At 39.7% G+C, this 72089-nt stretch overlaps 5 protein-coding genes and 1 pseudogene across 5 annotated transcripts in view; 4 read left to right on the plus strand and 2 right to left on the minus strand.

Moving 5' to 3' along the window:
- Positions 1 to 20362: 20362 nt before the first annotated feature.
- On the plus strand, positions 20363 to 21454 carry LOC122024452 (cyclic phosphodiesterase-like). Its single transcript, XM_042583084.1, has 3 exons — positions 20363 to 20809; positions 20904 to 20958; positions 21036 to 21454. The coding sequence occupies exons 1-3, from the start codon at positions 20510 to 20512 to the stop codon at positions 21245 to 21247; spliced, it is 567 nt and encodes a 188-aa protein (XP_042439018.1). The 5' UTR covers positions 20363 to 20509; the 3' UTR covers positions 21248 to 21454.
- Positions 21455 to 26132: 4678 nt separating this feature from the next.
- Positions 26133 to 28087, plus strand: LOC122024451 (VQ motif-containing protein 4-like). Its single transcript, XM_042583083.1, has 2 exons — positions 26133 to 27101; positions 27644 to 28087. Exon 1 carries the CDS (start codon positions 26352 to 26354, stop codon positions 27075 to 27077), a length of 726 nt encoding a protein of 241 aa, XP_042439017.1. The 5' UTR covers positions 26133 to 26351; the 3' UTR covers positions 27078 to 27101; positions 27644 to 28087.
- Positions 28088 to 51124: 23037 nt separating this feature from the next.
- Positions 51125 to 58495, plus strand: LOC122022812 (annotated as a pseudogene).
- A 4296-nt stretch (positions 58496 to 62791) lies between these two features.
- Positions 62792 to 63943, minus strand: LOC122025615 (probable serine acetyltransferase 1). The gene has a single exon (XM_042584451.1). It carries the CDS (start codon positions 63889 to 63891, stop codon positions 62998 to 63000), a length of 894 nt encoding a protein of 297 aa, XP_042440385.1. The 5' UTR covers positions 63892 to 63943; the 3' UTR covers positions 62792 to 62997.
- A 177-nt stretch (positions 63944 to 64120) lies between these two features.
- LOC122025614 (UDP-glucose 4-epimerase GEPI48-like) lies at positions 64121 to 69739 on the minus strand. Its single transcript, XM_042584450.1, has 9 exons — positions 69463 to 69739; positions 68302 to 68351; positions 67900 to 68035; positions 66690 to 66791; positions 66374 to 66601; positions 65389 to 65470; positions 65112 to 65194; positions 64928 to 65019; positions 64121 to 64739 (listed from the first exon to the last, which is right to left on the minus strand). The coding sequence occupies exons 1-9, from the start codon at positions 69661 to 69663 to the stop codon at positions 64580 to 64582; spliced, it is 1134 nt and encodes a 377-aa protein (XP_042440384.1). The 5' UTR covers positions 69664 to 69739; the 3' UTR covers positions 64121 to 64579.
- Positions 69740 to 70425: 686 nt separating this feature from the next.
- LOC122025613 (probable beta-1,4-xylosyltransferase GT43A) overlaps positions 70426 to 72089 on the plus strand; it is a 4522-nt gene continuing 2858 nt past the window's right edge. The window contains exon 1 of the mRNA XM_042584449.1: positions 70426 to 71182. Coding sequence (XP_042440383.1) covers positions 70437 to 71182 — 746 coding nt within the window. The 5' untranslated portion in view covers positions 70426 to 70436. The remainder of the gene's footprint in view (positions 71183 to 72089) is intronic.

The raw sequence follows: 72089 nt of genomic DNA on the forward strand, positions 1-72089 counted from the left end.
GGGACATTGACTTCGATAGTGTCCCTTTTGATTGCACAAGAAGCACACGATGTGCTTCTTGTTCCTCTTAGTTCCGGGAGCGGTCTCCTTGAGCTTCTCCTTGTCCTTTAATGCCACTTGACCCTTCTTTTTGGCCAATTTAGGGCATTTGCTCTTATAATGCCCATGCTCCCTACACTCAAAACATATAATATGATTTTTATTTTTATTTGAAATATTTATACCTTCATGTGTAGGGATGGCATCTTCTCCTTTGGATCTGGAGATAGAAACTTCCTCTTGATCTGACAATGATGCTCCTCCAATAGATTTGACTTGACTTGTGGAGGTGGAAGCTTCTTCATCCTCTTCTTCTCTTGACCCGGATGTGGAGACTTCTCCTTCTTCTTGATCCGGTGTCAATGAAGGTTACTCCCCCTCAATCCTAGAGGTGGAGGCTTCTTCATCTTCGTTTTGTATATTGAACAAAGAGTATGCTCCCTCTTTGTCCTTTTCATTGTACTCCTTTGAAGATGAAGCTTCTTGGACTTCCTCTTCTTCAGAAGTTGAGCATCTCTCAACTTCGAAGTCCTCTTGCTCTTTATTTTGATCCAATGAGTCACCCTCTTTGGATTTTTCTTGGTCTGGTACAGTGGAGGGGATCTCATGAATTGATGCCAATTTGCTCCAAAGCTCCTTGGCATCCTTGAACTCTCCAGTTTTTCCAAGAATGTGGCTAGGCAATAGATTGACCAAAAGCTTGGTCACTTTATCATTGGCCTCACATCTTTGGATTTGTTCTAGACTCCATTTGCTTTTCTTGAGGACTTTGCCCTTTGAATTTCTTGGAGCCTCAAAACCTTCCATAAGAGCAAACCATTGCTCTATCTCCATCATCAAGAAATTTTTGATCTTTGATTTCCAAAGATCGAAGCTTGTTGAAATAAATGATGGAGGCACCCTTGTATCGAATCCAAACCCGTCTTGGAATTCCATTTGAAGTTGAGCCTTTGATGAAGTCTTCGACTTGTAGAATTGCTTCAACTTCTTCACCCTCTAGCTTGTTGACCCTTCCGGCGATGATTCCGGTGAAGAGCGGCCTCGCTCTGATACCAATTGTTGGGACCAAAATGTAGCTAGAGGGGGGGTGAATAGCTCATCGCGTGCTCGTGGTCGGCGTTGCTTGTTTCTTCAAAGATGTGCAGTGAAAATATACAAGAAACAACGCACACAACGCTAACAAGTAGATTTACTTGGTATCCACCTCCAAAGGAGGTGCTAGTCCAAGGATCCACACACTCACACACACCTCCACTAATCAACACTCCTTTTCGGTAACTACCGAAGGCGGAGAAGCCCTACAAGTTCACACTACAAGAAGAAAGGGAAAGGATACACAAATACAAGCAAAAGCTTACAATGAGTATAGAAAATCCTCTTGCTGTAGATCCGCCTCTTGACTTGGAAAAACCTCCAAGAGCTTCAAGAACTGACGATGAGAACCCTGTGGAGAAGCTCTATGATCGCTGGTGAAGATCGGGAGAAGTGGCCGAGAGTTCTTTTTAAGGAATCGCACGCCTGCAGCCTTTATCTGTGCCAACGGTCGGATCCCGATCGATTGGATTGCTCCCAATCGATCGGGGAGGCTTTGGATCGATCTACTGATCGATCCAGAGCGCTTCTGTGCTCTCAGGAATTGCCTGGATCGATCAACTGATCGATCCAGGGCTTATCGCGCAGAACCGCGCCACCCCAATCGATCCACTGATCGATTGGGGTCTCTGGATCGATCGACCCAGAGGCGTTCTGTGCGCTCTACAACTTGCCCACTCGAGGCTTGTCACGGGGACCTTCCCAATCAATCGGTCGATCGATTGGGCATCAACCAATCGATCGGCTGATCAATTGGGCATCAGCCAATCGATCGGCTGATCGATCCAGACCCCAAAGCCAAGTCCCAAGCCCTCAAACCAACATCCGGTCAATCCATGACCTGTTGGTTCATAAAACCTAGCATCCAGTCACCCTTGACCAGCTAGGACTCTCTCACCAAGTGTCTGGTCAATCCCTTTGACCCACTTGGACTTTTCTCCTATTGCCAAGTATCTGATCAATCTCTTTGACCTACTTGGACTTTTCTTCCTCATGCCATGTATCCGGTCAATTCCTTTGACCTACTTGGACTTTCACCAGATATCTGGTCAACCTTGACCCATCTGGATTTCCCCGTGCCTGGCTTCACTCACCAGGACTTCCCTTCTGCCTAGTTTCACTCACTAGAACTTCTCTTCTGCCTGGCTTCACTCACCAGGACTTTCCTTCTGCCTGGCTTCACTCACCAGGTCTTTCACCTAGCTTCACTCACTAGGATTTTCACCTGGCTTCACTCACCAGGATTTTCCTCTACCTGGCTTCACTCACCAGGACTTCCTTTGCCTAACCTCCAAGTTAGGACTTTCACCTGGTTTCACTCACCAGGATTTTCCAATCAAGTATCCGGTCAACCTTGACATACTTGACTCTCCATCACAATCTCCATACATGAACAATTGCACCTGCAATCTCCATGTGTTGTCTACATGCATTGTCAAAATATGTATTGTCAACATGTATTGTCAAACCGTCAAAACATAAACATTAAGACTCGAGCTTGACCCAATTCAAGCTCAGTCAAACTAGGTCAACCTTGACCTGGGGAATATTGCACCAACAATCTCCCAACACCATTATCGTACACATTTTCAAGCACTTGCAAATTAAAGTCCATGTTGACATCAAACAGACAATACTCATGTAATGTGAACCCCAATGAGTATCCCCTGGTCGTTTTAAACTGATTTCCTGATTTTTTTTTCCTTTGCCATTAACAATATCTCTTTTCTCCAAACATTCTACAAGTCTATAATGTTTAAGTTGTCTAAACTTATCTTTTCTTTTGCATGAAGCACCAGTAATATTCATAATCATAGTAACATATTGGAAGAAATCACTCACAATTTGATTGCTTAAAAACTGCAACAACAACTAGTTGAAGTTGGTGAACAAAACAATGGACATACCTTGTAGATGAATTTTCCTTCAATATGAGAGCCTTCAATCCATTATACTCACCTCGCATATTTGAAGCTCCATTGTATCCTTGACCTCTCAATCTTGATAATGACAACTTATGTTTTGCAAACAATTCATCAATAGTCTTTGATCCTGTCTGAGAAGCCTAACAAAATGGAAAGCTGGGAGAAAACCTACTGCTGATGAAGAATAATACCTGTAGAATACTGATTCGAGAAACCCAAAGCGGATATGGGAGAATGAAGTTAAAGAATGCCCTCCTTATGCGAAGATCCAAAGATGAAAGGAAAGCTTTGATGAAGAAAACCGAGATCTGGAGCTTCCAAGGCTTCCTACGCACAAGAGACCAACCAACACTATTGTCAGTGACCTAAGACCGGGGTGGGAATCCCTGGCTAGGCCCTCCGACGCTCAAGTCAGTGATCTCTCTTTTTTGTGTGGAAAACCAGAAAGAAGAAGAAGATGAACAGTAGTTGAAAACTAGGGTTGTGAGTGTGAGCATCAACGTGAGCATACCTGATCAACGGTGAGGATTCCCCCTTTTATACCACTTTATATAACCTCCCGTAGTCATGAAGTGGACCCCGATTTGTTAGAGTTTGTTATGAGATGACGTAAGCCACGTACTTGCAGAAAATAGCTTTTAATGAATCTTTTTTGTACCCCAGATGTATCTTTTTTATTGTCTAGTACCTGCAAAAGAGTCTAGAAACATTCTTCCCGCCGAGTTAGTCAACCTGTTATACGATTACATAAAGCAAATATTTTCATAAGCTATTCATAAATATCCTTAAAATGTTTATTCTCGTCCTGTCCTATAAGTTATATTTTATCACCCCTATTTGGTTATCCTGTCTTCACTATGTTGTGGACAACCCGATATTATATTATGTTTTGTATCGGTCGGGATTGACCCTAGGTTTCGTACAGGCGGGTTATTATTTTTATTTAAAACATGTCCTTTTCGTCCGATAATATATTATAAATCCTGTACGGTCTTGTAGTTACTCATTCTCGGACGATCATATACATCCGCCTGATATTAGTCTATATTCGCATGTGCTAGCTCAGACAATCCTGGCCGATATTGGCCTTTCTTTCTTAAGGTATATCCCGACCGATATTAGCCTATCCTTTCTTTAAGATATTGTCCCAGCCAGTGTTGACCTATATTTTCTTAAGTGTGTTACCTCGTTCGATATTTGCCTATCCTTAAGCATGTTGTCCCGGACAATATTAGCCTACCCTTCTCAAGATGTACTCCGATCGATATTAGCCTATCTTTTCTTTAAGGTATTATCCCGGCCGGTGTTGGCCTATCTTTTCTTTAAGGTATTATCCCGGCCGGTGTTGGCATATATTTTCTTAAGCGTGTTACCTCGTCCGATATTTGCCTATATTTCCTTAAGCATGTTATCCCGGACGATATTAGCCTATATTTTTTTAAGCCTGATATCTCGGCCGATATTTACGTTGCTTAATTCTGCTATCTCTTTTCTTTCCCCTTTTCTCTGGGGACCTACTAAACCTAACCCATATCAGTCTTCTTCAAAGAAATAGCAGAAGTGTTAGATACATGTACAATAGCAAGAAATCTTTCAATAACACATCCATGTTTGTTCACGTATATTAAAACAACTCTCATTTGCTCTTTGACTGAAATATCTCGACACTCATCAACCATAAGAGAAAATATATTGTCTTTTATATTATTAAGAATGACATTTGTGACTTCAACAGCATAAGCCCATGTTAAATCCTTTTGAACTGTTGGAGACTTCATTTGATTGTTTCCAGGGGCATTTTCATTCATTGTTTTAGCAACCTCGTCATTTCTTTGGGTATACCACTCAATCAATTCAAGAAAATTACCTTTATTTGAGAAATTCAATGGCTCATCATGTCCATGGAAAGACAAACCTTATTTCAAAAGAAAGCTTGTAACATCCAAAGTTGTCGTTAATCGAGTGTGATATGCAACCTCCATTCCACGCCCCTGTGCTTGTAGCAAACGTGACACACTTTGTTGCTGATTTTGAAAAGCCTCAAGTTGGGTTCTTGCATCATTGTGAGCACTAGCTACACCACCAACATGCGTATTAAATACTTCCATTGCTTTTCTCCAATTAGTCATCCCTAAATTAGTAAATGCCTCATCTCTAACTCGACATCCTTTATAAGAATTTTTAAAGAGATAAAATCAAAACAAAAAGCTGCATCTTTTGATATGCAGTACTCTAACCATGAAAATTTTTTAAACCAAGTAACTTGGAAACTTTTATGCTTTTTACCAAATTATCTTTGGGGATAATTATGACCAAATGGTTGGCAAGGTCCTCTAATCAAATATTATCTTCGAATCTAATCTCTAATAGAAACATCAAATTCATTAATTGGTTTGCGTAGCCTTGGGTCACTAACAACATCATCCGGGTTGAATTCAATGCGAGAATATTTTTTCTTACTATTTTCTTCCATAGAATTCTCAGAAGACTCAATACTTCGTTTTAAAAATTTCTCCATAACTTATGTCAATTCATCAAAATTATTGATTTATGCAATCAACATAACAATTAAAGTACTACCAAGTATAAATCATGAAATTAGGAATTAGATGAAATAAGGAACAAGATTCACCTAAAATTGAAGGGATTTTGCTTGTAGTGGAGGATCGTCGGCGGAGCACAATGGCAGCGGTGTCAACGAAATAGGCAAATCGCAAATAGTAGTGGCGTCACTGGCGTGAGGTGTCGATGAAGTGAAGAGGCGCAAAGATGAGGGCAACGGTTTGAGGAGATCGGAGAGGGGGAAACAATGAGATCTCTTAGCGCGATTAGGGTTTTTTGTTTGAAGAAGAAAGGGTTGGCTTAGAAAAAGAAGGTTCAACTACTGGAAAAAGCTTTTGGAAAAAGGATCGAGAACGAGAAAGAAAAGGAAAGCTACTGGAAAAAGGATCGGGAATGAGAAAGAAAAGGAAAGGTGTTTTTAATGACACTTTTGAGAAAAGGTCCAATAAGTTTAAAAAGGAGACCAGCTTATCGACAGTAGTTGCTATAAGTAGGGGTGATCATGGATCAGGTTGGTTCAGTTATTGGGATAAAAAATTATCCGACCCTACTAGATCAGATAATGCAATATCAGGACCCTACATCCAGTCCTATATCCAATGATTTTTTTTTAGTTTAGTTTGGGTCAGTATGAGCTGGTTTGTCTGTTTAGAGGGTTGACTGCTCAACCCTGTAGATCTTAATGAACAACTAGAATTAATTATATATTGTTGGTGCAGTTAGCACTAACAGTCTAACTCAAGTTTTGATGAATGACAAAGTAGGTTAAGTTAGTTTTGTTATGATCTAACACTTTGATTGAGTGTGTCGGAGAAGTCCAGCTAGGTCAACGGGCCGATCAAATAGCTAGCATGAAGCCCAACTAGGTTGACGGGCCGACCGGATATCTGGCACGAAGCCCAGCTAGGTCGACGGGCCGACCGAATAGCTGACACGAAGTCTAGACAGGTCGACGGGCTGACCGGATATCTGGCAAGTAAGTTAAGGTAAGTCACCGAAAGGGAGTGACTTGGTGAGGACACATTCCCAATTTGAGGGAACAGTAGGCGTCGATCCAACTTAAAACCAATTCGGGAATCTAAGTTGAGATCGTGACTAGATTCCGATCTCAGTGAGACGGAATCTAATTACTACTCTATAATTGTGCTAACACTTTATTTTGCAGGGTAGTATAAATTTCATTTGCCTCGAACTAACATTTTCTTGCAGAAAATTGAGTTGCTGGAAAATGGTGGTCCAAGCGCCCGGACTTCGGGCGCTCGGAAGGGATCCGGGCGCCCGGAGCTTCCTATATAAGGAGGCCACCACCTGGAGCAAAAGACAACAACTTCTGCTACGATTGGCCTCGTGCGCGCTGCTTTCAAGATGCTTTTGTTACGCTACGAAGCTTCTCCGACAACCAACAATTTAGTCTTTACTCTCTTGTTGTCGATAATTTAATTTTGCAAATTCCTGTACTCATTTTGTAAACATCTTTTCGAATTATTAGTGATTGCCCAACGAAAGCACTCAATGAGTACGAGCCTTGGAGTAGAAGTAGACGAAGGCTCCGAATCAAGTAAAATTAGTTTGTGTTAGCATTGTATCTTTCGTATTTCCACCGTGTACTCCAATCAATTTAATTATTAATTTTTTGAACGCTATTCACCCTCCTCTAGCGTTTTCACGATCCAACAAGTGGTATCAAAGCAGATACCACTCTGATTTGGTGCAACCACCAATCAAACAGAAGGGGTGAAATGCTTTTTTATTTTTTTTCCCGACTTTAAGTTTTTCGATGCAAACTAAACTAGTATCGTTACCTTTTTGGAATTATTTTTTCATAGTAAATTAAACTGAATTGGTGCAACACTAATTCAGTCTTAAATTTCCTTTTTCTCCCGCACTGCTAATCCAAGACTAAGTCTTAAGATTTTTTTCTTGTTTCCTTGTGTACAAGATCAATGTCTCAAATCGAAGGTTTTAGCACAGTTCGTCCTCTTCTGTTCAACGGTGACGACTTCCCCTACTGGAAGAAGTGAATGAAGGTCTATCTGAAGACCGCCTTCGACCAGTGGTTTAGCGTCACCAGAGGCTACAAGGCGCTTATCGACAACTCCGGAAATCCATTGGACCCGAAATAGTGGAATCCAGACATAAAGAAGAAAACCCAGACGGACTTCAAAGCCCTCAACACGTTGAAATACGGGCTAACGAAGGACGAGATGAACCGAGTGGGCTCGCACCAAAATGTAAAAGAACTGTGGGACAAGCTTATTGAACTGCACGAGGGAACAAGCGACGCTAAGGTAACCAAATGAGACATTTTCTTAAATAAATTGTTTAATATTAAAATGAAGGAAGGAGAAACGACAAGTCAACTCCACGCAAGAATAAAAGATATTCTCAACGGGCTCCACACTATTGACCACTAAATGGAGAACCGCAACTTAAGCAGGTACGCTCTAAACGCATTTCCTCGAAATGCATTATGGGCATCCATCATGGATGCCTACAAGATTTCGAAGAATATTTCAAAGTTAAAGTTAGATAAGCTGTTTTTTGAACTTGAGTTACATGAGCAAACTAACTCCAGAACCGAGAAAGGTGTTGCTTTTTTTGCAGGTTCCTCCAAGGAAAAGACAAAGACCAAGCCTGAACCTGAAGATGAGTCTGACTAAGATTTAGAAAACGAAGAGTACCTGGTGAACTTGGTAAGAAAGATGTTCACCAGGAGAAAGAAAAACATCAGCAGAAAAGACCTGCAGAAGATCAACTCCACCAACGAACCAAGAAATGTGACCTGCTTCGGGTGCAACAAGAAGGGTCACTACAAGAATGAGTGTTCAAAATTGAAGAACGACAAGTCAAAGACAACAAAAAAAGGCACTCAAAGCAACGTGGGATGAATCGTCTTCAGAGGAATCAAAAGTCGAAGACGAGAAGAACCGGAGCTACCTCGCGCTGATGGCCCGCGAGTCAGAATCGGAGGACGAATCGGAAGACGGGTCTGAACCCGAATCGAGCCACGAGTCCGTACTCATTTCCACTCATTTCCGAAGGTTCCAATGAGGTAAATTTTTATTTGAGCAGAAAGTTTTTTAAAGTTATTTCTTACCTAAATAGAAAATTAACTGAACAAGAAAATCAAAATAAATTGCTCTTTGAGGAAAACCAACAACTCAAAGAACAAATTGTAAATTCTAATCCAAATCAAGTTTTAACACTTGAGGAGGAAAATTCAACACTAAAAGATGAAATTAACAAACTAAAAGGGCTATTAGAAAACTTTACAACTAGATCTAAAAATTTAGATCTTATCTTAAATAATCAAAAGGTTGTATACAATAAATCTGGACTTGGATACAAGTCAAACTCAAATAAATCATTTATATCACTAATAACGCAAAATAAAAAACAAACCAAAACTTGGGTTCCGAAAGCGTGTTTAACCACGCAAGTAGGAATTAATAAATATTATGTACCTAAAAATAAAATATATTATGTAAAATCTAAAAATCCAATTTAGAATTCTAACTATAAAATTAAATCAACCAAACCAATATCAAATAATAGAAATAACTATAGAACCAAAATAAAACCAAACTATCATCAAGTTGATTACAATTATAAAAGTAATCGACATAAACCAAAATTAAAATTTAACTCAGATCAATAATTTAGGGGGAGACTACAAACTAGTTGGCACATCCAAAAATAACCTACTCGACAGGGAAATTAAGATTAGCTTAAAAAGGGACTAAGTTTAACTTGACCTACGGTACTAGTGAAATTTTAGATGATAGTAGGTTAGGAAAGTTCAGTCTATGCATGTTTAGGAAGATATGGCTTCGACTTAGTGCATTTGGCTGAGTGGAACTAACTAAAGCTACCCCTTACAGATCCTAACCAGTTAAACCAAGGTTTTATATTAAGTTCAGTGGATAAGACTATTTGGAAAACCTCGAAGGCATGATTACTCTAATGATGTCCAGGTGACTCATCATAAACCAGAAGTTTATCCAAAGAATGTCTATTTGTTATGTCCAAAGCTAAATCTGAATCTAACACAAAGTTAAACCAAACCCTAAAAATTGAATTTAACTTCATCTCACAAAAATTATAGATTTCCCTAATTGAAAACATAAATCGGGTGAGATGACTAAGGACTTTAAATTAAATATAATTAAATTAAATTAAACTAAATTAAATTAAATCCAAAGTTTAATTTTAAAATTTTCTTAAAAAATATTTTAACTTAAAATTATTTTAAAAAACATTTTAATTTAAAATTTATTTTAACTTAAAAAATTATTTTAAAATTTATTTTAACTTATAAAAATTACTTTAAAAGTTATTTTAAGTCAGAAAAATTATTTTAAAATTTATTTTAACTCAAAAAAATTACTTTAAAATCTATTTTAACTTTAAAATTATTTGAAAAATTATCTAAACTTAAGATTTTCTTTAAAAAAAATATTTTAACTTAAAATTTTCTAAAAAAAATTATTTCAAAAATTAACTTAACTTAAATGTTTAACTTAACTTGAATTTGATCTTAAAAATTAACAATTAAAACTTAAAAATTAGATTAAAATTAACTTGAACTAATTTTTAAACTCCTACCTGTTGTAGGAAACCAAGTGGATATTGGACAGTGTTGCTCCAAACATATGATTGGAGATCACACCAAATTCACTCAATTAACCTACAAAAGCCTAGGAACCGTTGCCTTTGGAAACAACGGCAAGCTCAAGGTAATTGGGATAGGTAATATTGAACTCAAAACCGATTTCATTATTAAGAAAGTTTTACTTGTTGAAAAACTCAAGTACAATCTTCTTAGTATAAGTCAACTGTGTGATTCTGGTTATAAGGTTAGGTTTCTTTCTAATGAATGTTTAGTTAAGCACTTAGATAACTCTACTATAAGCCTAAAAGGGTTTAGAAAAGACAATATCTATGCAATTCACCTAACATTTTCTTCACTCAAGTGTTATTTAACACAAAAAGAAGAAACATGGTTATGACATAGAAGAATGTCACACACAAACTTTAGAAATATAAGTAAATTAAATGAATTAGTTAGAGGCTTACCAAAATTATCCAATTTAGACTCAACAATTTGTAATGATTGTCAACAAGGAAAACAGATAAAATCAACTCACCAATCAACTAATCAACTTCAAACAAATTCAATACTAGAACTATTACACTTAGATTTATTTGATTCTCATGGGATCAAATCAATAAATGGAAGTCTGTATTGCCTGGTGATAATAGATGACCATGTTGGATCGAGAAGCGCTAGGGGGGTGAATAGCGCTCGCGGCTTTCACTCGTTTCGTAATCGTAAAACAATCGAGAAGTAGCAGCGGAAAAAGAACAATACACAAAAGACACCAAGATATTTACTTGGTTCGGAGCCTAGAGTGACTCCTACTCCAAGACCCGCGATCGTTGATCGCTTTTTGTGGGCAACAACTATATCGCACAAATTCAATTACAAAAGTATTACAGTAGTGCAATTACAATAACAGAGTTATACCGATGACAGAATCAAAGTCTCGGAGCTTCGGGACATTGGGGACTTGCGACAACACTTCAGGGCGTCTTTTGGAGCTGCACGTTGTAGTAGAGATCTCTTGAATTCGTTGAATTAGCTGCTGCCTCGAACACTCCTTTTATACACCGTTGGAGGCGCCTCCAAGACCATCCAAGGCGCCTCCAGGCCTCCGAGTCACTCGCGTGGATCACTGCTGAACTCGTCGCACCTTATCAGCTTGAAGGCGCCTTCAAGCCACTCCAAGGCGCCTCCAAGCCTTGGTCCAAGGCGCCTCCAGTTCCATCCGAGGTGCCTCGAGTACTGCTTCGCGGCCAGCTCACATTCTGCACCCGAGGCGCCTCGGACACTGTTCATCCGAGGCTTGCCTTGCTCATTTGTCCCTGCAAAGTATGTTAGTTCACCAAATACACACATACTCTGCAAGACAAAGTTAGCACACATAAAATATGAAGAATTAAGTGATTGACAGTCATCGGACTGTCCGGGTCTGACTTCAGATTTCCGACCGAAAATCTTAGGTCGACCCGACGCCTACTGTTCCCTCTACGGGGAACGCGTCCTCACCTACTCCCCTCAGGAGAGATTACCTGGTGCCAGTCCGGTCCTCCAGACCAACTGGACTTTCTGCCTAGGGTTACCATCCCCTAGGACCTAGGGTTACCCCCCCTAGGATTTTTCTCCACCTAGGGTTACCACCCCCTAAGACCTAGGGTTACCACCCCCTAAGGTTTTCTTCCACCTAGGGTTACCACCCCCTAGGACCTAAGGTTACCCCCCCTTAGGATTTTCCTCCACCTAGGGTTACCATCCCCTAGGACCTAAGGTTGCTGCCCCTTAGGGTTTTCTTTCACCTAGGGTTACCACCCCCTAGGAACTAGGGCTACCACCCCCTAGGGTTTTTCCTCAACCTAGGTTACCACCCTCTAGGACCTAAGGTTACCGCCCCTTAAGATTTTCCACCTTCCTAACCGCAGTTAGGACTTTCCTGCACACTTGTTTAAGCTCATTAGATAACACCACAGCTTAACTTTGAGCCCTTTGCCATAATCAAAGCTCAGGTTCGATCATCTGGTGCTCACTGCACCAATAGACCACTCTAGGTTCACCTGGATAAAATTCTTACAAAGTAAAGATGAAACATTTGAAATCTTCACTAATTTTTACAAACAAGTTGAAAATGAAAAAGATCTAAAAATTAAAAGAATTAGAAGTGACAATGGAGGAGAATATAAAAATCACAACTTTAACCAATTTTGTCTGGAAAATGATTACTATCACGAATTCTCATACCCTAAAATACCTCAACAAAGTGGAATCGTAGAAAGAAAAAAATAGAACTCTACTTGAAGCTTCTAGAACAATGCTGAGTGAATACAACTTACCAAAATATTTTTTGGGCAAAAGCTGTTAGTACAACCTGTTATGTACTAAACTGCACTACAATAAATAAAACTCATAATAAAATATTATTTGAAATATATTATAATAAACAACTTAATATTAATTATTTTAAAGTATTTGGGTGCCCAGCCTATATACTAAATACAAGAGAACACTTAGGAAAATTTACCTCAAAAATATAAAATGAAATTTTTGGAGGATATTCACTAAACAGTAGAAGTTATAGAATATATAATAAAGTCACACTAAAAATTGAAGAAACCTCAAATGTAAAATTTGAAGAATCTGACCAAAACTTAGAACAACCCCAGATTCAACCAAGTGATTTTGTTCAAAATAGCCCTAGTGAAAATCTAAGTCAAGAAGAAGAAGAACAACCTCAATTAAATGAACCTAATAAAACCATAAGAGTCAACCCAAATCATCCAATTGAATAAATAATTGGTAATCCAAACTTAAAGGTTCAGACTAGGTCATCCTTTAGAAACTAAAGTCAAATATCCTTAATCTCAAAAATTAAATCCAAAATCATAGATGAATCCTTACTTGACCCAGACTGGATCATAGCTATGCAAGAAGAGTTGGCCCAATTTGAGAGAACTCAAGTCTGGGATTTAGTACCACCACCTAAGAATAAAAAGATAATAGAAACAAAATGGGTAGTCAGAAACAAATTAAGTGAAACTGGGGAAATTATTAGAAATAAGGTCAGATTTGTTGCAAAGGGATTTAGTCAAGTAGAGGGACTTGACTATGATGAAACATATGCCCTAGTAGCCAGACTTGAGTCCATTAGAATGTTGCTCAGCTATGTAGCTCATAAAGGATTTAAACTCTATCAAATGGATATTAAATCCATATTTTTAAATAGGCTAATAAAAGAGGAAGTGTATGTAAGTCAGCCACCTAGGTTTGAAAGTCTAGATCATCTTGACCATTCATTTAAACTAAAAAAAGCCTTATATGGCCTTAAACAAGCACCCAGGGCATGGTATGAAAGGTTAACCTCTTACTTAATTTCTAAAGGATTCAACCAAGGATAAATTGACCCAACCTTATTTGTTAAATCAATCAAACAAGATATTTTTATAGCCCAAATCTATGTAGACGACATAATTTTTCATTCAACAAATTCAGAATTTTTACGAGAATTTACAACTCTAATGGAACATGAATTTGAAATGAGCTTAGTAGGAAAATTAACTTAGTTTTTAGGGTTACAAATTAAACAAACAAATGAGGACAATTATATTTATCAATAGAAATATGTTAACAAATTACTTAAAAAATTTGGAATGGATAACACTAAGGCAATAAAAACACCTATAACAACTAACACAACCTTAGATGATGATCCAAATAGAAAATCGATTGACTTAAGATACTATAGGAGTATCATGGGTAGCCTATTATACTTAACTACAAGTCGACCTGATATTTTATTTACAGTTAGTATTGTTAGGATGTATACTAAAAGCCTAGCTTTTGGTATAAATATTTATTTTGAATAAAGAATCACATTTAGTCAAATTATCTACATTTATTTGTAGTTGTTCAATTAATTTATATTGTAGATAACATAGTATGTGGTGTCACATACAGAAGATTATGTTATCAGTACCTTATAAATTATAAACAGTAGCTCACGACCAAGATGGAAAGGAACAAACCATTGGAAGGTCGTAGTGTAATTGGGTATTAGTTTATCTTAACTACATAATTACACTAGTACACTTAGAGTATATTGAGTAGGACCATTAGAGGTCGTTTCTTTTATACTGACTTTATAAAGGAACAAAGACCTCAGTTATTATGGAAGTATGTGCTCTTAATCCTAATATAATAACAAGCACATATATTTAATATTTATTTCTTTAATTTATCAATGGGTGAGATTTAGTTTGATAAATCAATAAGTCCGATAAGTTGGGAAATGATATCACTTATAGTGTGTGTTGTTGATTATAAAAGAAAACTGTGTCCTAGAAAACTAGGTTGAGAATGCCCCCAAGAGGAGCTCATAAGGATTGTCATGTTAAACCCTGCAGGTGGACATAGTCCGACATGATGATAAGGTTGAGTGGTACTACTCTTGGACTAAAATATTAATTAAGTGAGTTGTCAGTAACTCATTTAATTAGTGGACATTCATTATCTTAAACACATGGAGACAAACATACTCATAATAAGAAGGAGCCCAAAAATATAATTTGGGATTGGTGCGGTAGTTCAATAATAGTTCTCTAGTGGAATGAATTATTATTGATAAAATTAAGTTGTGTGTTCGGGGCGAACACGGGATGCTTAATTTTATCGGGAGACCAAAACCAATTTCTTCTCTCGGTCCCTATCATAGCCTCTTAATTATAGAGTACTATACCCACATTCACACCCATCTAAACGGGGTCGTCCAAGCCTTGCTTGGAGCCCAAGCAAGGGGTAGGCCAAACCATGTTTAGATATGATTAATTGTGGCCGGCCCAAGCATGGGTTCAACCTATGTGTGGCCGGCCATTAAAAATAGAAAAGGAATTTTAATTTTAAATTTTTTCTTATGTGGAACACATGATTTAAAAGAGAGTTTAAAATTAAAATATTTCCTTTTATAAGATTCTACAAAAGATTAAGAGAAGAGTTAAATCTCTTTTCTTATTTGTAGATTAAAAGGTTGATTTTAATTTTGGTAAAAACTTTCCTTATAAATCATTCATGAAAAGATAAATTTTAAAATTATAGAAATTTTCTTTTATAGCATCAACCATGAAGGGATTATTAAAGAGAAATTTTATTTTAAAATTTTTCTGGAAGCAAATTAGGAAGCTTTAATTTTTCTAGCGAAAAATTTCCTTGTTTGCTTATTTTGATGTGGCCGGCCATATGCATTAAGAAAAGGATTTTAATTTTAATTAATTAAAATTTTCCTTTTCAATGGCAAAAGAATTAAGGAAGATTTTATTAAATTTTCCTTATTTGCCAAAGCTAAGGATTATAAAAGAGGGGGTTTGGGTGCCTTCACGGATACAACCTCTATTCTATTTCTCCCTCTTTTCTTCCTTGGTGTGGCCGGCTTCTTCAAATTCTCTCCTCTCCTTGGTGTGGCCGAACCTCTCATCTTTCTTGGAGATCAAGTGGTGGCCGGATCTTAGCTTGGAGAAGAAGGAGAGAAAGCTTGCATCCCTTGGAGCTTGGTTGGTGGAAAAGGTTCTTCATCCTTTGGAAGTTTTGTGCTTGGCCGAAACTTGAAGGAAGGAGAAGAAGATGCTAGGTGGTTCTCGTCTCGGAAGATCGTTGCCCACACAACGTCCGAGATTAGAAGAGGAATACGGTAGAAAATCAAGAGGCCATTATTCACAAAGAAAGGTATAACTAATAATTATTTTCCGCATCATGTTAGTTTTGTTTCTTTGTAAAAATACCAAATACAAGAGGCATGCGATTCTAGTTTTTTCGAATAAGTTTTTGAAGTTGTGTTCTTTTGTTTTTTCTTTTCCTTGTGATTTGATTGTTCTTAGCGGTTAACCTAGGGTTACTATGGGAAGGTTAAATATTTAATTCCCTTAAAAGGTTTTGTCTAGTCGGTGGTGGTTGCTCCCATATCCAAGAAGGTCAAGTGCCTCGCCATGCAGTACTGGAAGCCGATTTTGGAAATAGATATTTAATTATCTTCATGACCTAGGTGATTTGGATCGAACGTGTTAAGTTCCACAGGAGATCCAAGTCTAAACCTAAAAGAACAAATAAATTAAACTTAGGATCAAACGTGTTAAGTTCCGCAGGCGATGCAAGTTTAATTTAAAAGAACACATGGTAGCTAGGAAAAGGTTCAGACCTTTGTACAAAATTTTTGTACAGTAGAACCGTTAGGTTTTCCGAGTAGTAACCAACAAGTATGTGTGCTAGATACCAAACCTGTGCTAAAGAATCACATTTGACACAAGTCAAAAGAATCTTTAGATACCTTAAAGGAACATCAAATATAGGAATTTGGTATCCTAGGACAAGCAACTTTGAACTAATAGGCTATTCTGACTCAAATTATGCTGGCTGTAAACTAGACTGAAAAAGTACAAGTGGTGGATGTCAACTACTTGGCTCATCACTTGTTAGCTGGTTTAGTAGAAAGCAACACTGTGTTGTCTTATCTACTATTGAATCAGAATATATAGCTATAGAAGAATGTGTTACATAATTATTATGAATGATGCACACCTTAAAAGATTTTAACTTAAACTTTACAAATATAAAAGTACTAAATGATAATATTAGTTCAATAAATTTAACAAAAAATCCTGTGCATCATTCAAGAACCAAACACATTGAAATTAGACATCACTTTATCAGGGATCATGTCACTAAAGGAGATATTGAACTCAAATACATTGAGCCCAAGTCTAACTTAGCTGACATATTCACTAAACCTCTTCCTGAAAGTGAATTTAGTAACTTACGTCGGCAGTTAGGAATGTGCTTAATAGACTAGGACTCTTACTTTTAAAATTGTTTTCAAAATTTTATTTAAAATTTTAGGGTCAAACTTTTTATTTTCCAAACTTCCCTATTTTTTAGATTTTTAAATTAATTCTAGCCTTAGTCTAGATCAAACCCTTAGAAAGCATGCTACTATAGGTCTAGAACTTGACAAGCATCTCACAAACATACTAGGACTACCTTATTTGTGAAAGGGGTGAGATGTATAGGCATATTGCCTGGACTTAAGATGCTTATATCTGTGCATTAACATAAGTTTGGGCGTTAAATACTAAACTAATATTAATCATGTTAAGTTATTCATCTTAATCAAACACCAACTGAATACATTAACTTAACCTGACTAACCAAGTGAAAACTGCTATCTTTTGGTAGTTAGTAAGTAACTAATGGTTAGACAACTATGTTATTTTAAAAGTAATGTAAGGTTTAGGGGGAGAATTATTATTGAAAATATTTTACAAAACTTTATTTCAAAAATTATTAAAATGAAAAAAATAGCTTCAAAAATTATTAAAAACTTTAAGATTTCAAAATCTTACTTAAAGTTTTACCATTCTATTTTTGAAAACCTCTCTTATATTTTTTTAAAAAATAACAATAATAAAATAAATAAATAAAAATAATAATAATAAAATAAATAAATAAAAATAATAATAATAAAAAATCATTTTCAAAGTATCCCTTGTTTTCAAAATCCACCCTTATCATCTTATTTTTGAAAGTCTTATATTTTTAACAAGATATTTTTGAAATTATCCTTTTTTTTTTAAATTCAATTTTTGAAAGTGTTTTTCAAATGATTTGAAAAATGTTTTAAAGGTTTTCAAAATTCACTTTCATTTTTTTATATACCTTTAATTGTCTAACTCTTTCTAACATTTTTAAATTTTATATTCTTTGAAAAGATAGTACATTTTGTAAATTATGGAAACTATTTTTTACAAAAACTTTATTTGAATTCTTGAAAATTAAACTTCTCCATTAATCCTGACAAATTTTTTGTTAAACTTTTTCTCTTTCCTTTACTTAGCTATTTTTCTTAAAGCTGTTTATGCTTGTTGTTTTTTTGATGAATATCAAAGGGGGAGGGTTAGGTGGATTAAGTTAGGTGAAACATCAAACATCAAACATCAAAATAACACTAACTTAAACCATATCCTATTTATTTATATTTTCACTAACTTAACTCAGGTTGTCATTGCATCAAAAAGGGAAAAATTATTGGTGCAGTTAGCACAAACGGTCTAACTTATGTTTTGATAAATGACAATGTAGGTTAAGTTAGTTTCGTTGTGATCTAACACTTTGATTGAGTGTGCAGGAGAAGTCCAGCTAGGTCGACGGGCCGGCCGGATAGCTGGCACGAAGCCCAACTAGGTCGATGGGCCGATCGGATAGCTGGCACGAAGTCCAGACAGGTCAATGGGCTGATCGAATGTCTGGCACGAAGTCCAGCTAGGTCGACGGGCTGACCTAATCGCTGACACGAAGTCTAGACAAGTTGACGGGCTGACCGGATGTCTGGCAGGTAAGTTAAGGTAAGTTACTGGAGGGGAGTGACTTGGTGAAGACGCGTTCCCAGTTTGAGGGAACAATATGCGTCGATCCAACTTAAAACCATTTCGGGAATCTAAGTTGAGATCGTGACTAGATTCCGGTTTCGGTGAGACAGAATCTAATTACTACTTTATAATTGTGCTAACACTTTGTTTTGCAGGGTAGTATAAATTTCATTTGCCTCGGATTAATATTTTCTTGTAAAAAATTGAGTTGCTGGAAAATAGTGGTCCAAGCGCCCGGACTCCGAGCGCCTGGAAGGGATCCGGGCGCCCGGAGCTTCCTATATAAGGAGGTCACCACCTGGAGCAAAGGACAACAACTTCTGCTACGATTGCTCTCGTGCGCGCTGCTTCCAAGAGGCTCTTGCTACGCTGTGAAACTTCTCCGACAACCAACAATTTAGTCTTTACTCTCTTGTTGTCGGTAATTTAATTTTGCAAATTTCTGTACTCATTTTGTAAACATCTTTTCGAATTATTAGTGATTGTTCAACGAAAGCACTCAACGAGTACGAGCCTTGGAGTAGGAGTCGACGAAGGCTCCGAACCAAATAAAATTGATTTGTGTTAGCATTATATCTTTCGTATTTCCGTTGTGTACTCCACTCGATTTAATTATGAATTTCACGAGCCAACATATATGAACTCTTTAAATAATTTACTTTAGATTTAATTTAATGATTCCTATTTCTCTATATTAGATTTCTCCTTGACTTAAACTTTTAGATTCAATTTAGTTCAACTTAAATTTAATCCCTACAAGATAAGAGTGTATAATTATAAATAGGAATTCATAAAAATAGGAAAAAAATAAAACAAAACTCATAATATAAATCCAACTCAACAAACATGTTAAGAATCAACAATTAATTATATAAAAGAATTAAAACATGAAAATTAAAATTAGAATTATATGACAAAATGATAATTATCAGCATAGTTAAAAAGAGATTTTTTATTATTTCCGTTGCAGCTGAATGAGGTTTTCTTTTTAAAAAAAAGTACGAATTTCAAATAAAAAAAGAAAACAAATATTTTTTACAAAAAAATTGAGAATCACCTTTATCTCGTTCATTTTGATCTTACGTACAAAGGGGGCATTGTCACTTATTTGTTGGAATTTTCTCTCTGTATTTAGACAACATGACATGTTAGAAAGCTTTTTTATAATGATTTTTTTTTTTTTGTGTGTGAAATACTTAAAGCTAAATTGTTATAAACTCACTGTCTAGTTGGATTTAGGTTTTTAGACAACATGGCAGGGTTCATTTAGATATCACCAAGCTTTTAATTCAAATATATTTGATTATTTAAATTTTATATTTTAATTCTTTTTTGATTGATTGATAATTTGATATTTTAAATTTATTTGTTAGTTCTAAAAGTTTTTATTTATTTATTTATAAATTTAATAAGAATTTTATTGATGAATATAATTCAAAAATATTATTAATGGATATTATTATAATATATCTACAGACCAGTCATAATATATATATTCAAATTTATTCCCAATCTGTATTTCTTTATCAACTTAATTAAACTTGTATTAAATTTTATTAAAATTATTTTAACCTATTTGAAATTATTTTGATATTGTTGTAGCAATTATATCCATATGATAAGATAAGATATTATTTTTATATTTTTTAAAAAAAAGTTATGTTATTGACAAAGATATAACAAGGAAGCTTTTTGATTTTCCTCGCATACGTTTCATGTGCACGTGGGCCTGGACCTGTGTCCTTCTCGGTCCGTTTCGAGGCCCGAATATTCATTGCGATTTGGCTCGCATACACTCGCAGCCACCGGCGAGCAGACTCCACCTTGCTTTTCCTCCACCGCCGCATCGCCAGCTTCCTCCGCTTTTTCCCCTACTACCCGTCGGCACCCTGATGGCCGAAGATCCAACCAAGGCGGCGAAGGAGGTGTACTCCGTGTGGGCCCTTCCGCCGGATGACGTCAGGGACCGGATCAAGCGCATCATGGCTGCCCTCCGCTCCGAGTTCGGCGGCCCTGCGTTCGAGCCCCACATCACCGTCGTCGGCGCCATCTCCCTCGCCCCCGACGATGCCCTCTGCAGGTTCCGATCCGCCTGCGCCGCTCTCTCTCGTTACCCTGCCCGTGTCTCCGCCGCCGCCCGCGGCACCTTCTTCTACCAGTGCGTCTTTCTCCTCGTCGACCCTACCCCCGAGGCACGCCCTTACTATCCAAATCCCTCATTTTCCCCCCTTCAGATACCACCTCAAAACCTTAACTGGATTTCTTCTTTTGTTTGCTATTGACAAGGTGGTCGCGACCAAATCCCACTCCTGCATCCACTTCAGATACGAGAATTCAACGCGTAAGCTTACCAATTTCACTCAAAATTTGTTCTCTTCCTGGAGATTGTTGGACTTCTGATTGCCCTTCGGATCGCAGCGTATATGCCGCATTTGAGTCTCTTGTACGCGGATCTGCCGGACGAGGTGAAGGAGAAGGCTCGGTTGAGGGTGGAAGAGCTGGACAAGGAGATCACCGGCATCAACTTCGAGGTCGCAGCGCTCGCGCTCTACAGGACGGACACGGAAGACAAGAGCTTGGAATCGTGGGAGCCAGTGGAGGTCTACCAGCTGCCCCCAAATCCCAAGTAAACTCCTCCGTTCCATTTCACTCATAAACGGTTCTTAGTATGCATACAATCTGCTCGACCAATGGCCACAATGAACTGCAATAAGCTTTTGAATACTTTCTGCAATGCTTCTACCCAAAATACTTATTTGTTACTGAATTTCTAAATCTGTTTGGCGATAACAATGCTATAAAATTGCAATCTATAAATCTGTTTGGGTCACAATAAATGAACAAATCAACAGTAAGTATACGGTTTGTAGATTTTCTTTTGAGACAAGCAGATATTCTAAAATGAGAGCTTATGTTGATAATTCAATAATGCCATCTCAATATTTATGGACATTCAACTTTTTGATTGTACAATGCAATGGGCATCAACCAATCTGATAGTGGCAATCCATGTATCAGTGAACATCTACAATTCCTGGTGAATTTGTTGCCCTCGTGACCAACTATTGAAGGGCATTGCTGCTGAGACCTTTTGATCGCCAGTTGACTAAGGAAGAATTTGTTTCTTCTTTTATTTTGTATGGAAGTTTATGACCCTGAAAAATCTTATCCAGTCCCCCAAGAGAAATAGTAGGTGTTGAGAAGGAAAAAGAGCATCTTAAGACTTGAAATGTATGGAAACAGTTGGAAAGAGGACAAAATAAGAATAAAAGTAAACAGGATACTGAAAACCCAATTGAATTAGATTGAATGACCTCAAAACGTTCAACTAAGGACAAATCTTATTCTTTTATTCTTCAATTAGAGAGCAAAATGTATAGGTGGTATTTAAAAACACCTCATAATAGAGAAGGCAAAATTCTGACAGATCAACAATCTGTCTGTCTTTTTCTTGCATTTAAGGATAGAGAACACCTTAGATAACTAAATCAGCAGAAAAAACTTGTCATTTGAGAAGTGAAAACCCAATCCGTAATCTACAATCATATTTGCTAAATAAAATTTCTTCAATATAAATAGCATGGTGAGAAATAGAATAAAAATATTGATTCAATTGTTAGTCATAGGAGTATATGACTGGCTGTATGTGACAATTGTTGGCCAAGAAGAACAATAAAAAGGTAATTGCTCAAAATATTTGTTTACAGATAACATCGTCTTCTAGGAAATTATTGGATTAAGTCCTAACTTCTAAGCATCCTCAGCCATTCAGTGATCATCCATCTTCATATGATCTACATGAAGACAACACAAAATTGCCGGAAGGCCCGGAAATGATAGAACAAATATATATGAACATTCTTCGAATCTCTTGCCCTCATGCTTAGCTGTTCTCTGCACTGTTTCTTGCGCAAAGTTTTGTTGCTTGACTATGAACTTAATTTCCAGGTATATGACCTACAATCTATGGTTGCTTTTGAATTATTGCTTTTGAAATCAACTCATATAGTCTGAATCAGTTCTCCAAATTGATGTTTTAAAAGTCGAATAAGTGTTTTGGAAGTTTGCTATGGCCATTGACTGGATTACTGAGCAATTTAATTGGTAAGTGCCTGTCAAACTGACCATTAATGAAGACTTTCATATCCAATCTTGTCAATGCCTGATAGGATTAGCCATTGTTGCATCTTTATTAGTTTAGAATCATAAAGGAAGTAATAATAACATTAATCATGCCATATCACTCTGCTTGCTCTGCCCTATAAATATATCACCTCCTCTGCTACTCAAATTAAAGAAGCAATTTAGATATGGAGGAGTTAAATGAATCAGAGGTGATGTGGCCGGACGATGACCGCCGGACCAATGTGGTGGTCGCAGATTGGTTTTGGTCTTCCTTCCCTGGTGCACCCAAGGACATCACAAACACTAGCAATGAAGAGAAGGAGAAGAGGTGGGTGCCTCCACATTGTTGAGGAGGTGTGTAGACGGCGGGGGATGGAAGGGAGGGCAGCAATGTCGGTGTGCTCTGGGCGGGGACAAACGCTGAAAGGCCGCGACCTCTGTGACTTCCGGGACTATGTACTCTGGTTGACTGGCTTCTTGGAGCGATGATAGATGGATGAGAGTTTGATATTCTGCAGTAATTATAAGAGATCTCTCTTCTCTTTGGATTAGGGAAAAAGTTCAAGAGTGTTCATAATGAACATTTGATAAGAAAATCTCCTGTTTTGTAGAATTTAACCAGACAAATGAACCAGCAATTGTTGTCCGTTCAAATGAACAAGTAGTTTGCTGGCAATTGCCATAAAACAGTGCACCAAAAATTAGGTCATTACTCATCAGAAACACCATAAAGGTTGACTTATAATGCAGTAAATGAGTCTTAAATGGCTCATTGGAGTCGTCTCTGTCTTGATTGTTCATTCAGCAAGTGCGTGCCACAGTCTCCTTCCACAAAGTTGATAAAACTTGTCATAGAAGATGGAATAATGATCAATTCGGATAGGCAGGAAATCAGGAGTACTTTTTTTTTAAAGTTAATATTATTAAAAGGCACTTCTCTTTTTAAAATTATCAAAATATATATATATATATATATATATATATATATATATATATATATATATATATATATATATAATTTTCTATCTAAAATATCCTTTGCTCCACTATAAAATTATATTCAATAACATCACTTTAGAGCTGCTTTTTCTCAAATTAGTTCAGAGCAGTTTGATCAAAACAACTTTAAGTAGAGTAATTTTGACGAAAATAGTTCTAGCTAGTGGTGGCAATTCGGTTCGGGTTCAAGTTAACGGGTTGGCGGATTGGCAAATGATAACATGAACCTGACCTGATTATTAATTCGGGTCAAACTATTCAACCTGAACCTGATCTATTTATTTGCACCTGACCCAAATCCGACCCGTTTAACCCGTTTGACCTGAACATGATATCATTAAAGAAATTTTGTATATTAAATTAAAAATAATATTTATCTACACAAATTGAAAATCCATATCATAAATGATAAGCCATGGTAATATTACAATCAATAGCATATCTCTATATTTATAGTTTTAACTTTTTAAAATTTGTAATTTTAGTTTAAATTTATAATTATTTATAAACGGGTTCGTGGATTGTAATTGGGTCATTTCAGGTTGACCCGAACCCGACCTGTTTATTAATTGGGTCAATTGGGTCGATCCAATTTTGACCCGAATCTGAAACTACCCAATTCTAACATGATTTTTTCGTATTCGATTCGGATCGTATTTTCGTGTCGGATCAAAAATTATCACCCCTAGTTCTAGCATAGTATAATTTTAGTCACAAGAGCTCTAAGATGGGGTATATAGGAGTATTATAGATAAAAATAAAAATTAAGTTAAACTTTTTGAATATTCTTTTAAAGTGAGCATTCATTAATTTCTGTCATTTGGATAAATTGTAACAGATAACTAAAAATAATTATATAATGTAATAAAAAATATGAAATTAATTTTTAACAAGCAACAGATGATGGACGAAACATTCTGCATCATGTTTTATAGACAATTTCAAATCAAAGTCATTTCATCTTGTCTCATCATGTTTTATCAGAATCGTATTGAATTTAAAAAAATGTTAAAACATCGACCAAACTGCCACAATGCATCATGGTTCAGACAATCGTCATCTGCACCATCTCTCCTGGTCTCCTATGTGTTACAAAATCCAAAACCATATGAAATCGGCTCGGTTCAAGCCAAAAAAAATAACACCAGATCAATTTCAAAGTCCTCGCAATTTAATTTTTCATTATATGATCTAAAAATGGACTATATAAAACATCTCAAATGAATTTAATTATCTTTACCATAATGATTACGAGCCGATGTCAAAAGAAATGACGTGTCACTTATGCTTAGTTTTCCAAAGACGTCATTTATAAAAATATTCATATCAATTTCTCTATAATATTTCTCGAATCTAAAATAAATCATCTATTTTATTAAATTTAGACATCACTTTTTCTACCCACTACATCAGCTACTCTAAGATTTTATTATCTGCCCCTAGAACATAACTCATACAATGGACGCATGACATTTCTGACATAATAATCAAGGGTCAATTCTCAACAACTAACGACTTAAAATTTACCCTATCATCTATCTAATGTTTGTATATCTATATTTACACCTCTCCATATTCATAAGGTCAACACTAAGGAGATCATTAATATAATCTATTTATATTTTTCTAAAAAAATTTTATCTTAATTTTTTTTTATTGTTTTCTTCTATCTTTCATTATTTTTATTTTTATTTTCTCTTATAATATTTATTTTTATTATCTAATTTATCCTCTTTATTTATCCTCTCCCTTAAATTAAATAATATTTTAATATTAAAAAAAAGATTTTTATTTAAAATTTTAGAGACGCTGCTCTCTTAAAATTAATCGATTAACTTGATTGACCTGATCTAGGGTGCAAACAAATCGAATTGAGTTGAATATGTAAAAAAATTTAAAGTTCGAATTCGGGTCGAAATATATATATTCGAGTTTGAGCTTGATTCGAAGCTCAAAAAATTTAAAATATTTGGTTCGAGTTCGATTCGAATTAGGGCTCGGGTTCAAGTTCGACTCGAAATATTCGAATATGTTCACGAACTATTCGAATTATTGCTCAAAAATAGGTTCGAAAGGCTCAAAATTTATTTATTTAATATATATTTAACTTATATTAATAAATATTAAGGCTCGCTAACAGCTCGCGAGCGGCGCGAACAATATAATTTAGACTCGAGTTTGAACATGTTCAAGTTCGGCTCGATTCGATAAATTCGAATACAAATCAAATATTTTTCGAACTGACTCAAAAAGCTCACAAGCCAGCTCGATTCGTTTGCAACCATAACTTGACCAAGCAGATCCAAGAGCCTATTCCCTTTTGTGAATTGGCCAAATTTGACTCTCACACAAGAATAAAGCAACCCCAAGGTGTAGAACAAACGATAGGTCTATGACATCTCTATCATAATAATCAGAGTTAATTCTCAAGAACTGACGACATAAGATTTAACTTACCATATGCCTAATGTCTGTGTACATATATATACCTCTCTCCATATCTATGAGACCGACACTGGGACGATTATACATTAAAGAGCCAGAGGAAGAAGCATACTTCAAGCTCTCTCCTTTCCTCCTCTTCCTCTCCCGCTTCTCCAACCCTAAAAAATGGATTTTTATCCATCAATGGAGAAGGAGAAGACCCAGTCCCCGATCTCCTCCGCCAGCAGCAGCAGCAGTAGAAATGGAGCGGCGGCGGCGGCGGTTCCGTCATTGATCATTCCCAAATCAGTGCCAAAGTCTGTGGATGACAGCGCTTTCGTCACCACCTTTATCCAGGCCGACGCCGGATACTTCAAGCAGGCCGTCCAGATGCTCACCGGCTCCTCCGAAACCGCCGCCAAGCACCACCATCACTCGGCGCCTCCTCCGCTTCCCGCAAAGAACGGGGTCTCGGTTGCAGCCATGGCGACGGGGCCGAAGAAGCCGGCGTTCAAGCTCTACGAGCGCCGCGGGAGCCTCAAGAATCTGAAAATGATAAGCCCGATGATCCCCAGCTTCGCGGGGCCTTACTCTAGTTCCCCCCTCGGCGCCGCGTTCTCCCCGCGCAGGCAGCCGGAGATCCTTTCCCCCAGCGTGCTCGACCTGCCGTCGTTGACCCTCAGCCCCGTCACTCCGTTGATCCCTGATCCGTTCAACCGGTCGCCGCAGCCGAATCCGTCACCGGCGGCCGCAATCTCGGCCGAAGAGCGGGCCATCGCCGAGAAGGGATTCTACCTGCACCCTTCTCCTAGGACCACGCCGAGGGACGCGGCGCCACCGACGCTGCTGCCGCTCTTCCCGGTGACATCGCCGACGGCACCCGCTGCTTCCGCCGCCGCCTCTTCTTCCTGAGAGATGCTAGCTCCTCGTTTCGTGGTATGAGAATCAATCAATGATTGAATTGTACAAATTTGTTTCTGCAACTTCCTTCCTGCCATCTCCCTATTGGGCAATCTACAGCCTAATCGATCAAGCATGGGATGGATGATTCCTGCAAGATTTCGCTACCTTTTCTTCCACAAAAAAAACTCATTTTTATCTCATCCAATACTTATCTACTTGTCAATTGTTTAATTTTCTTGTGAATTTCCATGAGATTTCCTCGCAATTTTACTGTTCTTGACAGCACAGAAGACGAATCTGATTCACAATTCCACTTACTCCTAAATAGCTGCTTTCTTCCATTGACAACCTGTGACCTGCTTTTTCTTGCTTCTTCTTCTTCTTTTGTCATTTGGCAAGTATACCTAACCTTTGAGAAGTGTACAAACTCCTCAAAGTGGAGAATAACTTACAGTGATCATGAAGTCACGAGAGTTTATGTTTCATGATAGTAAAGGAATAAAAGCTTTCAGACTCGATGCCTACTTGTTCACGCATTAAAGCTGCCATTGACAATCTTCCTTATCTATTTGCAGCTGAAGTGAGTCCGGTGAAACAACTGAAAATGAAAGAATTGATAGGCAAACAACTTTTGAAATTTCTGAGAAAATGCAGTTGCAGGTTACGTTGAATTTAACAACAAAAGTAGAAAAAATTGGCAATCTTTTGGCCAAAGTTTCAAGCAACGCTGACAGATTTGACTGTCACTACTGGATTAGTTGTTGTTTTTAATTGATTAATCTTAGAGCAGAGAGGTTTCGTCCTGCTTAATGAGGATAAGATTGAAGCTCGTCTTGGTTTCTTATTCAACATCTTCCTTGACCAATTTTACGGTCCGATTTCTTTTTCATCGGTTCTCGCAATAAATCACGGAATTGCAGCATGTTTCGCCATTTCCCGGGATAAATCATGAAAGTGTTGCAGCCAATTATCGGCAGTGATCCATAGTCTTCATCCTCTGATAAGACCGCCCAAGGCTAAATCAGTACTATATACTTTTTCCCAACGATCGTCCGGTTCAAATTTTTTCCATTAAATTCAATGCCAGCACTCCCTTTAGCGCTCCACAGTGTCTTGACCGCTGCAGCGATGCGTGGGCGAGGGGATTAAGTTTTTTCTTTGTGCAATAGGGGGGATTTAATGATTTTTTTTTACTGATGAAGTCATCAATCTTCACTCATGAACAATCCTCTAATCATAAGAGCGGATCAAGGATATTCTCTGAAAGAAACCTTGTACTTTTAGGATGAAATATTAATGGCCAGTTTCATGAATATTAGCTATTTTAACAAATAAATTACATTTAATTTATATTTATATATATAGATAGATGAAAAGATATGCTAATCGACCGTTCATTGTGAAATAGTCCGTGATAAAAATTTTTAATGGCTGGAATTAATCTAGGTATTTGGATTATTTTTTTTTTAATTTTTAGTCGGGGCATCGATTTGATCCAAGCTCGACTCTTGTGTTTTTTTATTTGTTTTTAATTTTTAAAAATCATAAATTTCTTAAAACATCCCAAATACATATATTATCTAACACCTATAATTATTTATCTTGAACATTATAATCTAAGAGAAACTTTAATCCTAGAGAAAAATCTTATTAGTTTAAATCTATTATAATCTTACCTCTAAATTTTAAAATCTTAAACCCTAATACATATAATATATACTGTGAACGTCAAAAATTTTTAATCTTGAATAGTAAAATTAAAAAAAGGATGTTTGATCCTAGAGGATATATATATATATAACTAAAATCCCTTAGAATATATTTTGATGAAATATTTAAATCATAATTAATGTGTTATACTAAAAATATCATTAATTATTAATATAATCATCCAAAGTACGGCAATAAAGTCACTCATCTAAGAGTGAGAACCCAAATATACTTCTACACTTTGATAATTTTTTAAATATAAAAATTAAAAACATATAAAATTGTAGTGCCTGAGTTATGTTCACTCCAGACACCGTTATAATCCGTTGTAAGATTATAAAAAACAGGAGATAAATTATGGGATAATTTTATAGCTAATCGTTGTAAGATTATACTAAGGATGGGAGGGGAATAAAATTAGTAATGATCCTGGGTGGTAAAAAGGTAATTCGACCTAAGTGAATATTAGTTTTGGACACTTGAATAACACATGAAAAAGTACAGACACATGATTACTAATGAACAGACACCTGATTACTAATGAAGATTTAATCCTAAATTTTATAATGATAATACTATCCTGCACTGACACCTGATTACTAATGAAGATTTAATCCTAAATTTTATAATGATAATACTATCCTGCACTGACCAATTATACATCCCGATAGGACAAGTGATTGCAGTTTAGTGTGTAGTAGTAGGGGTTTCGAAGTTGGATAACTGGGCCGGATACGGCCTGGGTCCAGTTGGCCCCTTTTGTTTAGTCTGCCGGATTTGCCCGGTTTGTGAGGGACTGTGTCAAGCCCGACTTGTCACTTTAAGCCCTCCCGATTTTTCCAAAAGCTATAAAATAATTAAAAAAATAAAAACATCTAAAAATATCCCGAAATAAAAAGAATATATAAGATTTTTTGTAAAAATAAATATTTTATAAAAATATTATTTATTTATTTAATTTTAATTATCTCCGGCCAATCAGTTAAGATCGCAACTAGCTTAATTCGATTGGCATCTCTACTTCCCTTCATATGATTTTAGTGTTATCTCACTGAACTATCCACGTGGACATATTTAATGGAAGTCCATAAGAGCATCCACAGTGATTAGCGTCCATTGAGAGCTCCTTAGTTATCATCGTCCATTGAGAGCTCCTTAGTTATCATGTCTGCGCTACATCAAAAGTTAAAAACCACACACCTTTTTCCACTATCAAAAAACCTCTCAACAATTCCTGTATGAGTCTCACACTTTTCATTATATATAATTCTCATTTCTCCTTCATATTTTACACTATATACACCATTAAATTTTTATAAAATTTAAATTTATAAATTGCTAATATGAAATAACATTAATAATTAAAAAATACATAAATATTACAGTGCATCAAATAAAAAGATATAAATTATAATAATATATAAAAAAAAACGTAAACTCATCTACACCAGGCCATGTCTCTATTCCCCCCCCCCCCCCACCATTTTCTTATGTAAATAAAGTTGTCCTGTTGTCATCTCACTAGTATCCTTCATAAGAATTTAATAATTCTTCTGAAAGATCTCGACTTCCCGTAAAGTTATTTTTGTATTTGATATTCTTTAATATCTTGTCATTCTTTGTCGATGCTATATTCCATTGTGTTGCCCTCTCTGTTTTAGATTTGCCCTTCCTCTTCACTGCCTTTTGCCCTATCGGGCGGATGCAGACTTCAGAGTCATCTAAATCAACACTTGTATTTGAATTTGATGTTGAAATGCTCCCCCTGATTCGGATGTCCTTGCCTTCTTGTTAGAGTAATGAGCAACTGATTGTGAAGTATATTTCTCATATTCTTTGAGAACCCTCCACACATGCATATACTTAAAATATTTGTTATTGTTGTTGGCTTTCCACATATTCAGTACATTCTCCAACACATTCTCGTCACTCCAACCGCTTTGCCAATGAGTATAAAAATTATTATAAGTTGTAGAAAATTCATTTACTGTCACGCCCCCAGAGGAGTCCCTACTGACAAAATTTCGACAGTATCTCCCCTGTACTGGTGACAATATGAAGCAATATACATACACAAATAACATAATAACAAATTCAATAGCCCACACGACTGAATATAAGCATAACCACGCAGTATAATAAGCCCACACGGCTAAAAGTAACACACAACCACGCAGTATAATAACAGCCCACACGGCTGAAAGTAAACGTAGCGAAAAATCATAAAATAATACGAATGTAAGACCAATGATCCTGTCCGAACCAGGAGCCAACGGACACTGGGCACGCGGCACGCTCCTAGTCGATGGGGTGAATCTTCGGCTGGTCGAACGAAGCTCCGGCGATCCTGCACGAAAGTCTAGCCGGGAAGGGGTTCCCGGCGACGACCCTCCGACGCTCAAGTCAGGTAAGTGATGGAGAAAGTGGCTGCCAAATTTGTATCATGCGTCCCTTTGGCGAAGTAATAGCCTCTTTATATAGGACGGAGAAGGAACTGATGCACGCCCGCCGAGGTGCGTACGTGTCAGCAACCCATACCACGGTATGCACTTGTCAGAGAGCTTACCTGACACCATGCTGCCACAGTCCGAGCATGTTCTTTAATGGGACGACAGGACCACCCGTTGTCAGACTAGAAGTATGACATAGCCATACGACTTGACGGCTGTCAGAAGATGTCCCCGTCTTTTACCCACCGTCTGACTGGGGTGTCCGGCCCGCCGGGCGGACGATGAACGTCGTTCCGACGGCCTTGATTCTTTGCGCCGTCCGGGCGGCACCTCCTTCCGCTCGGTCATTACGCACTGCTTTATTTGAGCGTCGGAACCCTGGTCCCTGCCAGGGTGCCTTTTACTATCAAATTTCCCTTTCTTCTGAGTCCGGTCGGCTCGCCCTTTTCCGGCGAGCCACTGGACCCTTTGACCTCCTCTCAGCGTTGACTCCTTCTTATGGGGTTCCGGATTTTTACCGCCGGATCACTTGCCTTCCTCTCGAGTCTAGTCGAAGGAGGCAAAGTCCGACTGACTGGACTGCCGATCTGTCGAACAATGATCATTGCCTTAGGCCGCTCGGCCAGGCATAAAGATGCTCATCCGTGCGGCGATATCTGTCTGTCCGGCGATACTTTGTCCATGCCTTGTACTTTCTGGGAATCGATGTCCGTTGTTCTCCCACACTACCCATCACGTGCTCTGCGCAAGGTAAGGGGAGCTCATTAAATGCGGCTAGTAACCGGCTGACACGTGGCGACCGTGCATTTGTCAGAGTATGGCGGTTGCGTCACTTCCGATGGGACAGCCGCCGTTTGAAACGGACGATCCGATGACAACCTCGATATCGACGACCTGGATCGGACGGTGGAGATCGTTTCCGGGCGGCGATATAAGATCCTTGACTTCGTTTCCGCCGCATTTCGTCTTCTTCGTTTCCAGACTCCTGTCATTCCCCCTCTCGCCGGCGACCTTGTTCTCAGACTTTCCGACGATCACACGGCTTCTTCCGGTCATCTTCCTCGCTTGTAAGAGCCTTTTTCTCGCTTCAGACGCATTCTTCTTTCTGTTAATCATCCTTTTCAGCCGATTTTCTTCCATTGCTTGAACCATCCTCTTCTATCCCGCGTTCTGGCCTTTCGATCATGACCAGTACCTCGCAGCCGACCGGCGGTGCTCCGGGTCTTTGGTACTCGAACATGGAAAGTCGGTTCGACGAGGAAGACGCCATGCGCCTCACTCGAGCATATGACCTACCGATCGACCACGAAATAGTGTTAGCCACGCCTTCCGATCGGCCTAACGATCCTCCGCCCGGCACTGTTGTCTTCTTCCGGGATCAATTCCTGGCCGGACTACGTTTTCCTCCTCATAAGTTTTTCTTAGAAGTTTGCAACTATTTCCACATTCCGCTCGGCCAAGTAGTTCCCAATTCTATTAGGTTGCTGAGCGGAGTGGTAGTTTTGTTCAAACTGAACGGCATTCCCTTAACCCCAAAAATCTTCCACTACTTCTACTATCCCAAGCAAGCCGAGTGGGGCACCTTTGTTTTCCAATCTAGGATAGGCTTCGTCCTTTTCGATAATATGCCGAGCTCCAACAAACACTGGAAGGAGCATTTTTTTTATATACGCTTTCCCGAGCGGCCCACTTTCCGCACCAAGTGGCAGACGGCTATGCCTGCGCAACCGGAGCTCGGCAAGTTTAGAGGTGACGCAGACTATCTCCATGCAGCCGAACAGCTAGTCGGTCAGCGCTATCACATTGACAAGATGCTTCTCCCAGGAGTAATGCATATATTCGGCTTGTCTTCTACACCAGCCGATCTGCCTTGTAGCATGAGTAAGCTCCCCTATCTTCCCCTTTATTTTGTTCTAACTAATTTATTCTCTGCTTCTGCAGCTGAGGTCATGTGGCGGGCCAGAGCCACCGAGAAGGTCAAATTGAAGGCCGCTCGGATTGAGGCGGTGACGAGCAAGGAGGCCGCCGAACGGGGCCTTGCTCCGGCTGATCCGGCCGGCGAAGAAGGTGAGGGGCCGCCAACGGTCCCAGAAGCCCCGGACGCCCCTGCCCCTCCTGATGAGGCCACGGGCAATATAGAACCTGCGAGTGAAGCTGAAGTGGAGGGTCGTTCGGCCGATGATGTGCCGCTGCGTACTCGGAAACGTCGGCGACCGGAATCCGCACCTGCCTCTACACTTGATGAGCCACAACCTGAGCGGGGTGCAGATGCGCCGGTGCTGTCCGGCACAGTTTCCCTCGAGAGTACCCTGACCCCTCAGGATTCTCCGAGGGCCAGCTTGGAAGTGCCGCCGTCCAGCCCTTCGAGGACTCGACGACGTCTCAGGCGTTTAGGCGAGCTACCCACCTCTTCTGCTGGCGGGCCATCTCAGAGCGGGCCGAGCGGCCAGAATTTACTAAAAATCATTCTGCGCCTTCCCTCAGAGGCGTACATGGCTGCCGCCGATCGGCCGGTGTTTCCTGAGCAGATGATCACCCTGACGGGCCCTCTCGCACAAGCTTGGATAGATGCTCGGAGTCGGATAGCTAAGTTGACTCCCGGGCAGCTCGGCGATAGCAACCTTCAATCAGCCACCGGGGTATAGCCCTTCCCCCCCTTCTCTCTCTTATTTGAAGTTTTTACCCTGTTCGTGTTTGCTAGTAGAACTGGGTGGAGCAGATCGCCATTAGCGATCGGTTGGCCGAGCTGGAGGAGGAACTGAAGAAACAAAAAACAGCTGGGGACGCCAGGCAGTCGATGGCCGCTATGGAGAAGGCCAAGAAATCGCTAGAAGCCGAACGAAAACGAGCCACTGATCTGGCGAGCAAGGTCGTTCGGCTTGAAACAATGATTAAGCAGCGAGACAAGGAGATCCAGACGGCGACCACTCGGAAGCAACAGGCCATCAACGACATGGACCACATGAAGGTGGAGATCCGGGGGCTGGAGCAACGCAACCTGGATGCTCTGCTGGCCACCGAAAAAGAGAGCCGCTCGGCTGATCTCCAAAGATTCGATGGAGACTTGAAGGATCTCCAAGCTGCTAGCGACGCTGCCCATGCCGCGCTCAAGGAATATCAAGAGGGGGAGTCGGCCCGCTCGGACGAAGTGAGGAAGGCGTTCCTCCGCTCGGAAGACTTCGGAGAGAAGTTTACCGATAAGATATCCCTCACGTTCGAGGAGGCAATCAAGGCGGCGGTGGGCTATCTGAAGACCAAAGGTCACCTGTCTGCCGAGCTGACCATCCCCCCCGAGGATCTGGCGAGCGTGATGGACGCCATCCCCGACGCTCTTTTTGATTTTGATGTGTGAGGCGCGTTTCTGTAAACTTTTTTGAATTCCCGCCGTTCGGCCCCGCTTATCTATGTAATGACTTTTTTGAATTCCCGTCGTTCGGCCCCGCTTATCTATGTAATGACTCAAAGGGGTTTTTGCTGGATTTTCGCAAGGCCTCCCGCTTGGACGTTTATAGACGCCGGCTCGTCCCTCGATATTTATCGTCGGAGCTCGACGGCGCGGATATTTATAGCCGGTCGGCGCGGCTCTCGATTTTTAACGACGGGGCTCGTCGGTTCGTCCGCTCGGATTATTTATAGACGCCGGCTCGTCTCTCGATATTTATCGTCGGAGCTCGACGGCGCGGATATTTATAGCCGGTCGGCGCGACTCTCGATTTTTAACGACGGGGCTCGTCGGTTCGTCCGCTCGGATTATTTATAGACGCCGGCTCGTCTCTCGATATTTATCGTCGGAGCTCGACGGCGCGGATATTTATAGCCGGGCGACTCGATTTTTAACGACGGGCTCGTCGGTTCGTCCGCTTGGATTATTTATGCCGGCTCCTCTCTCGATATTTATCGTCGGAGCTCGACGCGGATATTTATAGCCGGTCGGCTCTCGATTTTAACGACGGGGCTCGTCGGTTCATCCGCTCGGATTATTTATAGACGCCGGCTCGTCTCTCGATATTTATCGTCGGAGCTCGACGGCGCGGATATTTATAGCCGGTCGGCGCGGCTCTCGATTTTTAACGACGGGGCTCGTCGGTTCGTCCGCTCGGATTATTTATAGACGCCGGCTCGTCTCTCGATATTTATCGTCGGAGCTCGACGGCGCAGATATTTATAGCCGGTCGGCGCGGCTCTGGATTTTTAACGACGGGGCTCGTCGGTTCTCAAGTGAGACTACACACCCGGCCGAACGGCTCGGCCTTCATCGTCTAGCGCTTGGCTTGGAAAGCCATATACCCGGCCGACCGGCTCGAGCCTTCACATCGAGCGCTTGGCTTGTATATAATCCTCCCCGAGGTAGTCTCGGCTAAAATATACCTGGCCGAGCGGCTCAGGCCTTCGCTCCAGGCAATAACCTCCCTCTATCATCCTGAACAGCGCAGGGTTTTGGTTTCCTTCCTGCCACACTAGTATGCAGCCCGGCCGAACAGCTCGGGGTCTTCGATTTCGAACGCTGCTTATATTCTATACGCAGCCCGGCCGAACGGCCTGGGGTCTTCGGGTTACGACGATAATGCCTTATATTCGCTTTTTTGACTTTTCATCTCTGCATTTCAAGTATTTAGTCGAAAAAAGTACACAAGATGATTTACATAGGCACACCTTTCACCCTGCCCGGTAAGGCTGGAGGTGGTTCGCGCTCCACGGCCTATCTAGCTGGCGACCTTCCTCATCTTCCAAATAATACGCACCCGAGCGGAGCTTCTCGATGATTTTGAAGGGACCTGCCCACGGAGCTTCAAGTTTGCCGACGTCGCCGACCGGCTTGACTTTCTTCCAGACAAGATCGCCGACCTGGAACGATCTGGGAATGACGCGCCGGTTGTAGTTTTGCTTCATCCGCTGACGGTATGCCATCAGCCGAACGGACGCCTTTGCCCTCTCTTCTTCTACCAAGTCCAGCTCCATGTTTCTTCGTTCGGCGTTGTCATCATCGTAGCTCTGGATTCGGGCTGACTCAACGCCGACTTCAACCGGGATGACAGCCTCACCGCCATATACCAAATGGAACGGTGTGACTCCTGTCCCTTCTTTTGGCGTCGTTCGGATGGCCCACAAGACGCTCGGCACTTCATCCGGCCAACTCCCTCCCAAATCGGAGAATTTCCCGGTTGGCGACTTCAGCTTGACCGTTGCTCTGAGGATAGGCCACGGACGTGAAATGTTGCTCAATGCCGTAGCTTTTGCACCAATCCTCTAACATCTTCCCTGTGAACTGCCGCCCGTTGTCGGACACTAGTCGGCGAGGGATGCCGAACCGACAAATGATGTGTTGCCAGATGAATTTTTTAACCATTTGTTCAGTGATCTTTGTCAGCGGCTCGGCCTCCACCCATTTGGAGAAATAGTCTACCGCCACTAGTAAAAATTTCCTCTGCCCGGTCGCCATCGGAAATGGACCCACAATATCCATTCCTCATTGATCGAATGGACATGAGATGGTTGATGCCTTCATCTCCTCTGCCGGTCGGTGGGAGAAGTTGTGATACTTCTGGCATGAAAGGCATGTAGATACTGTCCGAGCGGCATCTGTTTGTAAAGTTGGCCAAAAGTATCCGGCCAAGAGGATTTTCTTGGCCAACGAGCGTCCGCCCGGATGACCCCCGCATGATCCTTGATGTACTTCCTGGAGGATGTAAGCTGAGTCCTCCGAGCTTACACATTTCAGCAAAGGGCGCGAGAAAGCTTTCTTATAAAGCTGATCTCCGATTAGTGTAAACCGACCGGTTCTTCTTCTGAGGAGCCGGGCTGCATATTCATCGGATGGTGTGGTGCCCGAACGGAGGAATTCTATAATAGGTGTCCTCCAGTCATTTGGAAACGCGAGGCCTTGCATCTGGTCGACATGCGCCACCAGCAGCGTTTTTTCAATTGGTTGCTGAATGGCGACCGGCGTTATTGAGCTCGCGAGTTTGGCTAACTCATCGGCCGCCTGGTTCTCCATTCGGGGAATCTTCTGAATAAGCACCTCTCGGAAAGTAGCTTTGAGTTTTTCAAAGGCCTCAGCGTAGAGTTTAAGCCGAACACAGTTGATTTCAAAGGTGCCGGAAAGTTGCTGAGCGGCCAACTGTGAATCCGAATGAAGTGTTACCCGACCGGCTCCCACATGCCGTGCTGCCTGCAATCCGGCTATGAGGGCCTCATACTCTGCTTCATTGTTGGTAGCTTTGTAATCTAGCCGGACGGATAGGTGCATCTTTTCTTCCTGAGGTGAGAGTAGTAATATTCCGATCCCACTTCCGAGCCGAGTGGAGGATCCATCCACATATATTCTCCACATAGCTTCCGGCTCTGGCCTTTGCACTTCGGTCACAAAATCAGCCAAGGATTGGGCTTTAATAGCCGAGCGAGGCTGATATTGGATGTCAAATTCACTTAATTCTGTCGTCCACTTGATAAGCCGTCCGGATGCTTCTGGATTCAACAGCACTCTTCCGAGTGGACTGTTCGTCCGGACAATGATGGTGTGAGCCAAGAAATACGGTCGAAGGCGCCGAGCGGCTAGAACCAAAGCAAAGGCCAACTTCTCGAGCCCGGTGTAACGAGATTCAGCATCTTTTAAAATGTGGCTTAGAAAATACACCGGCTGCTCTTCGCCGCTCGCCCTCACAAGTGCTGAGCCTACAGCATGCTCAGTTGACGACAGATACATATACAGTGACTCACCCACGATCGGCTTGGCCAGTACAGGCAGAGAATTTAGATATGTTTTCAACTCTTCAAATGCTCGGTCACACTCTTCATCCCATTGGAACTTAGTAGCCTTGCGCAGGATCTTGAAGAATGGCAGGCTTCGGTCGGCGATTTTGGAGATAAATCTGGACAAAGCAGTTATCCGACCGGTCAACCGTTGCACTTCCCTTGTGTTTCTAGGAGGAAGCATGTCTTGCAGAGCTTTCACCTTGCTGGGGTTGGCTTCAATTCCTCGCTCAGTCACTATATATCCCAAGAAACGCCCTCCTTTTGCTCCAAACAGGCACTTCTGGGGATTTAGCTTGACTCCATATTTGCGCAGCGTTCGGAAGGTTTCTTCCATGTCCTTGAAGAGATCTGCCGCTCGGACGGATTTAATAAGAATGTCGTCTACATAAACTTCCAGATTCCGCCCGATCTGCTCCCGGAATACCTTGTTCATCAAGCGTTGATAGGTAGCCCCGGCATTCTTCAATCCGAACGGCATCACGTTGTAGCAATAAGTGCCGTCGGCCGTTACGAAGCTTACTTTTTCTTGATCTTCCCGGGCGAGCGGCACTTGGTGATATCCCTGGTAGGCGTCAAGCATGCAAATTAATTTACAACCGGCTGTAGAGTCCACCAGCTGATCTATCCGGGGCAAGGGATAAAAATCTTTGGGGCATGCTTTGTTTAAGTCCCGAAAGTCGATGCAGACCCTCCACTTGCCGCCCGGCTTGGAGACTAATACCACGTTAGCCAGCCAGCTCGGGAACTGCACTTCTCGTATGTGGCCGGCCTCCAGAAGTTTCTCTACTTCCGCCCGGATGATTGCATTCTGCTCGGCACTGAAATCCCTTTTTCTCTGCTTCACTGGCCGAGCGTCCGGTCGGACGTGCAACTCATGCTGCGCTATGCCCGGCGAAATTCCGGGCAATTCATGTGTCGACCAGACGAACACATCATGATTTCGTCGGAGGCATTGGATCAGCTCCTCCTTCTGCTTCTCCTCCAGATCAGAGGCAACAAAAGTCGTGGCCTCCGATCGGGTCGGATGAATCTGCACCTCCTCTTTTTCCTCATAAATTAAGGCGGGTGGCTTTTCAGTGATAGCATTTACCTCGATTCGAGGCGCCTTCCTAGTGGAGTTGGATTCCGCTCGGACCATCTCTATGTAACACCGCCGAGCTGCTAACTGGTCTCCCCGTACCTCTCCCACCTTGTCTTCGACGGGGAACTTCATCTTCTGGTGGAAGGTTGAGACGACCGCTCGGAATTCACTGAGCGCCGGTCGTCCCAAAATGACGTTGTAGGACGATGGAGAGTCGACCACCACGAAGTTTATTGTCCTGGTCCTCTGAGCGGCTCCTCTCCCAGAGAGCGGCTGTACTTCGTTGCCCGTAAACCCGTAGAGCGGGGTCGTCATGGGCAGCAGCTCGGCTCGATCAATTTGCAGCTGATCGAACGCCTTCTTAAATATGATGTTGACCGAGCTCCCTGTGTCAACAAATATGCGGTGAATGGTGTAATTTGCTATTACCGCTTTAATGAGCAGCGCGTCGTCGTGGGGCACTTCTACTCCTTCTAAGTCCCCGGGTCCGAAAGTGATTTCCGGTCCACTTGCCCGCTCTTGGCTGCAGCCGACCGCGTGGATCTGCAGCTGCCGGACGCCCGCCTTTCGGGCTCGATTGGAGTCTCCTCCGGTCGGGCCACCAGCAATAACGTTGATCTCGCCCCGGGAAGTATTGCTCCTATTTTCCTCCTCCCGAGTGGACGGTCGGGACCGTTCTCTGGAAGCCCGGCGATTTTCCTGCCTTGGGGATCGGTGCCGATCGGGCGTCTGGTGATGTCGCCTCTCGACGCGGGTCCGGTCAGCGTCATGGGTCCTTTGTCTCCTGTCGGTGGGAGACGACCGTCGTTCGGCTTTCCTAGGAACGGGATTAGCCACGAGGGGAAAACTTCGACAGTCCCTCGTGTTGTGCGTATCCGACTGGTGGAAGGAGCAGAACATAGGGGTCCACCTCTTCTTTGGCTTGGGCCGAGAGGCAGCCACTTCTTGTACGTGCAATCTGGCGTGAGGGGATCGAATTGCTTCGGCCCTCGGTCCTCTGGGTGGCTGCTGAGCGGCGTGCTGTTTCCGCTCAGCATGAACAGGTGCCCGCTCGGCTGGAGCTTCCTTTTTCCGAGCGGCTTGCGCTTCTTCCACATTTATATATTCGTTGGCCCGATGTAGCATGTGATCATAATCTCGGGGCGGCTTTCGGATGAGCGACCGGAAGAAGTCCCCATCCACAAGGCCTTGCGTGAAGGCATTCATCATTGTCTCCGATGTGGCCGTGGGGATATCCATCGCCACTTGGTTGAATCGCTGAATGTAAGCTCGAAGCGATTCTCTCGGCTCTTGCTTGATGGCGAACAAGCTGACACTTATCTTTTGATAACGCCGACTACTGGCGAAGTGGTGGAGGAAGGCCGTTCGGAAGTCCTTGAAGCTGGTGACGGATCCGTCCGGCAACCTCCGGAACCACCGTTGAGCCGATCCCGAGAGGGTGGTAAGGAAGACTCTACACTTTACTCCATCTGTGTACTGATGGAGCGTGGCTGTATTATCGAACTTACCCAGATGATCATCCGGGTCTGTTGTTCCATTGTATTCGCTGATCGTCGGAGGCACGTAGTGCTTGGGCAGAGGGTCTCGTAGGATAGCCTCCGAAAATTGGCGATTGATCCGCTCGGGGGAGGAGTCCTCTCGGGGAGCTTTCCCCTTCCTGTCATCCCGCCTTGGCATTTCATCTGAGGAAGATCCTCTATCTCTTCGAGCTGGTACGGCTTCAGAGGTGCGAAACAAGACTCAATGGAATGCGACGGTGGCTGGAGGTGCTTCCGCTCGGCCACCTGACGCAGATGTTGCTTGTTGCTCAGGCCGCTCGGCTGCTGCTTTCTGTTTTTGTTCCACAAGTTTGGCGGCCCTTATCTCGACCAGAGCTTCGAGTTCTTCCGTCGAAAGCGCCACCGTATGTTGTCGTCCAGCTTCGTCCATTGTTTCCAGTCGGATGCAGGAGCGTTCCCACAGACGGCGCCAATTTGATCCTGTCCGAACCAGGAGCCAACGGACACTGGGCACGCGGCACGCTCCTAGTCGATGGGGTGAATCTTCGGCTGGTCAAACGAAGCTCCGGCGATCCTGCACGAAAGTCTAGCCGGGAAGGGGTTCCCGGCGACGACCCTCCGACGCTCAAGTCAGGTAAGTGATGGAGAAAGTGGCTGCCAAATTTGTATCATGCGTCCCTTTGGCGAAGTAATAGCCTCTTTATATAGGACGGAGAAGTAACTGATGCACGCCCGCCGAGGTGCGTACGTGTCAGCAACCCATACCACGGTATGCACTTGTCAGAGAGCTTACCTGACACCATGCTGCCACAGTCCGAGCATGTTCTTTGATGGGACGGCAGGACCACCCGTTGTCAGACTAGAAGTATGGCATAGCCATACGACTTGACGGCTGTCAGAAGATGTCCCCGTCTTTTACCCACCGTCTGACTGGGGTGTCCGGCCCGCCGGGCGGACGATGAACGTCGTCCGGACGGCCTTGATTCTTTGCGCCGTCCGGGCGGCACCTCCTTCCGCTCGGTCATTACGCACTGCTTTATTTGAGCGTCGGAACCCTGGTCCCTGCCAGGGTGCCTTTTACTATCAAATTTCCCTTTCTTCTGAGTCTGGTCGGCTCGCCCTTTTCCGGCGAGCCACTGGACCCTTTGACCTCCTCTCAGAGTTGACTCCTTCTTATGGGGTTCCGGATTTTTACCGTCGGATCAACCAACAAAGTCACTAACTAAAATACCCGCAACCACCAAACTAGACTCCAAAATCCACATCGACTTATTGTAAAACAAAATACGCAAAATCAACATACCACCCAAACAGTAACAAAACCAAAAAGAAGACTATCCTCCAGTGTGACGTGGGACTGACAGCCGGGACTCTCCAAGCATCCATGACTCATCTACCTGTTACCTGGCGGAAGAAAACCAGTTTGCGAGGTGGTGAGTATTGGAACTCAGCAGGTAAGGAAAGATAGTGCATGAACATAACATATAAATAGAGAATGTCAAAAGGAATACAGTCTCATAAGGGAAGTAGCAGATACCATCCTGATAATATAATAATGTTCATACCTAAAGTCATATCCTAGGCTAACAATAGAAGGTCAAAGTGCTACTAATCTGTTACAGTACTGCTCATAACTACAGAGCTAATATGTAAGGTATATAAAAATTTTCAATAAATAAACCAATGTCTAAACACCTACAATGAGAGTATATCTCAACATAAGTAAGCATATCAACATATGTGAACAACAACAGTAAGTAAGTAATAACAACATCTGTAAAACAGTAGCAGCCAAAGCAAGTATAATAACAGCGTATGCACGGATGGTCACTCCCGCTCACCCCTCTACACCATGACCCCTGTATGGTCAAGAGGCCAGGTCAGCGACAGATTGTACACCACTTCAGCTACCACTCTCTCGAGTGGTCGAAGGGGCAGTTGCATAGTAGCTAACTAGCTACATCTACGACGGGGGTCCCTGCTGCTCGCAACTCCAGCTATCACTACCTATGAGTGACCGAGTCGAAGCACGACAGGACAAACAACATCAACTCTAGCTACCACTCTCTCGAGTGGTCGAGGATGCGACCCTAGTCAACGACTCTCTCGACCGCAAGGGAGAATTTGTCGTTGACATGCATGCCATGATATGATGCGCAACATACAACAATCATCATATAAATATAAATAGGAATCAGGTATGTTACATGAAGCCAACATGTTCAATACGGTACATAAATAAACGACAATCAAAGCATATAAGGTTGGTATCTAATATCTGTTGGTGCAGCGGGGTCGGCAAGAGGGGAGGGTTGAATTGCCTGCAAATAAAGAATACTCTCCTCAAGACTTTTCAACTCAGAAATTAATAGCAACAATAAAATATAAAATAGCAGTAATAAAAGAGAGACAGGAAATTTAACTTGGTTACAACCCAGGGGGTTGTTAATACAAGGCAATCGAACAACTCCACTAGAATGTCTCATTCACTGTAGGCGGAGAAGTTTTTTTTACACACTAAGAACGCTCAGAAGTTGTTAGGAACTTGATACACAGTTGATACATTTATTCCTAGCTCCAGGGGCCTTTATATAGCTCCTAGAAATTCTATCTCGGGTCTTGAAGGCGCCTCCAAGAGGGTTAAGGGCGCCTCCAATGGATTTAACCGGATAAAACCATATCTGCTTCGCAAACGGTAATCTAGACTGGGTCTGAGGCACCTCGAATGCCCTTGAGGCACCTCAGACAAGGTTGAGGTGCCTTCAAGGTAATGGTGGTGCCTCCAAGACTGCAGTCAGCGCAGGTGCCTTCAGCACTTTGTTGAAGGCGCCTCCAACTAGTTTTTTCAGCTCCTTTTAACTCATTTTCTTCTTCCGAAGCTCTGATTTCTTGGGTGATTGCGGTCAATCGAAATAGGGCTCACCCGAACCCAATTTCCGGCCTTCTCCTCGACCAGGCTTCCGTCCCGGCTTCTCATCCCTCGAACGCCGTTCACGCTCTTCTCGTCCACCGATATATTCTTCCGCAACTTTTTCGTCCTTCGGACGCACCGAGCCCATCGCCTCCCTTCCCGTGTCGTCCTTCTCGCTAGCTGCGTCTTCCGTTCAACTTCCTACGCTCCTAAACTCCTTAACACTTAGACACAGGGATCAAATAACAAATAGGACCTAACCTAACTTGGTTGATCACATCAAAACAACCACGGGGTCCAACAATCTCCCCCTTTTTGATGTATATCAACCCAAGTTCAAGTTAGGAAAAAAACACAGGCAAGTAGTAATTTAAAGAAATTACTAAACTAACATTTCAAGCAGAAAGGTTGTAATAAAAGAATTTGCAACACTGAGAAATTTTTTTTTTAATTTTTAACTCTCCCTAAACTTATTCCTCTCTCTCCCCCTTTGATCATTGAAAAAAAATGGGGTCATAATTTTCAAGTAAAAGTTTTCTAAGAAAAAGTTCAAGTTAAAAAAGAATCTCAAAATAATTTCAAAGTTAAGAAATTTTTCTTATGAAAATTTTCTAAGTGAAACTTAGGTAAGATTTAAACAAAAATTTCTAATTTCATAAAAATTTTAATTTTGAAAAATATTATTTGAGAATTTTTCTATGTAAAAAATTTTATGCATGAAACATTTTTCTAAAAATATTTTTGAAAAAAAATGTTTAAAAAATATTTGAAAAACATTTTTAAAGCATTATTTGATTCTAATTTTAATGCTTTACTAGAAAGTTAATTAAACATTTTATTTCAATATTTTGACTTCCAGGTCATGACGAGGCACTAGGCCTTCTTGGTCATTGGAGCAACAACCACTTCCTTAGACAAAGCCTTATAAAGAAATTTTAACGTTTAATTTTCTCGCTGAAAGCTTTTAACCAATAAAAAATTAGTCTAGAAAAATTTTTGAAACCCAGTAAAGGTTCCTTCCTACTGGATTAATCAAGAACTTAGGGGGTACATAACTTTTAAGAATTTTCCTAAGTTGTCCCTGATGTTTCCTAATGTACCAGTTTAATTTTCCATATAACTTGAGTTTTGATTTTGGAAATTTATCTAAGCATGCATAATCATTTTTTTAATTTCTCAATTTCATTTTTCAATTTCTCATTTTCTAATTTTAAATTATCATACATTTCTAGTGGGTATGCTTTTGCTAAGTTTAACTTCAACTCATTATTCTCCTTTTCTAATTTAACTAAGTCTTTAGTGAGAACTTTTATGAATTGAAAGGACTGCTTGGGAGTCAGATTACGTACTTCACTTACCTCTATTTCTGATGCTCCCCTTTCATCGCAACTTTCTTCTTCTGATGATCCTCCCCCTTCATCTATGCTCATTTCCAAACTGGTTTCTTCGAAAAGATGGTTGGCCATCAGTGTTAATCTCGAGAATGCTTCGACTTCTGATCCCGAGGATGACGATTCATCCCATGTAGCCTTCAGACTCTTGCGCTTCGAGGACGTCGGCCTTTGAGACTTCTCCTTGTCCCTTTTCTTTAATTTTGGACAGTCGTCCTTGATGTGCCCTTCTTCGTTACAGTTATAGCATCAGACCGTCCTTTTGTTGCGTTGATGTTTCCTCGACTACGATCTAAATTTATTAGTTTTAATAAATTTATTTAACTTCCTTACCAATAACGTCGCTTTAGTTTCATCAATCGACGCTTCAGAGTCGGGATCTTCCTTTTCGGCTTGTAGGGCTATATTGAGATTTGGCTTCTCTACTTTTTTAGGCTCTACAATTCGAGATTCATGAAGTTCAAATGTAGAAAATAAATTTTCTAAACTACTTACCTCAAAGTCCTTAGAAATGTAGCATCATCTATTAAGGACACTCATTCTGGATACCTTGGGAAGGCGTTGAGCGCGTATCGGATCGAGTCTCGGTTTGTTACCGATTCTCCGAGGTTGTTCAATTACGTTATCAGCTCCTTAATTCTCGCTTGAAGTTGAGTTACCTTTTTGCCGTTGTTCATCCAGAGGTTAGTCAGCTGAGTCCGAAGGATGTCGCGCCTTGCTAATTTCACTTCTGATGTGCCTTCGTGGAGCTCTAGGAATTTTTCCCAGAGGTCTTTGGCGGAGTCATAGCTTCCAATTCGACTTACCTCCTGAGGCGACAAAACACTGAGCAAGTGAAATTTCATCTTTCCGTTAGTCACGAAATCGACTTGCTCCTTTTTTGTCCATTGGTACTCTTCTTTATCTTTTGGGGTTGAAAAACCAAATTTCATAGTTAGAAGAATGTCAAAATCCATTTTGAAAAATATCTCCATTCTTCGTCTCCATGTAGCAAAGTCTCCATCGAACTTCGGAGGATGAATGCTTGTTCTGGCAATCGTCTTGATCCTTGTGCTTCAGTCGGCGGTCAGTCCTTCTGAGACGGTCTGGCTCTGATACCACTTGTTAGTGCAGCAGGGCCGGCAAGAGGGGAGGGATGGATTGCCTGCAAATGAAGAATACCCTCCTCAAGACTTTTCAACTTAGAAATTAATAGCAACAATAAAATGTAAAACAACAGTAATAAAAGAGAGACAAGAAATTTAACTTGGTTACAACCCAGGGGTTGTTAATCCAAGGCAGTCAAACAACTCTACTAGAATGTCTCCTTCACTGTAGGCGGAGAAACTTTTTTTACACACTAAGAACGCTCAGAAGTTGCTAGAAACTTGATACAGAGTTGATACATTTATTCCTAGCTCCAGGGGCCTTTATATAGCTCCTGAAAATTCTATCTCGGATCTTGAAGGCTCCTCCAAGAGGGTTGAGAGCGCCTCCAATGGATTTGATCGGATAAAACCTTATCTGCTTCGCAAACAGTCATCTAGACTGGGTCTGAGGCACCTTTAATGCCCTTGAGGCGCCTCGGACAAGGTTGAGGCACCTTCAAGGTAATGGAGGCGCCTCTAAGACTGCAGTCAGCGCAGACACCTTCAACACTTCGTTGAAGGTGCCTCCAGCTAGCTTTTTCAGCTCCTTTTGACTTCTTTTCTTCTTCCGAAGCTCCGATTTCTTGGGTGATTGCGGCCAATCGAAATAGGGTTCACCCGAACCCAATTTCCGACCTTCTCCTTGAGCAAGCTTCCATCCCAGCTTCTCATCCCTCGAACACCGCGCACACTCTTCTCATCCATCGGTGTACTCTTTCGCAGCTCTTTCGTCCTTCGGACGCGCCGAGCCCGTCGACTCCCTTCCCGTGCTGTCCTTCTCGCTAGCTGCATTTTCTGCTCAACTTCCTACGCTCCTAAGCTCCTGCACACTTAGACACAGGGATCAAATAACAAACATGACCTAACTTAACTTGATTGATCACATCAAAACAACTACGGGGTCCAACAATATCTGCTAAATATTATAGATGACAACAAGAGATTGTATAGATATAGAAATGAATAACTCAAAAGTTTGAGTGGAAGTATCAAGCACAGGAAAATAAGAGTGGAGTCAAGGTGAAAACAGTTACTTTTCCAAAATAGTTCATGCATCAAGGTCAAAGTACTAAAAGAAACAAAGCAAGAAGTACCCGCCTTAATACATAGATCGTGTCCAGAAATCCCACGTTGAAACGCTCGTCCCGAATCCAAGTCCTGCAATCACATAGTATTTTTAGCTAATTTCATCATGCATCAATTAACTAACTTAAAACCCAAATCCAATTGGTATGCACCTTTATTGAAATGATCATTAACCCTATCCATTCCATAACCCAATTAAACTAAGTTTATGCATGAGTCATCTCTCAAAACTCACCCAAGTTCAATGGTATTACACTAATTAATTTCCCCAACCGATGGGTACAGTTTACCTCTCAACTACTAAATCTATATACTAAATAAATTTGTAGTTAGATTATCCTCAACTGATCTATTACCAAATTTAATCCATTAGTTTCCCAAACGTACAAATAATCAATGCATTAGAATCTGAGTTCTCCCAATTAGCCAAATCATTGATGTAAGTTTAATAAGAAACAAGATTTCATTACCCCACAACTTCTTACGGTGGATGTTCATTGCCCCAGCAGTGGCTCACAACAGCAAGTGGTCGGCGATGGCGCTGAGGTCTAGGGCAGAAAACGAGAGGAAGCTCGGCGCTTACTGGTTAGCCCTTGTAGCGGTCGGTGGGTCGGTTGCGTTGTACCTTGCGAAGAAGCCAGGAGGAGAGGGTGGTCGCAACTCCGTCAATGGCGTCGGGGTCATGACAGTAGCGTGTTTTGAAGTCGCGAGAGGAAGTGGCGACGGTCGTCATTGGCGAGGAACTGCGGAGGTTAGGGCACGACGAAGAGGGGAAGAGGATCGGCGGCTGTGGTGCCCCGCGTGAGGAGGAGCGCAGGTTCGGCGGAGGATTTGGGGAGAAGGGTTCGACGAAGGAGGGGGCGACGTCTGTGGCTCGTTGTGTGAGGGGGAGAGGCCGCGAGAGGGTGAGAGCTCGGGAAGAGAGGTCGGTGTGGGAAGGAGATTAGGGCACGGTATAATTTTCTTTTATAACTTGGGGATTTGTAAATTGAACCCTAGATCAATTCCTCAATCAACTCCCACCTCCGGATATTCCAAACAGGCTTTTCTCGAGCCCAAAAGTGCATCTCCTCTAAATACGTCATTCGAGCTCCGACTAATTCCAGAAAAATTCCTAAAAATTCCAATAAGAATATTCGTCAAATAACCTTATTATTATTTGGACATCGTATTTTACATTTACCATCGGTGCAAACCTATAATAATGTGATTTCAACCGCTAATAACTTCTCATCATAGATCCAGTGGGGCAATGTTTGTTGTAGTAATTAGCTATACATTTTCAAAAAGTTTGATCCTTCTGGTCATTACCAATGATTGTATCGGTGCTTATAGTTGCCCATGACTTCGCAAGGACCGCATGTGCATCAAGAGACCAAAATCTTCGTTTCGATTCATTTTTCTCCAGCTCAACTTCACGCTTTTCTTGTGATGAGTGTGGTGGCAACTGAGTTGCTGGAACAGATGATGGTGTTAGAGATTCTTTGTCGCTGATAGATGGATCAATAGTTGCCCTTCTTGATTCATTCGAAAGTATGACAGGTGGTTTAGTAGGAGAAAATATGTAAGAATAAAGCACCCCAAGTTGACTACCCATTGCTGACCAATCTTGGGATGGATACATACCAAATGGAGCTGCGGCGGTGTCACTTGGATTCCACGTCTGCAAAAATTTTTGAGAACTTTGAGAAATTTGGAGAATATTGTGAAACATATGAAATATTTTAAAAATTTAGAGGATATTGTGTGAGAGAGAAAATATAAGGATATTGGATATTTGGAGGAATGCGAGTATTTTGAGAAAATATATTTCCTTCCGTATTTGAAGAATTCAAAAGATTCGTAAAGGAAATATTGAGATTTTCATCAATCTTAAATACAAATAGGGAATGAAAGGAAGAAATAAATTGAGAGCAAAGATAGCAATGGAATGAATGAAATAGATATCATATTCATAGATTTTTTATATATTAAAAAAATTAAATTATAACCATTGAACAACGGTTAAAAATTAGCCGTTGTTCAACGACTAAAACATTAGCCGTTGTTCTATTTTTTTTTATTTTTTTTATGATTATTAAAAAAAATAATATAAAAATAAAAAATAAAAAGTCGAAGAAGCGACTCTGTAACCACGGAACCACTTCTTCGATTAAAGGGAAAAACTTCCCTTCACTATGGGAGGGAGGTTTTTCCTTGCTGCCAGCTCACAGTGGAAGCTCTGAAAGGGCTCCCACTATGGATACTCTAAGAATTATAATTTCTCAAAATTAATCTTAAGTTTTTTTAATAAAATTAATTTATATTTTATTTTCTTAAGAATCTCTTCTATTTACTAACTAAGGTAATTATAATACTAAATACACAAAACTTAAGAAGTTAAGATTTGTGAATTGTGAATCCAACAGCATTATAAAGTTAGTGGATTTTTAAAACCAATAATCCAGCACCCAAATTTAGACGTTGGTTAGCACAATTTTTTTTAAAAAAATCATTTAGCGGCGGTCCCACATGTGGCGGCTAACGCCCATTTAAATTTTCTTTTACTTTTTTTTTTAAAAAAAAAATATATAAATTTATATCAAAATCAAACGGCCAAATATTTTTTAAAAAATTATTTTTTAAAGGTACAAAACAGTTAGAAAACGACTATTTTTTTATTAAAAATTATTAAATAAAACTAATATATATTATTAATAAATTAATTAATATGTATATTATAAATATATATTTATGATGGTGTATAAATGAATATTATAAATAAAAATAGTAAATAGAAAATATAGATAATGATGTGATGAGACCTAATATAAAGTTATTTTTTAGATTTATAAAAATTATGGGGAGGTTTATAAAAGTTGTGAATTTTTTACTTTTGATGCGGCAATGATATTGGAATAATAGGTCTCATGATGAAGTTGAGTTTATATATTCAGAATTATGATTAATTTAAGTGAAGTCTAAAATGAAAGTACGTTAATATTCTTTACATTGAAAATAATTTTAAGCTTTATTAATAATTTTCATAAATACATCAGTGATATAGAATTCAAGACTCGGATACAATATATTATTAAGAATTTTTCTCATTAATCAAATAAAAATCCAGAGTTATAATTCTACTAGAAATGAAGCTTCTATAAATATCTTGGATAAAAATGTTAAAAAACATTTTTTTTAAAATTTTATTTTTTTAACATTACGTATGATATTAAATTAAAATTATATATATATATATATATATGATTTTTTTTAAATATTTTAATTATTTTAAAAATTATTTTTATTTGATATGAAAAGTAATTCATGCCCATTTCTTCGTTTCGGTTCCGAACGAAGGCATCTCCCATCTCCGTTTCTCCCTCTCCTTCATCTCCCTCGAATTAGAGTTGTACCTATGTTCGACGGTGCTTGAAGTACATATTAAAAAATAACTCTTTTACTACGATAAACAATAAAAAAAGTTCAATTTACAAATAACATATATATTAAATATATAAATAAATTAAAAATAAATATAGTACATATTTAAAATAATTAGATAAACATTACTCGTCGAACTCTTTTTTTCTCAATTGATAACTGAGACCAATGTGGTGGTCGCAGGCCGTAGCAAGGCGACAAGTAGTAACCACCATGCAATTAGGTCGCAGTTCGCACAAGCGACTAAGGTAATGTGCAACAGCCTTGTGCTACGCAATTAGTTCACGTGAGCAAAGGCCAACCGCTAGCTCGCGTTGAGTGAGATAGTCACTGCGAGAATCAACGCAATTAGGTCGCACAAATGATTCTTGTTGCACGATTAGGTTATAATCAGTGCCACATTTTGCAAGACGAAAAAGATGATCAAAGAAGAAGATTATGATTACCTCTTGTTCCGTGGATCCACGCCTTGGTAGAAAGAACGTCGGAGAAGAAATATAACACGGGAGAAGAAATTGAGTGCAAAGAAAAGTCATGCATCATTGTGTACCTCAGAACAACAGAATAAATTTAACGATCATTTAGGTCCATATCTCTCAATTTTTTTTGGTATAATTAAAAAAAAATGAATCTTCATGGCCTGTGCCGTGAGGCGATTGCTCTCTAGCCTAAGTTATGCCTCGAACAAACCAGCTCACCTTTGGATCTCCTATGGCCGGAAGGTTCGGATTCGGCTCCTTGGCGGCGACAGACCTTCTGACCGTGGTGAACACCCCGAGCCAAGATCTCGCATTGACCAATTTCGCATATTGCGCCCCGACGGATCTGAACAGGTTCGCCTCACCTGGATCGAAGGATGTCTTCGTCGTCGTTGGCGATTCCGTCGTTCTAACCCTACGATATCCTTCCATTTACTTCTCATTGCATCTTTCATCGCTGGATTTTCCGTTCGACAGTGTTGTCTCTAATTAATTCAATTTAGTTCTTTCTGAACAACGTTGAATTTCTCTATTACATTTCTTTGGTTGGTGTACTCTTGGATTTCACGAGAGGAAAAAGATCACTTTGTAATAGCCTTAACGTAGAAATACTGCTCATCAGAACATTCCTAGCAATCATGTAGCTCTCAATGCAATCCAACGTCGACATACAAGAGTTTCCTCTGGTGATCAAGTCTCAGTTAGCAAGTACGCACTCTTGATCTTATCTCCCAATATTTTCTGGAAAGTTTCATTGATTGTTCTGCTACTATGCCATCTTAATCGCCTATATGTTTTTCAGATTTATTCCTCCGGATAAGTTTGATCTGGTATTGCTTAGAGTTGATCTGGATTTTGTTAAAGGAAAAACTAATAGAACTGAGCAAGTATGATTCCCATTTATTATGGTCTTAATTATACTTCTTGTTTGACTACTTATTTTTTAATTTTTATACATATATATTTTCATGTTGTAGTTGGATGCTGCAATTCTTAGCTTGCACAACAACTTCATAAAAAGTTCATTAACCAGGTAGAATATCTCACCAGCCTCTGGAATTCACCTATTTTACTAGAAATAATCCTAAGGGATCTTTTTTATGATTATTATTTTTTGCACGAATTACTGAATTTTGACCAATTTATTCATTTTATTTAGATGACAATAAAGTTTTCCCATTGCAGAATATTAAGTTAATTGATTCGACAAAATGATTGTCTTATGTAAATTTTTTTCCAGTTTCTATAAATTAAATTAAATCGTTCTTCATATTGATTGTATCTTCTCAACTTTTTTAGATAATTATCTGTTCAGAAGCATAATGGGATCTGTTAATACCAATATTTAGGAATTTTTATGTGAAATCAAAGGACTTACTGATGGTTTTGAATGTTACCAAGTTCAATTTTAGATGTTATGCTATATTTTCTCACTAGTAGTTTTGATTACATGATGAACACTATCAGGTATGTGAAACATTCTTCTATATTCAATCTTTCATCTTGGCTAATTCTTTTTGTTAATTCAATAAATTGTTTTTTCTCGCCTAGGGTAAAAGGATGCAGGGTATTAGTTTCATGACCTGAGTCAATTTACTTTGGGAACTATGTATGACCTGAGTCATCTTACTTTGGGAGCTATGTAAATGCTCTTGTTGCATGACCTGTCATTTTTTTAGTACTCTATAATGCAAATGCTAGACTACTGCTGTATTAAGTCTGAAAAATGTTGTGCAAGTCACACTTTCTTAACCTACCCATTGCCCAATGTTGATTTGAGTCTTGTACAGATCAGGCACAGCTGGATCTTCTTAGAATTGGTCTGAACATACTTGTTACAATATAGTGTGTCTGTATTTGACTATATTGTAATAATTCTCTTTGTCTATTTAGTACCCAATATCTTTCTTTTGTTTGTATGTTTGATATCTTCTGGCGGAATCTGTAACAAATTTTATTCTAAGAAAAAGCCATTAGAAGTTAGAACGTTGTATTGAAGAAAATTTCAACTTTGGGTAGCAGTCTAATGGGTCAGCTTTAGTGAATGTCATATTACTCTGAAAAAGGAATCTCTCATTTCGTATTTGAAATTTACTTAATACAAGAGGCAAGTCAAAATTGGTAATTTTTTACTGAAATCTTTTTTTTTTCAGTTTCTTTTACTTCTCTTCTAGAAATGTGTAGATATTTGCCCCAATAATATACCTTGAGCTATTATTGTAAGCCTTAATAGGTCAACACTTGCTAGGTAGCTTTAGTGACCGAGTTTACTAGATGAACCTTCTTCACATGGATTATCTAGATTGAATGGGATTTATAGTTTTACTTTCTGAATCTCCCCAACAGTTGTTTCACTTAGCAGATGCTTTATAAGTTCATGGTGATGCCACTTGCTAAAGTTGTTGATCTCATGAAGTGTTACTGCAATTTACTTATGAAACTACTGATATTGTAGATATCATAATTCAACATATCCTCTTTTTTTCCGTGAAAATGTGGGGTGTGGTGCTACTAGCAGAGCTCCATTATCCCAAATAAAGTTGCCTGATTTGAGCGATCAATTTCAAGCCTTTTAATGCAACTTGCAGAGAAAAACATCCCAATAAATATTAGGCTTTTTGCTTTTGGTTATTAAATATCTGTTCCTTTCTCTTTATGCCTCAGGTTTTTCTTGTTTGGTTTATGTATTTTTAACTAGGAGCTATTAACAACTTTGTTGTACAGGTTATGACAACTGGGCAAAAGGTATCATTTGAATTTTGTGGAACAAATTATATTTTTACAGTTAATCAAGCTCTTCTAGAAGGCCAAGTTGATACCAAAGGCTTAGACAGAGGAATAATATCTACTGAGACCTATTTTGTGTTTGAAGCTTCTCCAAAGTCTGGCATTAAGGTTCAGTTTCTCACACCTTCAAAGATTTTTTTAGTAATTCTTTTAGACGAATTAGCAGTTACTTTTTTTTACTTTTAACTAAGATCAAAATTGGTCAGAATTTGAGTATTTGATGATTTGTGTTTTTACATAGATAGATCATTAATCAACGTGAAGCTGCTAGCAGTAAAATATTCCGTCACAAGGAGTTTGACCTTGAGAAGCTGGGAATAGGAGGACTAAATACTGAATTTGTAGAACTTTTTTGATGAGCATTTGCCTCTCGAGTTTTTCCTGTCAATGTTGTTAATAAGTAATTTCAATTTTACTATTAATTAAGCTCTTGAATTAGTCGTGAAAAAAAATCATGAATCTGGAATTCCTTCCTTACTGTTATGATATGCAGATTGGGTATCAAGCATGTTCCCCCTGGTACTGGCAAAACACTTATGGCTCGTCAGATAGGGAAACTATTGAATGGAATGGAGCCAAAGGCTTGGCTTTGTTGTGCAACATGTTTCTCTTGTTTACCTACCCATCTGAGAAAGATAATAGCTAGTCTGATTGATGCATGTTACTTAAGAGAGACTATTTTTCTTTGAACTTTAGATCGTCAATGGTCCAGAAGCCCTGAGCAAATATGTTGGAGAAACAGAGAAAAATGTTAGAGATCTGTTTGCTGATGCTGAGAATGACCAGAGGACTAAAGGTAGCAAATTTTGCTTATTCCATGCTACATGATCTTGTTTTGTATCTTTTAAACATTCATATATTTGGTTGTTTCCAGGTGATGCAAGCGACTTACATGTTATCATATTTGATGAAATTGATGCTATTTGTAAGGTACACTCTTATAGTTGTCTTTTTAGAAAAAAAGGGAAAAAAATATTTTATGATCATTTTTGAAGCATGACATCTGGCATAAGCAAATTTTGGCTTCGTAGGCTACAAATGCTTCCACACATTATTTTCTTAGTCATCTTTGAAGTATTTTGCCTGAATTTATCACATATACAGATATAGTGTTTGATTCTACTGTTTAATTTCTTGAAATTTTTATGATTTTTTTCTTTTTCTTTGCAATTCTTACATCCATTTCTAACTTATTGGCATTAGATTCTTAGGTGAGTATAGATTATTTTTATTATTGTATTTCTCCAGCAATCTGAAATTTAGTTCATGGTGGTAATAGAAGATAAGATCTGTTCCATGCACTTCTGTCTGATTTTTCCTGTGATTTAGACTAGTATTTTACTGATTGTTATTACGTTTTTGTTGCCAGCTGGATCTGATGATTAATGGAATGCCATTTATTTAGTCAATGGTGTTGGAACCAGAATATTTTTTATTGGTTCAATATTGCACTATGGAAAATATATAATAAGTTCTATAGTTTTTATTGGTCAGTTAATACATGGCATCAATTATGTATATAGAATTATATATATGAAGTCAAAATATATTTTTTATTTCCTTCTTTGGGCAAACTATTAAGTTGTTAAATACTCGTCGAGTCAATTGACCCCACATCTTCCCATGCTCCTCTATCCTTGATTTGGTCGGTCTAAAGAATTAAAACAAGTTTTGGTTCTCTGTTCTTCTCCTTGCTTCAACGGGGTGGACTTAACCGGATTCCTTGTTCTAAGTTTCCAAGAGAACATATCACATAATTGTGGTTGAATCATATGATAACCTTTCATATATGTGAAAATTTTCCCAATTAGGTTCTTCTCTTAGTAGATATTGTTGCTAATATTTCCCAAATTATAATTGCAGTCAAGAGGTTCTACTAGGGATGGTACTGGAGTTCATGATGGCATTGTCAACCAGCTTCTTCCAAAGGTGATTCTTTTAATCTTACATGTTTTTGTTGCAGCCCAGGACTGAATACTAGCCAAATGTATTCGCATTCTAGATAGACGGCGTTGAGTCTTTAAACAATGTATTGCTTATTGGAATGACCAATCGGAAGAATTTATTGGATGAAGCTCTACTAAGGTCCATTTCTTAAATTGTAATTACTTGTTTTATATGATGTAATCTTTCTCCTAGGCCTGGGTGATTAGAGGTTCATGTTGAAATCAACCTCCCTGATGAGAATGGCCGTTTACAAATTCTTCAGATACATGCTAATAAAATGAAAGAAAATTCTTTCCTTGCTGCTAATGTAAGCCTTCAAGAGCTTGGTATGTGCTTATTCTTTTCAGGCGTTATTTGGTTTATGCTACTAAACTGGTCAATACCTAGTGCATATTGCTTCTTCGAACATTCTTAGACATATCTGACAATATAAAATCTGCCTGATTATATGAAGACCCATAAACCCATACTAAATCTTTTAAATACCTCTTAAACGGTTTGCATTCTCAACATACTTAGATCTGGATGCTTATAGAAAACTTTGCAGCACAGTAGCATCTTTTTTTGCCTAAATAGTTGGACAAAGATGACAATTCTATGTGTTCCTTGTTTCTTCTTTTGGAGTTCAGTTGTTGTTGCCTTAAATGTGATATTTGTTAGAGAATGTCATCATCCTTGTGGTCTTGTTTGAGTAATTTTCTTATTGAAGGAATGGAACTGTTTTCTGACAACTGGATAAGAGAGCCTGCCAATGTTTTTGAAATCTCATTGTTCAAACAGTGGAAGCTTGAGACTTCACAGGCTATATTTTGTTGCTGACCAACATCTTCATTTTTTTGTAACTTTTGTTCTTTTAGCAATTGCCTTCAGATTGGATTCTTTATATTCAATTGGAGGCAAATTTTTCTTCATGCTTTTTTAGTTTTGGATACTCAAAGATTGCAGTTTTAGTTCTTGGTCTCTTCATCATTGAGAGTAGTCTAGTTTGATTTTTGGTGGCATGCATTTTCAGATCATTTGGAGGTGTAAATGATGGACTTGCTAAGCTATATATTTCCTTACATGTAGTATGTGTGTACTATTGCAGCTGCACGCACTAAAAATTATAGTGGGGCTGAACTGGAAGGTGTTGTTAAAAGTGCTGTCTCATATGCCTTGAATTAACAAATAAACTTGAATGATTTGACCAAACCTCTGGATGAGGAGAGCATAAAAGTCACTATGGATGATTTTTTGAATGCCCTTCATGAGATTGTACCAGCTTTTGGTGCATCAACGGATAATCTTGAACGATGCAGGTATGTTCAAGTTCAACATTGCATTCTGTTAAAACTGATTCCACATCCTTGAAAGCAATTCTACTTGAGGATATTCAGGACCTACATACTCTTGTGCTCTGATTATCTCTTAAGGCTCCGTTTGATAGAGATGATAGGATTAGAAATGGGTTGATAGGATGGGATTGGAAGTAGGATTAATAATCACTCCCCATGCCTAGGGATTATGAATCCCACTCCCAATCCATCCTAATCCTACCCCTAACCCACCCTACCAAACAACATATTATTTACTTTTTGAAAACATAATCTTAATCCTATCACCCCTATCAAACGGGGCCTAAGAGTTCTTATAGAATATATCCAAACAATTATTTTTTCTTCAAGTATAGATTCTGAATGAAGAATTTGTAGGTATTTGAAAACAAGGCAGTGAACCAAAATAAAAAAGACGCATTGAAAGCTATTGTGTTCGTTCCATGCACAAACTACTAAATTGAAATTTCATGCTGAATGCACATAAAACTTCTAGTTTTTCCTGTGTTGTATTCCACAGGATAAGCGCTTGTTGGTAATCGGAACAACGAGTGTGGTGGGTTTCTTAGAGTTTGTTGTTATATGTGATGCATTCTCAATTTCATATAATGTTCTGGAATTGCACAAGGAAGATGTTAAGAAGGTAAAGGGCGTGCATCTCTGTTTCTTGTTTTGGAGTATCGAGCTTAAGAATCATAAAACATGGGTCAAGGATATATTTTGCACCTAGTGAGTCTGTTGTTTATGGAACAACCAATTATATTACTATCTCTGGAGTTTTATGGTTTTGGTTCATCTAGTCCTTCTCGTTGGAAAAAGGTGATGCTCTAAGAAAAACATTTAGTATAACAGATGATTTAGAATCATATAAAATGTTCTAGATTTTCAAATGTGACATTGGGATTTGGGAGTATGCTTTTGGATCTTACTTTCAGCGTGTCTGCAGGTGCTGAAACAGCTCAACGTATTCCATGAAGATGACCTTGACTATGCTGCTCAAACAGTCAATGAAGTAAGTTTTTCATCCTGAAAGTAGTAAAACTTTCTTGAGATCCGTTAAACATTGAATTCTCTTGATTATACGATCGTACCAATTATCGATCTTACCTCGTCTTAAATTCTGCTACTCCAAATGGGATGAAAGGTGATGTCTGTGTCTGGTTACAGATACCAATCAAGAAGCATATGCTCGTGGAGATGGCTGCGGTAGGTTCAGATGGAAAAAGTGCCGAAGCAATTTATTCTGGGCAAGAGAAGATGGATCTTAACCATTTCTTTGATCTACTGCGTGATATATCGCTTAACCGTTACTAACTCGTGCCACTACATCGGATGCTACAAGAACCATTTTTTCCCCTTCCTTCCTTTTGACTCATGTTATTCTAATTGCCTTCGAGTTACATTTTGTTCTACATATCTCACATTTCATTACTCCTAAGAATAACAGAACGTATGCCTACTTTTTTTTTTCTTTCCCTCTCCTTTTATTTTGTGTCATGAAGAGTTTTGTCGGGTCTAGCCATACAAAGTGGCATCGGTTTCAGACTGCACCAGGACTACTTGGGTGACATTGTATATCTAGGATAGCTTCTCTTAGTGTCAATGTTACATTAAGTTGAAGTTTGTGTGCCTGTTGTGAAGTCGATATCTATTTTTTCTGAGTATGGGTGGTGTCAATGATTCCCGACCTCCAATGCAAGCATACATCATCCTTTTTGAGCGAAAAAGAAAGCCAAAACAGCTCTACCCATATGTCAAACAAATAGTTTATGCCTATCTTCATAATAGTTGTGGAAAAGAAAGATTCCTTCTTGTTTTAATTTGTTTATTTTGATGAGAAAAAGGAAACTCCATTTTGCTTGGTCACTCAAATGCCCATTAGCTTATCCACACAAATGTGTGTTGTATTTGCTTGGTTAGTGTTTTGGCCAATTGCCCATCCATTTCCATCTCCATAGTCAATTGTCCCTTTTTTTAGTAATCAACTTGACTTTATAGAAATTTTTATCGGTTATAGAATAAATTGGTAAGCATAGATAGGTTCTAACTGACGGTCCAATGTTATAAATTTTTTAAATTTATGTTATGTATTTGAATCCTCATTATATGTTATGTATTTGAATCCTCATTATATGTTATGTATTTGAATCCTCATTATTTAGGTAGTTGGTCTCATCCCTAACCATTGCTCTCTAGGCAAAATTATCAGGATAACAACCTTACATCGCAATGTTCTTTATATAAAATCAAAGTTTGTTTTATGTCTATTTTTTTCATAATAATTGAATTGTAATGGATATTTTTAAAATTCACAAAATTATTTTTAATTTATTTTTTAAAAATAAAAGTCGCTTTGCAAGCACCTTTGAAGGGAAAAAATCTCAGTCGATCATCGAGCACATCTGCACATTAACTCGGAATCAATATTAATATTTTTTTAAGTAAAGTTTTGCAGATTCGATCGAGATAAATTTGTCTTTTTCCAAAAAAAAAAAAAAAGAGATTATCATCATATTTTGTTGTGTTGTTTATGAATTCATCTTTGTAATCATATACCCATCAACGGTTTGTATTGAGAGCCGTGCCAGAGTCGCTATTTAATCACTTGAAGATATTCCAGGACACTAAATATCGACAAAAACAAAAGAAGAAAAAAAAAATTAAAATTGCCCAATAGCCACTCGACAACTCAAACTTGGTTCATTCTAGCTCTAGCTACTAGTATATTATCTCCATCCACATCATATTTTTAAAACCATTTTATATTTAATCTAAATTATTGTTTTCAGAATTTTAATATAAACTGTTATTTATATATATATATAACACTAGGCTATTTAACCTGCACAATTGTTGTAGATTATCTGAGGTCAAAATTAATTTTTTTTTTACATGCACGTTGGTGCTACCGGCGCTGGTGCTTATTTGCCTGCACCACAAGTATGTTTGTGGTATTGGTTTGTGTAAATCAGTATCCTACTGTTGATCGTGTCCAATATGCCTTTGATCTACCTCTGGAATGGATAAAGCTCACGACAAAGACGCGAGAGGTGAATAGCAACTCGATTCCTTCCTCCATATCTTTTATCTCGATCTTTCGATTTCCATTGGATTCCTTTGTCTCCTTCTTCAATTGGCGTGTGCATTGCACGATAGAGATCCAAACTCCAATTCCTTCATCGCACCCCTATAAATAGCTCCTCACCCTACCAAACACTTCCCCAAGAACAAGCACAAGAATTCCTCCCAATTTCTTCTTTGCGATCCCCTCCTAATCCCTCGATCACCATGTCGACCTGCGGCGATTGCAGTTGCGCTGACAAGTCCCAGTGCGTGTAAGTAATCTCCTAATATTTGTAATAACTAACGGTGTTATCTAACTCTATATTGCAAGACTATATCACTAGTAATAATATGTATTGCGCTCGTGCAGGAAGAAGGGAACTAGCTATACGGTTGATATCGTCGAGACTGAGAAGAGGTATGTATCACTTATTTGAATTTATTCTATTGAACGAAATAGAGCAAAGGGTGGAACGATGTAGCAGCTGAACGTCAAAACAACTCTCTTGAAGTCTCGTTTAACTCCTTAACCCCTTAATATGCAACACATCCTCTATCCACAACGATCCTTGGTCAAGTTAAATGCCGAAAAATCTAAATTTTTTTGCTGGTGTTTGATTTGGTCCGGCAGCTACTTGAACGGTCCAGTGGTGGACGGTGCAGCGTCCGGTGAGCAGAACGAGCCGTGCCAGTGCGGCCCTGCTTGTGCTTGTGTCGACTGCCAGTGCGGCGTCATATGATCGAACACCTTCCGCGCTGCCTCTGAAATTAGTATTATGAAGCAATAAGAAAAAATGTTGTGGCTTGTGTGTGGCTTTCTATGAAGAAGCAGTATGTTAATCGTGTGCTAAAGAGGAGATTGTGGTTACCATCAGCATAATCTACCTCTGTAGTAATTAAATAATTATATAAATATATAGTTTGTTTAAATATAAATGATGTGTTGCGCACTCTTTTTTTTTTTTGTTAATTAAAATATAATTTTTAGTTTTATTTTTAAAGAACAAATCATGAATCTCACATGATTAATTTCTAAAACTTTGCCAACTCAAGTTACCTAATTTTCTCGAATAATTATTATTCGATCTTTTGTGCACCGATCACTCAAACTACTCCACTCAATGAGCTTACTCGACCCTACCACCAACTTTAATGTTTCGACATTTTGGACGACTAAACGCAATCACCTTGCTTGACCTAGCTCACCTAGCTTACGATAGTCGACCACACTAACTAACTAAATGGAATCACCATTCAAAATGGAATGAGCAATCTATCTTAAATGGATCCATCTAAACATCCAAAAATAAAGGAATCATAAAAAGGATGAAGCAATCTTAGATGGATGTATTCAAAATTATGATTGCTCGCACTTTAGGTAAGGTTTTCTTCAACAATGAAGTAAACTGACAGAGATGCAATTATCCGAAATGTAAGTAAGCCAAAGCACAAACATATCATCATCGGCAATTTATCGGCATCACTATTACGTCAAACATCAAGCGCATACATCTCAGAACATGAAGAATAGGTTTAGAATGTGAGAATATTAGCAAGTCTTCCAATAGACCGAATCCATAGTAATGAGAGAAGAAGATTGTAAACACACTTCTACTTTCAACTCTCACAGAAAAAATTCAGGCTAGCAGTTCCAAACAAGGAACTGTGTGTTCTTAGGAGATGGAATAATTTCGCAGAATAGAAGAAAGGAAAATGTGGCTTTAAGTTTTGCTTTAAAAACCAGGAAAAACAAGGTGGAAAATTTGGAGGAAAAAATGAAGCTTTGGAATTCCTCTGCATCCAAAGAAACAGTAGTTCGTGTATAGAACAATAAGCCAAATGAGCTGCAACTAGAACAAAAAAAGACCTGTTCATGATCAACCATCTTTTTTAGGATTCATGTATGATAAGGTAAGTGAAAGGCATATGTAGATGTTGCAAAAATATAATAATAAATCAAAATTTGCTATGGAATGATGAAGGTCCATATCTAAAACAAACAAGTCAGAATTAATCAGTGGAACTACAAGAGCTTGGTATGGAATTGATAATAGAAGAGGATCAGTACCATGTGTTTCAGTTGCTATCCATGTAAAGATTGAACATAAAGTCAGGATAGTAATGGTTAAAAGGATTAACGTAAAACAATTCTCAAAGAGAACCATCTGATGAGAAATGCAATGAAGAATAAAACTAGGAACAAACAAACCCAACAATCTATTTTTCACCTTTGGAATGTTTTGCATCATCATAAACACTAAGCTAGGACAAATATTTACTTCAAAAACATGTTTTGATACACCAATTACATGTCTCTATTATTTCGATGATTTGTTCTTATCTATTGCCTCCCTTCCATATAACTATCTCACCTCCAACTCTATTGTGAGTTCTCCAACTCTTATCAATCTGGATTTACACAATCATATCATAGCGAATGTCTACTTGACAACAAAAAGGAAATAGAATAGTCTAAACTAGCAAAATCAAATTTCGAAAAATGTATCTCACCCAACCTACAGAAATCATTAAAGTTAGCTAACAATGATGAGGGAAAGAAATGAAATGCAGATGATATATGGATGTAATAGCTGCATTCTATGCAACAAAAACAAAACACATTTTTTCTCTCAGGTCGCAAACATACTTCCAGTAAAGAGGTCACTGTATGTTAATTGAGAAGGCAAACACAAGAGCAAAGCATATCAGAAGATACAACATAAAGGTATAATTGACGTAGCACAGACCCTGACTAAGGCCGCTCTCACAGGCCATTAGGGAAAGCAGCAGAAGAAGATGGAAAGCAGATGAGGGCTGGAAGCAAGCACAGTATTCATATTCATCATGCCCATGTAGCATAAGAAGCTAATTTGAGAAAGAAAGAAGGAAAGGGGGTAAAACCATGGATATCAAATGATGTAGTCCGACCACTCCTGGATGAAGGAAGTATGATCCATTGATTCACTTGGTAGGTCGTCGTGCCTGGAGGGTGTGTCCTTGCCCCCGACGAGGCGAGCAGGGTTCCCGACGGCGGTGGTCCTCGGCGGCACATCGATGAGCACGACGGACCCGGCCCCAATTTTGGCTCCCTCGCCTATGCGGATGTTGCCCAGGATGGTGGCGCCGGCGCCGATCAGGACTCCGTCGCCGATCTTGGGGTGTCGGTCTCCCACAGCTTTGCCGGTGCCGCCGAGGGTGACGTGATGGAGGATAGAGACGTTGTTGCCGATGACAGCGGTCTCGCCAACGACGACGCCGGTGGCGTGATCGAGGAGGATGCTCTTGCCGATGCGAGCTGCAGGGTGGATGTCGACGGCAAAGACGTCGGCGATGCGGGACTGGAGGGCGAGGGCGAGGGGTCGGCGGTTCTGGGTCCAGAGTAGGTGGGAGACGCGGTGGGCCTGGACGGCGAGGAATCCCTTGTAGTTGAGGAGGCAGTGGGAGAAGGAGGCGCAGGCGGGGTCGCGCTGGCGGGCAGCTAGGAGGTCGGCGACGACGGCGGAGATGAGGGAGGGAGAGGAGGAGAAGGAATGGAGGAAGAGGTCGTATAGAAGAGTGGAGAGGAGCGTTGAGGAGCAGAGCTTGTTGGCGAGGTGGAAGGCGAGAGATCGAGCGAGGGACGGGTGGGAGAGGACGGTGGCGTAGAGGAAGCTCGCCAGCGCCGGCTCCGACTCGGCATCGCGGTGGGCCTCCGCCTTAATCTGCGCCCACAGCCACGATTCCTCGGCCTCCGACTCCGGAGGCGGGTACGTCGGCACCGCCGCCGCCACGACTCCGTTGTGGTTCATCTGCCCCGCTGGCATCTCGATGTGGTGGTGGTTCGGCTCTCTCTCTCGCGTCGTCCCAGTAAATTAATAGGAAAGATAAGGGCAAAATGGGAATTAAAAACCAAGAAAATACTAATAGTCAAGATTTGGAAAATAAAAAAAAAGGTTATTTAAAAGAAAAAGAAAGATGTGTGTGTGTGTGTGTGGCGTAGAATGAAGAAAAAAAAATAAGTTGGCTATCTCCAATTTCAAATAATACCAAGAATGAAAGAAATAAAGAAACAACTCAAGATTTGTTACTACAACAACAATCATCTTAAACGTGTTTCTTGACTAGTCAGTAATTGGCTAATAAACAAGGATTCAATGACACTTATCCAGCACAACAGCAGCATGTACATGAGATGAACAGATGTAAAAAAACATTAGGTGAATTCGATCGTCTTTCTATACTTTGAAATTCACCTCAAATGTCTGCTAAGGAAGCTACTTCTGGTCGTCGATGGGCAAAGAATCAACTTGCATATAGACATAGTGTTTACGAACCAAATTGAATCTCTTATGTATTCATCGCGAGGGCAAAAAAGAATGAACCTTGAAGAGTGCAAAAACAAGCACACGAGGAGTGACTCTTCGTATCTGGGATGCATGCCTATTCACAAAATAATCTAATTGAAGAATGATAGCTGCTGGACATATGCCAATGTATGGGGTCATCAGTGAGTTATTTTGTTCGATCCGCTGCAGGTCTGATGTCATTCGAATGTGAAGTATGGCACTTTCCATTCCCATTAGCAGTCTCAGAGGGTGATCTGTATCCCCAAGGGTTCTTGCTAGCCCAGTTCCATTGATCACGGCACATCTCTTCTATGCCATATTTCGCTCTGCAGAAAGTAAGATCATCTGTCAACGGATCAAGACATTGGCCACGTCGTAGAATTTCAAGACTGATATCATAGTAGTTCTTCAATCATAAGAATTATAACAACAAATAATAAAGACCAGAATAAATAAACGAATTTATGCAATGAAGCATCAAACGAAGGCTATTCGAGATGGACCCACAACGTACTTCCAGTGCAGCTCCTTCTCTGCTTTGGCAGTGGATGCATAAACAATTTCAGCATCACCAGGTCGCCTCCCAGCCATGACTAACGGAATTTTCTGTAGGGATTGGAGGTGAGAACTATGGAAGATGAAGAGTGAAGACAATGCTACGATACTTGAGAGTAATGGACATGAGATAAAAGTGGCACCTTTCCAGAAGCCTTCTCAAATGCTGCAACTATTTCTAAGACGGATGTCCCCCTACCAGTTGCTAGATTATATACTTCACATCCTGCATGATATAAAAAATCTTCCATTGAGACACGAATAAATCTTATCTGGTGATCACCAGCCATTGTTTTCTAACCAGGTCATTTAAAAGTATGCAGGATTAGATCAAATGTAGGTTCATGTGGGCATGTGGAAAAATGTATAGATTCTTATATATTGCAATGATATAAAATTATAATGTACATACATACATACCTAGGTGAGGGCCCTCAAAGAGTTTCTGCAGGGCTGCAATATGCCCATCTGCTAAATCGAGGACATGGATATAATCCCGAACCTGGAAAGATGGTTTGATGTCTATATGAAAAAACGAATCATAAAGGCAAATTATACATATATTGGTGTGCTATGGAAGTCAGGTAGCATCTATGCTGGTTATTTTGTATCAATGACTATAGTAAAATCTGAAGCATACAAAACTCCTCCAATGCACTTTCTGATTATATTGCATTAAAATAAACAGCAATGTCATGTTATTTTAGTCCCAACTATTTGAAAATGATTACATGGACTTAGTTTTCTCTTGTCACCCTTTGTCTCTTGCGTCTTCGACTCTAATTGATTATAATATATTGATCATTTTGAACATGTATATATTGTCTTAAACCTATATTGTCTTATTTTATTATATATTGAATAGTTACATGTGAAATATTAATATCTTTAAATTCCACTTTTAGTAATCCATATCTATTCTGGTATCGTCATCTTTGCTATATTAACTTTTTATATATATTGTTTCTTAATTAGTCAACACTCTAATCCTTGAAGTGATGTGGGTTACACCATAGTCTTGTAGATCTTCCTCTAAGACTACGGCAAGCATGACAATCACACAAGATTCCAAAAGCTCTTCTCTATTTCAATGACCCCCAGTTTATCATATTAATGATATCTTCATAACATATTCTACTTCTCGAATAATAACCAACATATCTAAAACTTACTTATAGAACTTTTATGTCTTAACTATTCACTCACTACATTTCATCTTTCCATCAAAATCATAATAATGGAAAACAATTAATTTTTTTAACTTCCTCAAGATATAATCGGCATTAGGCATGTGCATACAGGCTATGTCAAAATCACTTTGAAACGCTAGATTTATGCTTTTAAAACAAGTCTACTGATGACTGTTCGCCTAAAAAAAACCAAATCACATGGTAAAGAAAAGTACCGGCGTTCCATCTTTGGTTGGATAGTCATTTCCAAAGACTGTAAGAGCAGGTCTCCTTCCAACAGCAACTTGCTGTACATAGGGCATGAGGTTATTGGGAGTGCCACGAGGATCTTCACCAATGTATCCACTGGGATGAGCACCAACAGGATTGAAATACCTTAACAGAATTATATCCCACTCACTATCACCTTTACACATATCCCGACACATATCTTCAGTCATAAGCTGCAATAACATACAAGGGAAGAGTAGCTCAGACAGTATGTGCATTTAGGAGTAAAACACAGGAGCAAAGAGAGAAAAAAAAAAAAACCTTAGTTCGTCCATATGGGTTTATTGCGCATAAGGGATACTCTTCTGTGCATGGCACTTCTTTTGGTGACCCATAAACTGTGGCTGAAGACGAGAATACTAGCTGAAAACAGTAAGATATTAGTTGCTCGCAAGTTTCAGCATTCAAAATAATCAAGAGAAATGTTGCAGAATGATATATAGGATGAAGTACAGTGACAAAAGTAAAACAATCCGTAAAATCATAGTACATGAAAACGAAACTGGTGAGATCAAATTAGGAACTCAAAATTTATTAATATCAACACAGATTTTTTGTCATTGAACAGATCCAGGGTATGTCTTCCATCAAACATATTGAACACGTTGTCAAAGGTGGCTGTCAATACACTCAAGTCATACACATAATTTTAGGCATCTGGCTTCTCTAAGTTATTACTCAAGTAACCATAGCATAACTAATTATTATCAAACAAAAACATCTACAAATAACCTGCTGCATAAGTTGGATAATTTTTCAATGTGTGTTATAACATTTTGCAGGTGTTGTTTGGTTAGTCCTGATATTTCTCATAGATTGACTTCTCATGTAAAAGTGACCTGATAATTGCGCAAGAATTCAAAAGTTTCTCATAGTTTCAACCATGCATATATAGGGACAAATGATATCTTTATCACTGTCTCATGATAGCCTGAAGATATTTAAAAATTTTACTTTCGTGATTTTTTTTTCCATTTGATCATTATACCTTCACCTTTTTTACTGTGGCAAAGTTATTCATTTTATAATTTATATATTCAATGCTTTTATTGTACTTAATAAATGGTAAGGGCATGATGAGGAGCCAGAGAGTAACCCAACAATTGTGTTATTTATGCTGTGAGGATGTATAGTTTGGCAGACGAACAGAACTTGAAAAGCTGCTTCTTTGTGACGATTTTGGGAAGATCTATCATCATCGGATAAAACTACTATGATATCAAATCTGAAATGAGCTATTCTACAAAGACAGAACTAACAAATTTAGTCACTCAGTTGTGTCAAAAAAAATAATAAACATATTTCTGTAACAAATACTAGTTAGTCTACCTTGAATCAGATATTCAGATGTAGTTATGACTTGGAAAAGGTCAACTTTGTTAAAACATTTCAAGATGGCCATTAGCATTGAACAACTTTTACAAATATGCCTGTGTAACGAGATTGCTTTGAAGCATAGAAACCACAGTACCTTTTTGCATCCATAAGCAGCCATTACTTCAAAGAGAATTATTGTGCCAATAAGGTTGTTGTTGTAGTAAAGTAAAGGTTTTCTGACACTTTCGCCAACAGCCTTTATTCCAGCAAAGTGTATAACAGCATCGAAACTGCAGAGAAAAATAAGATCACCAGATAATAAACAAATTAGAAACCTATAGAAGATAGTATAACATAACTAAAAAAACAAACTAAAACCCAGATCCTAGTCATCAGCCCATCACCACCATAAGAAAAGTTGAGTTTAATTATTCCAAGAATAATGACTGGTTGGGCAACATCATCTCATTACTCACATAAGGTCAATGTATATCACACCTAAACCTATTTATAAAGAAAAAGAATGATGACTCACCAATACTTAAACAAAACTTACTTAGTTGAAGAAAACACCTTTTCCAATGCTTCTCTGTCTCGAAGATCAATCTGCAAGCAAACGTGAAAACATGCCTTGTAAATCAAATTAGACTGCATATATTTAATTTGCTTTAAGAATCATCAAATAAGGCTACTCTGCTCTTTGAAATAAGTACCAAGCAAGTGAGCTAAGTACAGTTCAACTTCAAATCTTAGCTAAGAGAGAAATGCCTAACTAGTGAAACTACATTTACTGACAACAGGACTCTTCAATCAACATAGTTATGTGAAACGATGTGTGCCTGATATGCACAATAGTGAAGCTTTACCCTTTAGAACTCCATCAACTAGATTAACTAGGGCTAAGAAAAATGACAGGTATTAAAATAGCTTCAAAATGTTTAGTAACATCGTGCAAAGTACAACAATCAAAATATAGTATAAACAGAAAAGGAGATATTGCTTCGACATTGTCAAGCAAATCTTTTTCCTGATCTTCTTAATCACATCCTAGGTGAGTATAATATCTTTACGAGCTGAATTTCTCAAAATTTTCTGGCAATCTTAGGGAGTTCTGTTAATGGACAAATCTATAGTTTTTTCTACGATTAGTGTATGTTTCGGTGGCATTATATCTAGGTTTGGCCCAAGTATGTATCTAGGTATGTGATTTGCCATCTAGAACTTGACCTCTCACCTAATTTAATGAAACAAAACAAAGTCTTTGACTCCAAAAGGGTTTAATACTCTCTTTTTGTCATCTTGATGCCTCCTAAACCGATGAAAGAAAGACCAGTCTTTTTTATTACTCCGAAATCTGAAGTTGCATTTAAGATCCATGATCTGGCAACTAGAGCTTGCAGTTCCAACTGTGAGACGGAAATGGTCTCATCGGGCAGCAGCAAGAAGCGCTAACAAAGATTTAGCGCCTTCAGATCTCGGCATTGCCCAATCTTACAAGATAGAAATGGGATACAATTGAAAAGCACCAAAATAAATCAAGCGAAAGTGCCGGAACATACGAAAAAATCTGACGCAATATCGCCAACAGAAATAGCGTAACGAAAAAATAATAATCAAATCTTTCCGCTAGGGTATCCAATTCGACTACAAAATCCCAACGAAACTACCATCTCAAGATTGAAAGACCTAGCCGAAGGCGGTCAACTCCACCCCGTACCTGATGGAAGGAGAGATTCTTGCCGAACTCCCCGGCGAGCTCCCTGACCCGGTCAAGGGCGACTTCCGAGGAGTTGTCGAGGTTGTCCGCCACGACGGCGTGGTACCCGCCCTTGAGAAGCTGCAGCACGGTGTGGCTGCCGATGTAGCCGGCGCCGCCCGTGACCAGGATGGTCCGCTGCGCGGCCGGCGGTGAGGGCATCGGATCGGCGGCGAGGGGCCGAGATCTGAAGGGGCGAGACGTGCGGAGAAGGAGAGGGAGGAAGGAATTGGGACTACTGGAGGGAGGGAGGGAGGGAGGGAGGTATGTATACCAGTGGGTGATTCCAGTCCTTACCGCCATGGTCTTCGAGCGTGCGGTGTCGGCGAATATAACTAACTGTAAATATTATTCATTTTAGGAAATTTTACTCCGCCACGTAGGCAGCCCGACGAATCGCAGAACATTTTTTTTTAGTAATTTTGTATTTAAATTTTGAGGTCCATGACCATGAATCCAATAAATGACGCGGTAATTAGGGGAAACAGGAATCCAAAATGATAAATAGCTAGTTATTAATTAAATAATTAGAAGTTATTTAATTACCAATTAAATTGCAGTTATTTAATTACTAATTAAATAATTTACCGTAATTTATTTACTAATTAAATAATTAACATGTATTTAATTACCAATTTAATGCTAATCATTTTTTGTTATATGGATAATTTGAATATAAATTTTATGATGGAATATTATTTGAATATTTGTCCAAATATTTTTTCCGTACAACCCCAGAGTAAGTTCAGATTTTCATTATCTTTAATTATCATAGTGATTTATTTTAATGCCTTTTTCTTACCTCCAAAATTAATAATTTTGAAGTTTTATTTATGATATAACCTTAGTTTATTCTATATTTAAAAATTAGTCCCTGGGAATAAGGACACAAATTAAAAGTCCTGCCATTTTCATTTATTTTTCTTCTTTATTATATGCATCTGGTCTGGTCGCCGACGTTCGCCCGTTCGTTCTCCTCGGAGATGGGTTCGATCGAGCGAACGAGGAAGAGGAATCCGCTCTGGAAGAAGGCGATCGCCCACTTCGCCCTCTGCTTCGTCATGGGCTTCTTCACCGGATTCGCTCCGGCAAGCACCGCCACCATCTTCTCCGGCAGCGCCGCCGACCGCCTCCCCGGCCGCAGCATAAGCATCCTCCCCGCCGTCTCCTCCGACCTGGTGGAGCGCGTGGTCGGGGCGGACGCGTCCGCTAACCGGAAGGTGGCCGGGGTCCCGAGATCCATCCCCGCCGACACCATCGGCGCCCATAGCGGCGACGATCCGCCTCCTCCCTCGAAGGAGGCGGCGGAGCGAGAGGCCGTGGCGCCGTCGCGGCGGCTTATTATTGTCGTGACGACTACCCAGTCCGAAGAACGGTTCCAAGCAGCGTTCTTGCGGCGATTGGCGTACACCCTTCGCCTGGTCACGCCGCCGCTCCTGTGGATCGTAGTCCAGGCTCACGCCGATGCTCCTGCTACGGGGGCGATGCTCCGGGATACCGGGGTCATGTATCGGCACCTGACCTTTAAGGAGAATTTCACGTACCACGAGGCAGAGGTCCACCACCAGCGCAACGTCGCCCTAAGCCACGTTGAGGACCATCGGCTAACAGGGATAGTTCATTTTGCGGATGCATCCAATGTCTATGATCTCCAATTCTTCGATGAAATCAGAGAGATCGAGTATGCCCCTTTTCCCGTTCTTCTGCTTCTCTAGTTTTTTCTCGTTTATATTCACTAGAATCAATTACACAGTCTGTTTACTAGAATCAACTATGAAAGTGAAGAATAGATCTTTCTACAGTATTTGACCATCACACACTGCCACAAATTGTGCGAATTTCACAATGATGTTCAAATCTCTCTTTTGGAAGACCTACTTCCATTTCAAGTGTATGTGAGAATCAATCACGATATTCTGATAAATTTTTTTCTTCTAATTTGTTCTTTTCTGCTCCTTGGTTTTGGATCTTATGAAAGTATTTAAAAGTTCAAGCATGAAGTTTTGAGGTGAGAAAATTTAGGGGATTAAATATAATTTACTTGTTCTATTGTTCTTCAATTATTCCTTCTATGCTTTGTCTTCAAGGAAACTTCCTTTCTGGAGCCTTGTTTACATCTATCTATTTCGTAATCAACGTTAGTGCCAGCATGTTATCTTGGGAAGCATGCCCAAGTACCAGATGCCCTCACTTGATTCTGATTTTGCCTGTTCTCCATTGCAGTTTCTGAAATTTAGTCCTTCTTCCTTAAAGTTTTACCTTATCATCTTCAGGGGAAACACAGTGCGAAGATAGTTTACCATGTAGAGTTTCATAAGCCTTCTACTTTGTAACAAAATGATTGTTCAAAACTTTCCTCTTCTTCCTGTTCCATATTTTCCGTTCATAAAATACTAAGCCTCTCTTATTTTCAGCTGTTTCTTCTGGCGCTTCCCTTTTCTCCACTTTATGATTTTTTGAGTCCAATCAATAGAGTTCGAGGTGTGGTCTAGTTTTAATGTAAACATCTCGAATAAGAATTGTAGATTACTTGCAACCTCTGACTTCTTTACATATATTCCTATTTCTTTCCACATTCAAGGTGTTCT

This window comes from Zingiber officinale, chromosome 9B (genome assembly GCF_018446385.1).
Source record: "Zingiber officinale cultivar Zhangliang chromosome 9B, Zo_v1.1, whole genome shotgun sequence".
NCBI classification, from domain to species: Eukaryota; Viridiplantae; Streptophyta; class Magnoliopsida; order Zingiberales; family Zingiberaceae; genus Zingiber; species Zingiber officinale.

What these genes read in the sequence shown, in the direction of transcription:
- LOC122025614 (XM_042584450.1), bottom strand. Translation starts at nt 69,663, where the DNA reads ATGCCCTCACCGCCGGCCGCGCAGCGGACCATCCTGGTCACGGGCGGC. An exon ending in AGAATCTCTCCTTCCATCAG is followed by an intron (nt 68,352 to 69,462) that starts GTACGGGGTGGA and finishes GTTTGCTTGCAG; the next exon opens with ATTGATCTTCGAGACAGAGA. An exon ending in AAGGTGTTTTCTTCAACTAA is followed by an intron (nt 68,036 to 68,301) that starts GTAAGTTTTGTT and finishes TTTTCTCTGCAG; the next exon opens with TTTCGATGCTGTTATACACT.
- LOC122024451 (XM_042583083.1), top strand. Translation starts at nt 26,352, where the DNA reads ATGGATTTTTATCCATCAATGGAGAAGGAGAAGACCCAGTCCCCGATC.
- LOC122025615 (XM_042584451.1), bottom strand. Translation starts at nt 63,891, where the DNA reads ATGCCAGCGGGGCAGATGAACCACAACGGAGTCGTGGCGGCGGCGGTG.
- LOC122024452 (XM_042583084.1), top strand. Translation starts at nt 20,510, where the DNA reads ATGGCCGAAGATCCAACCAAGGCGGCGAAGGAGGTGTACTCCGTGTGG. An exon ending in TCGTCGACCCTACCCCCGAG is followed by an intron (nt 20,810 to 20,903) that starts GCACGCCCTTAC and finishes GCTATTGACAAG; the next exon opens with GTGGTCGCGACCAAATCCCA. An exon ending in CAGATACGAGAATTCAACGC is followed by an intron (nt 20,959 to 21,035) that starts GTAAGCTTACCA and finishes TTCGGATCGCAG; the next exon opens with CGTATATGCCGCATTTGAGT.